Here is a 72,089-nt window from a genome sequence, read left to right on the forward strand (position 1 = left end):
AAATACTTTTTTAATTTTTGAGTAGATTCACGTCTTTGAAGATTTGTTTTTTTTCCGAGTTTTTGCACCATTCTTGCCAAATGAGGGCGCTGCTGACTTCAAATAGATATAGTTTTACCAATCAAAAGACTTTCTCTTACTTTTGTATACACTTTGTTATATATCTTGAAAATTTGATGAAGTTTGATGCGGTATCCACCGAGTAACGATGATTTAAACTCATTTAGTGAATTCGTGAGGTCTAAGAGAGGCATAATTCCCTTGATTGCGCAAGATTGCATATCATTCAAATACGACGACTTTGAAGACCCGTAGAAAAAAATAAGCACTTGAACCTATATTATTGTTTGCATTTTCATGATGCATAGATACCAAAGTAACTCTCTGCAAAATTTGGTGAAAATGACATAGACTTCATTTTAACTGTGGAACGTCCTTAAGAAGCAAAAATTGCCTTCGTGAAACGGAAAGCGCTGATTTGTTGCCAATCTTCCTCTCTCGAAAGAATGGTCCTTGGACGTTCCTACGTATCGCTTATCTCGTCATGAAACAGGCCCAGTCGTTCCTTGCGCTCTTCTAAGAAATGCCAGGCATTCACGGGGAAAAATCCAACAGAACAGATGATTAATTTTACACAGACAGCTGGTCACACCCAGTGGTCAAATCGGTACAGTTGGTAACAAGAAAGGTAAAACTGTAATTATTCAAACCAAGTCAATCCCTTCTTCAATAATTATGATCTATAATCATCAATGGCTTTGAAAAGAAATATCCGACTGTTATTATTTTCTGTTTTGATATACCAGTAAGACAATAAACCAGATGCGGGTGACCTGTGCTGTCTCCAGGAGAAGAAAAAATAATGCTACAAAGGGCCTATTGGCTTAAAAAACAAGTCCACCCAAACAAAAAGTTGATTTGAATAAAAAGAGAAAAACCAAACAAGCATAACGTTGAAAATTTCATCAAAATCGGATGTAAAATGTCGAAAGTTATGGCATTTTAAAGTTTCGCTTAATTTCACAAAACAGTTAATGCATATCCTGGCTGGTATGCAAACGAGGAGACTATGACATCATCCACTCACTATTTCTTTTGTATTTTATTATATGAAATATTAAAATTTTCTCCTCAATGTCAAGTGATACAAGGATTAATTCCACACTGAACATGTATAATTAGCATTGTTTAATACTATTTGGTTCAGTCAAGTTGTTTCTTCTTGTCAAATCTATATAAAAAAGAAATATTGTATATTCAAACTATAAAAAACAAAAGAAATAGTAGTGACTCACCTAGTTGTGCATATTGAGCGCCTTTGATTCCATTGAAACTTGAATCAACTCTTTTTTCAGGAGGGGCCACGCTCGTGTGTACTTTAATAGAGGTATGGGGCAAGATCGACCAAGACAACCCATAAGGCCTTCCATCTTTTTCTCTAAAATAAGCATAGTCCAAGGGATATTTCTTCTTCTTTCTTCCTTTCCACAAGTCCATTCTCTCCCCCCCCCCTCTCTCTCTCATTTTTATAAATATTTTTCCTCTACAAATGCTCACTGATGGTAAAACTAAAATAACTTGTTCGATACACACAAGCATCATAATTTCTTTTTACACAGAAATTGGTCAATAAGTCTAGTGTAGTCCACACTTCGACTAGATATTTTGACTTCGACAAAATCTTATGGACAGGTAAAGAAATTACGCATTTTTTGTTGTTAGATATCAAACTTTCTACCTTATTCTTCCTTTTACCTTCTTTATATCACTCTAAATCCTTTTCTACTTCTTTTCCCCATCCTTTTTTTCATTTTTCTATTTTCTTCTTCTTCACTAACCTTCTTCTTCCCCCTTCTTTCTTTTCTCTTGTCAAAGTGAAAATCTCATCAAAATATTTTTTGTTCATTTTTATCTTAATTTATTACAGCAGGCAATATTAATATGAACTACAAATCATGCAAATCTTTTCTTTACTTTTTTTATTCAACCTATTTCAAAATAAATTCCTATTATCTGTACTATTGTGGACATTAACGATCTGACGGTATGCAAAATATACACAGAATATGTATACAATATATACAAATAGACCAGGTATTTCCAAACAGTTATCTATAATGTCTCATCCCCTTCCCTCACTGTTACCGGCATTGCGGACGTATGCAAAATATACACGACTATACAATAATTATACACAAAACCGAATATCCTCATAACATCTATGAACATTCTTCACCCCTACTCACTCTCGACTGGTGATAATTGTGATAAAAACTTGATATATCACTTTTGGTATTTAAAGTACCAAGAACAGATTTTGAAGTACAATAAATATTACAGAATAACATCGACATGGAATTGCATAGGAAACGTCAATGTTCTCCTTTATATAATTTTTTTTGGGGGGGGGGGGGGGTAAAAAAATCCATTTCACTTCACATTTTCAACAATAAAATTACTAAGCAATTTCAGTAATGTCTCTGAATTTTCAATGCAAAGACACTTTTAAGACAAAGTTATTTCTGTGGCCTTGGATCTCGGTTACACTGGCGCACAGATGGGGGAGGGGTCGACACCAGTGCTATACGCCATGCCCCCCCCCAAAAAAAAAAAAAGTTTGGCTCATTATGCAGTGACACGACATTTGCTCCTGCGACTTTTGCTCCGGGCTTTATTTCGTCTAAGTTAACTATTGAAAGGGTTATGGTTAGGGCTGCAAAAGCGTGTTAGTTTAGGTTTAGGGTTATGTTTAGAGTAGGTTATAGCAGTAAATCCTGGACCGAAATTAGTTATTCGAATAGTATGAGGAACTTAAAGCGGAACTGGATAAAATGTCAACGAATCTGTAAGACCGCTCCTACCTTCTGAAAAACGCTGAAAATCCAATGATAAAGTGAGAATTACCCACTAAATAAGCCAGTATTTTCCACCTAGATAAATGATTTGATCGCTTTTGTTATTTTCTTATACATGCTCAAGAATTCAACTGCTCGCATACTTCAAAGATCGTCATCCATGAGTGTCTGATCATGTAGCCTTATTAGCCACAAGAATGCAACAAAAACAACATTTTCAACTACCACTTACAACGACAACAGCAACTGGCCTAAAAAACAACATATTTGTGTTTTACCTTTTATAAATATCAAATGATTATCATGTATCTTTAACCAAAACAAATATTTCTAAGGACCTCTAGGAAGATCACAGAGCCATTATATCAATGGCTCTGAATAGAGTGATCCATTCGTATATTTCATGTGCATGTTTATATGTTCATATTTGATACCATATCTTGTGCGACGTACTTTATTGTGATTTTTATACGGTAAATAAAAACCAAACCAAAGGTATGCATATACGTTAATGGTGGACGGAGTGTTAGAGTTCCATGGGTTAAGTTCCCATTTAAGAGTGTTTCTTCATAAGAAATCTTCAATCATGGTTTTTACTATGACATATTTTGCCATCATTTTCATATCTGAAGACTGAACACTCTAAAAACAGCTATGTAAAGAAAGCGGCAGGTTGCAATGGTTGCTTACGTGACTTCAGCAACTGCATTTGCGAAGGCCCCTGGGAACGATTTTTAACACGGGGTATAATACTGGTTTAATTTTGTTCATGATAAATTTAGCGAGCAAAAAAAGGTTTTTACAACAAAATCATTTTAACTTTGGTTACATTTCTCCTATTTATCACACCAGATTTCTAGGGAGTGCTGCCTATGGATAATAACACACGCATCACCCCTGGTAAATTTTGGAGGTGCTTCAGCACTCCCGCTTCCCGCTGCTAACTTCACCCCTTAAGCAACCTGACATTTTTACACAAACTTTTGTTCAAGAATGAAGTTTCAGGAAGGATGACGACGACGACCACATATTGTTTTACCCGTTGTCTTCCAGAAATGACAGCGCGCTTTCGAAGAATTTCCTCTGCTTATTGAGATCTTGTAATACTGGCAAAATACCATGGGGTTCTCAAACTACGGCCCGCGGAGCTTGTTTAAATCACAATATGAAACATTGCTCAACATAATTACAATGTGTTTCCATATAGCCCTAACCGTAATAAAAGTAATGACAGGCAAATTAAATTGACTTTTAGTGGAGTCTTTTCTGTCTGTTCGATCTACTTTCTTATTAGATGAACAGCGCTGTTCTCGTGCACCATGCTTGGATCTACATACAAGTGTATCTTCCACTTAGAACATTTTAAAGAACTAACTCATGCCGAAGTACCGTGACAGAGGCCGTGGAACGGTTTTCAAAGTGGGGGGAGGCTAGCCATGCAAAAAATCACAGTCATATGGTAATTTTTACATATTTGTACATGGTTTTGGAAAAAAAAATTGTGAGGGGGGGGGTGAATCAACCGCCCGCTTTCGCGACCCCTGCTTGACCAGTGAACATTTGCACCAGTGCATGCCTTCGTCTGGCAATTACACCTTTTGTGCCAAGGTTCAAGCAACTTTTTGCTGACACTGTCACTTTTCCCATATTGAATGCGACTAGGAGACTGACATCCTTGTTAGAGTCTACAACTGCTCTATTATTCATTCTACTTTGACTACAAAAAATATTGATACTTCAAGAAATTATTGTCTCCCCATACCAGGTATGTATATGTACAATCTAGATTCATTTTAACAAAGTACTACACTTTTGTTATAATTGATATTGACTCTCGCGGTGTTTTGAAATCTTTTCTGATTTTGCCTGCGTTCCATATGAAACTGTTATAAATTTGTTGGATTAAATGCTCCCAAAATAAGGGCCAGATTGCACAAGAGAGCATCTAGGACGACCCCGACTGCAAGGGTCATTTCGCTTCGCGCACATTTTTCTTTTACGTGTCCACTTTACCCTGGCCCTTTCAGGTTTACTCATCTGGCCCTTCAAAGACAAAGTTTGAGAACCCCTGCCCTAGCTAATCTACGTCAACACCACGTCGGTCGTTCTTATCTAGAGTCCGAACCTTCTTGAGGGCGGGCTTGAGGATTGACAAAGATGGCCTCAGATTAAATGTTTTACAGAGAAAGAACCCTTCGGAGTTGATTCTTCTTGAAAAGCTGGACCTCTTCTCTGATGATTGTCTCCGAGCGTCCACCGGGCTGTTGCTCCAGTGTCAACGAGGGCCTCTCCATCTCACCCGCGTCTCGGCTAAGACTTCTTAGAACAGCCTGCATGGTTTCAGGAGGAACAAACACAGTGGGTATGTTGGGTAATTGCCTGGACTGCACCCGGCGGATGGTGTCGAACCCACGGGGTGGGGGAGGCACGTCGTAGTAATACCCATCATCTGAATGTACCCTCTGAAATAAAGATTGTGTCAAGAAATCAGCGACGAGGATCTCCCCCTTCTAAGGTTTTTATTTTTTAAACAGATACAATTCAAAATGAGGAGAAAAAGATCGGAAGAGATGAGGAAAAACGCATGAAAGAATACAAGAGAATTTAAAAGAGAGAGTTCCGTGTCCTATATTGCATTACCCCTATTATTTAGTTGAGAAAAAAAGTTATATCTCTTTGGGCTCTCTTGCCCTCGAGCTAGCCGCGCCCCTGATAAACATATCACTGTTTAACCAAGTGAAATTCGAAAGTAGACCCTCATTGATTTTAAGAACTTGTAGAAGCACTTTATTATAGTGTCTAAAATCGAAGATACAGTTTATATTCGAAATAACCTGTGTTTTCAAATAGCCGCTATGAAATAGTTTTCAATGTTTTCTTATTTGAAAATATACATCTACAAAATAATAATGCACGATGTTTAAGAAAAAAATGCCGAATTTATGGACATGGCAATAGAAAGGTGATATCACAGTCATGATATTACGAAAGAGTAAATATACTCAATAGCTTTACAGTATTTGTTGTATCACCAAACCAGAAAGAAATTCCATATTTACTCACTAAAATAATTAACTTATTGGAGGGTTCAACCAATTTAAAAGGCGTAATTTATTACAATCCTTATGCTAAATGCAAAATAGCTAAACACACTCCTCCTCTTTGGGGTTAACTGTACATCTGGAGTAAACCGTGCATCTTTTTCTTTAACATTTTCACTCCAAATTAGGTAACATTTCACTTTCCAAAGAAGCAAATCTCACTCAAAAATGAGTGAGAATGTCTCACTCCGATCGACCGAGAAGTATGATCAGGGTACAGATCCACTCTTTTGCATTTACATGATTTAGGGAGTAAAGCTCCCTCACTCGATTACTGTGTAGAACGAGGCAAACTACCACAAGCTAAGGCAATGTATTGTCCTAAAAGAGAACTCAACCTCCTGATTGGCCGAAACTATTTTTATCTCATATGCAAACAACCACTGGAATTATGACACATTGCGACCCGACGTACATACTAACATTCTTACGATACCATGGCAACACGAGAGTGTTTCATGAAAGGATTTGTCGGAAATTTTATCCCACAAGCCTAATTTCACGAGGACCCCCTCGGAAGACCAGCAGCACCATGATTGATGCTGATGAGTAGGGCCATCCTCCCGTTTTCATTTGTCAATTCACATCAACTAGATTCACATGTATCATTTTATAGGTATTGTTACTTGCTTTTAACGGAAATAAATTCATTTCAATTCAATCCGACAGTTACCACAGTAGCAGCGCTTCTCAGCCAATCAAAATCAAGGAATTCTTTTCAGATATGACAACTCGTCGGACAAAAATGGTGAAGAAATCTTACCCTTCTTCTTGGTTGCAATGCGTTTGGTATAGCAGTTGGCATTGCACTGACTACCGGTATCGAGTCGTATGTGTTCTCTACGCCTGTGATAGATGAAATAAAATGTAAAATGCTTTAAATACTTTTGCTGATTTCACATTATTAGTAACTGAAGTTAAATGCTGGAGGTGACGGAAATGTTTACCCCCCCCCTCCTCTTAATTGGAAAACATTGATGTTTAGTTTCAGATGTAAAGTCTATGACGGATTCTAAGCTTCTTTGAAATATAATATCATTTCGTAAAGACGAACATTTTGGGGAAACATTATCATCATCAACGTGAAAAAGCACATTAAGGCTGCAATATCAGGATGATCATTTATAGAGGGTAGTGGGTATATAGAACAAGACAGAGAGAGGCAGAAAGACAATGTAATACTTTTGATAATCATTGAATTGAGTTGATTTTTTTTAATTCATTACTTTTTTCATGTTCTTCATTTCACACTAGTCACAGGTTACAAAATGACATTCACATGAATAAAAAAGCACTATATATCTTTCATTATGACATTTCAATGCTTTTGGATCAGATAGGCTTCATGATGCGTTGAACACAATGTCTTTGTAGATATAATATACACACTTAAAATCTTGGGCAACATACTGTCCACTGTGTTGGGTAATTTATGTTGGTAAAAAATATGCATATTCAAGATAATCAATATCATATTGAGCAAATTTATTACCCAATTATTAGTTTTTATTACCCAATTTGGACATATTTTTACCAATAGTTGTGTGGACAGTATGTTGCCCAGTGATGGTTAAAAATTTCAGGCCCTTTTTTGCCCAACCTTTTTAAGAGCGTATCGCATCCTGATAAGGTAATATCATATTCTGACTAAACTAATTTTTATATATCCCAGTCCTGCACCCTGTTAAGTTTTCTAGGTTATTACGAGCAGATCTAAAAATAGTCCCTGTATCAAACCCTTGGCAAATTTTAAAGAACTTATTTACCATCTTCAATATCCCCAATATCACACAAAAAATAAAATAAATAAAACGATTAGCGGTAAGCACTAAGATAATTCTTTACAAGCACCTCGTCAAATACTAAATCATTATTATTGCCAATCATTATACAATACATTATAGACAAAAGGGAAGAGGGGTGAGATATTCAATTAACGTCAAAGAAATAGTTGCATAACTTCAAGTCCATATTCTTCACAATAACCACCTAAAAAATTAGATTGATGATTTCATAAAGTCCACTTCACGCTCATTATGAATTGCATTCACGTGAATACAACGTGGAACATTGTCACATCTCTCCTTGAGGGTACTTGTTTAAAGGGCAAGTCCACCCCAACAAAAACTTGATTTGAATAAAAAGAGAAAAATCAACAAGCATAACACTGAAAATCTCACCAAAATATGATGTAAAATAAGAAAGTTATGGCATTTTAAAGTTTCGCTTCATTTCACAAAACAGTTATATGCAAATCTCGGTCCGTATGCAAATGAAGAACTGATGACGTTTCAGCGCAGAATGAAACTCTCATTATTTCCACCATAATATTTTAGCAAAATAGATACATAGATTTCACATTTCAAAATCATCATGCGAAGCGCAATTCAGATTACATATATAATAAACAAACCCATTCAATTCAGTGTATTTATTCACCCTTACAAAAAGTTTGTTGTAAAAATATCCCCCCCAAAAAAATAAATAAATAAATAACACCTAATAATAATATTTATTTATTTATTTATTTCATTTCCAGGCAAGAAAACATGACAGCAATAGAAACATTAAAGAAATTTAAAATTGAGCACCAGCCAATGCCTGCGGATCACCTAAAAGAATTGAAAATTCTGTCGAGAGGTTCTCCACATTGGCTGGTCTCTACATAGAATAACACAAAATAGCAATAAATAATAATAATAATAATAGTAATGATAATGAAATAAATAAATAAGTAAATAAACAATATTAGTGAAGGTTTGAGAAAATTCTATCAAAGATTAAGAAAGAACATAATCAGAATTTTAAGTTTTTGATTTCATTTGATTTTATGCGAGTCAGCTTACTCTAATTGTTTCGGCCCCAAACGTCCCTTCTTTTAACATATCATTATATGTTCTTGTTCCTTTTGGTGTGGGGGGGGGCAAGTATGCTTGTGCTCCTCTTTACCCTGTCGATCCCTTTCTTCGTCATTTTCTCCTTATATTTCCTATTTTTGTAACTACTTGAAAGACGACCTAGAAGTAATCAATTAAATTACAGGGATAATATATAGACTTTCATGGGTAATTAATCCATATTTATGCTTCTTTTTCTTCCCTTTTCCTCTCATTACTTTCTTCTTCTTTCATTTAATCTTTTGAATAAGTTGGGCACTACTTAAAACATACAGTCATGGGAGGGGGACCTTATCCTGAACTACAGTGTATAGGGGTAATATATATTTTTTTTTATTACAAATGAATATATGCTCTTCTTTCTCCTTTTTTCTTTTTAATAGTCTTTTTCTTCTCTTATCGTCTGTTTGATAATTTTATGTTCTGATCAATACCTCAAAATCAGTAGTCATGGGGCGGCGGTGGTCGCCCCCTTCCCCACCTAGTCTGCAATCACAGACTCATATTTGACACTTTAACCAATTATACCATGTCTAGAGTGAAGACTATACAGTGCGTATCAAAAAAAAAACGGGACAGATTTGAAAAGTCTATATAATTTTTGTTTCAAATAATGATGTCTATATTTTGGTGTTAATAGATGCTCTAAGGTCTTATCTTTGAAATGCAATTTTAAAAAATAAATTTTATTCATGCTTGAGCGAACATGGGTCGTTTTTGTTGGGGGGTCAAAAAGAGGCTTGCGCCAGAATTGCAGAATATGTGTAACACAATGATCAGACTTCTTGCTAATCAGGATACTTCCTCTTGACCTTTTCATTATCTGTGCCACAAGTTTCGAATTATGCTGTCAAATTTCATTTACAAAGTTATTCATTTAATTGAATTATTTTGTTTTTTCATTTAAACTTCTCTTACCTTTTAATTTTCCTTCATAAGTAACTGAGAAAAAGAAGATTTTTTTGTCAACCCAAGCAAGAAGATTTGAATTATTAATTGGGAAAACTTGTGATTATTCAAATCGTTTTATTATGTGAAACAAATAATGTTATGAACCTTTAAAAGACATGAATCTAATTTTCAAGGGGTCAGTAATTCAGGGTGACCAGACGTCCCGTATTTCCCGGGATTGTCCCGTATTTTGCTTCTTTGTCCCGGCGTCCCGACAAACCCTTCCCGGGACGCCTATTTGTCCCGTATTTCAGAATATTGAACAAAATGTATTTAAAAGTGACGAGTTTTCATCAAAATAACCAACAGATGACGAAGCAGAGACAACAATAAAATCGATTTGCAAGTTCTACGGTGATTTTCTTGCTAACCCAATACATCGTAAACTATAACTGGCCTCCTGCCATTGTGTGGCAGGCTACTAGCTAGGCATGTAGGATCTGAGCAGATTCTCTCCACCAAACATGCCAAAATAATCACAAAATCGGCGGGAAATTTGTATGACTATATTATGGGTTCTCAGATTACTGTTTTGGAGATGAAATCTCGGAGGAACAATTAAGTTATTGAGTTTTCATAACTAGATCTAGTTGTTTCAGCTTTCGTTTTGAGTCTTGTTGTGTATGATGCCGCGATGTTTCATCTAATTTTTAAGTAAACAAAATCACTTTGAAATTTTATTCATTTCTAAAACATTATTTTTAATTCTAAAATTATATTTGAAAAACACAAAATATCATTATGATTTTTGTTAGATGATTGGATTTTTTTGCTTGAAGTTTGAACTTTTTTCCTCTTTCTTTCTTTCTTTTCTATCCTTCTTTCTTCATCCTTCTATCCTTCCTGCTTGCCCGTTTTTTGTTCCATCTATCTTTATTTCCTATTTGTCTTTCCTGATCCTTTCTCTCTCTGTTCATTTTTCTTTCTTTCCCCCTTTTTTTACCCGTCTTCTTTATCAAATTTCCCTTTTTATATTCTTTCTTTCTTAAAACTTTTTTTCTCCCCCTCTCTACCTCTCCTTTTTCTTTAAATTCTTTCTCTTCTTCCATTATGTTTTCATTCCCTCCTCACATAAATTCTTTCTCCCTCTCTTTCCTCCTTTCTTTCATTCTTCATTTTACTTTTCCTTCTAATTCTTTCCCTTATTCTTTATCTCCCTCCCTCTCTTAATTCATTCCTTCCTTCCCTCCTCCCTTCTTTCTCTGTTTGCTTCTTTCTTTCAAAGAATGAAGGAAACATTTTTCTTTCCTTCATTCTTTCTTTCCTCCTCATTTTTCTTACTTTTTTTCTTTCTCTCCTTTATGTTGTCTTTCACACATTGTATCCTTCTTCCATTCTTTTCTTTTTCTTTCTTTCTGTATTCAATTCAAAGAATGACGGTAACATTTTTCGCTCTTTTATTCTTTCTTTTATTCTTTTTTCATTTTTCCTTCATTTTCCCCTTAATTTTTTCTTTCTTTCTTCTCAATTCATCTCTTTTCTTTCGTCTTTTCTTTCTCTCCTTCATTCTTTCGTTCACCCACCCTTCCAATGCTTTATAATTTTTCACAGGTGTAACCAGTGGCGTAACTACGGGGGCATGGGGGGCACGTGCCCCCCCCCCTCAATCGGCTGGCCCCCCCCAAAAAAAACGGGGGAAAAAGAGAAATAGAGGGAGAAAGTGAGAGAAACGTAGTGGGAAGGAAAAATTATTGTTAATTATGTTATATTATATTATAATTATGTTATATTACATGAAAATAAAAAAAGATATCATAACTTTATGAAACATAATTTGCTCAGGGCCTATGTCTTCATTGTTCCTGATGCTCGCATTGTCTGTTTAACGAGATATATAATCCTGTTGTACTAAAACCTCCCGTTTTCAAGTCAATATACACCAAATATATTTCCTCGCACTTCGAATTATTATTGTTTTATGCAGTGACATATCATTTTAAGGTCTTAATATTAAACATTTCACGTCCGCGCTTACGTTCGCATTAGTGGATTGGTGAGATATGTCCACTCTTCATGAATTCCTAAAACCAGTCCCTAAAATGTCCCTTTTTCTGATCTGAATATAAAAAATTTCAGCTTGCGCTCGCATCATTTGGTTAGTGAAATAGGCATGGACTACATGAATTCCTACAAACAAGCCTTAGAATGCCCCTCTTAAGGTGTGAATTTCCTAATTTTTAACTCGCGCTTCGCGCTCGCAATATTTGATTAGTGAGAAGTGCATGTTAATCATGATTACAATGACTACAGGTGCTTTATGTGTTTGGATGCATATAATTCTAAAAAAAAATCAGCAAGCGCTTGGTACTCGCATTAGATAACTATGGTGAGATATGTATACTCTTAATAGATTCCTACAATATAGTCCTTAAAGTGTCCGTTTGGGGTCAATATATACAAAAATTTCAGCTCGCGCTTCGCGCTCGCATTATGTGATCAGTAACATACACATTCGTTTAATGACACTGTCCTTAAAATGTCTCTATAGGTCAGTATACCTAGCAACTGAGCGCGCTTCGCGCGCTCACTAGGTGAATAAAAATTTTTGCTGGTGCCCCCCCCAATGCCGTGACTCACGGTACGCCACTGGGTGTAAAACTGTGTAGCCTTCTTTGTTGATCTTTTTTGTCGATTGTCCCGTATTTCATTTTGTGAAATCTGGTCACCCTGCAGTAATTCCTTGACCAAGTTTAATTGCTTGACAGGAAACACAGGAAGGGATTCATGTTTTCAATGACAGTGGTGTATTGAGTCAATTTTGAGGGAGCTAGATATGGCAGATCGGGTAAAATGTATTGAAAAGTTGTGAGTGAGCGAAGTGAGCACGCAAATATTCCCAACTTTTAAAATACAATATCAAATTTTGTGATAGATTTTGACATAATATTCAGAAAATGATATCATATTTTACTTTCTATCTTTCCTTATTTCCTGTCCACTTTTTTCTTGGTCATGATTTTTTTTTAATTGAGGGGGGGGGGAGAGCAACCCGAGCGCCCGCCCATCTGTGTGGCTTTGTTCAAAAGGCACCATAACCTTTGTAGCACATAATGAAAAGATTTGAAAAAAAATCCATGCCCTCCCATAATTCGGTTGAAAAAAAATAATTTTAGCTTGAAGAAGTAATATTCAAAGCTAACAGAGAGCATATTAAAAAGAAATAACAGAATAATTCAAGCAAATAAATAGATCTGAAAATGAATTTTGACCGCACGATTTGAAAATTATGGCAAAGATAATGAAAAGGTTAAGAGGAAGTCTGATAATTACTAAGAAGTCCGAACATCATATTACTCATATTCTGCAATTCTGGCGCAAGCCTCTTTTTGAACCCCCCAACAAAAACGTCCCGTGTTCGCTCAAGCATGAACGAAACTAATTTTTTTTATAGCATTTGAAAGACAAGACCTTAGAGCACCTATTAACACCAAACTATAGACAGAATAATTTGAAACAAAAATTTTATAGACTTTTCAAATCTGTCCCGTTTTTTTTTTATACGCACTGTAGATGCCAAAGTCAATATCAGTACATAGTGAAACTAGTCTCACTACTTCAGACTCTGCATTATGCAGTATGTAAAATGCGAAAACCAGGGGTCTCTGCCTGCAGAATACAATTTCCCACACTGCAGCGCCGCCCTGGTTGATAGTGCTAAATATAAACGATATAAAAACGTATGATAGCAAAAAAAGATCATTATAAAATAAAATGGTTCTGGCGCTGACGTACGCTTGACGTTAATGAGTCAATGGCCTAACAAATGGGAATCCGGAAAGCAAGGATTCCTTCATAAATGGGATTATTTTAGCTGTACCCCAAACGAGACTTTAGAATCAAGATACTCGGAAAGGTACGAAGTTGGATTGGTTCATTCGGACTTCAAATGCTACTTCATACCATCATCAAGATTATCACTCCGGGGAGCAAATTGGAAATGTCGAAATGTAACAAAGGCAAAGTCTTATCCTCAGGCTATTTTACAATGCTTTGTCACAAGGCTTAGAGATAAATGTGCGCACATTGAACAGAAAAAGAAAATGTAATTCGCATTATGGTATAATGGAATCGTCATTTAGTTATTTAGTTATTCATTTCGTATATGACTCAATGAACAAGGCATGGTTTTTCCTGATCTCCTCTCATTTCTCCCATGCATCCCCCTCCCCCAGTGGCGTACCTATTATTTTTGGGATTAATCTGCTCCCAGATTGCGTTAACAACCCTTTTCTCTTCAACAACATATCTTCAGCCAAATTTCTGCTAATTCTCTGTTTTATCTACAACTACATACTGCTTGATTTTGTAAGAAAGCATGCCTGTTTCTTCCTGTAAGTACTGTAGCTGCTCTAGTGTCATCCTTGTTGGAGTAAACTCATTAAAACCACTATTTATGAGGAATGATCTGTGCTGACTTTCACCATCAGTTTGCCTACGGTCCCACGCCTACACTTTTATGGTGGATGCATTCTGTATTCTACAGTAGCCTATATGTATGTGACATAGGCCTCTTAATCTTGATCTTGCTCGTGTTCAGCTATCAATGCCAATGGAGATCATGTTTAAGCTGTTTTTGTTGGCCCTCCTTTTCGTCGGGACAACAGACTGCATTATTAGTGCCTGTAACATGATGCACTTGAAAGGAATTTGTTTGACTCAAAATAAACTTCGACCAGCTGGTAAGCCTATGCCATATTATTCAAATAGTTATTCAACATTTCGCTGCTTGTTATACACTGCTGGTGACATCGAATGCAATCCTGGACCTGATCCGATGCTTACTGGAGTGTGTGATGACAACATAAACATTAATAGAGGAAGAAACAAACTGTTGTCTTGTACATTATTTAATGCAAGGAGTATAAGTAGCAAACTAGCTGAGCTGATAGTTTTTCTTCAGACCTCGAAACCAGATTTCCTATGCATAACCGAAACTTGGTTGGGGGCTGACACTGATGACTGTGCACTTGGTTTCCCAGATGATTATTTGATACTGCGTCGTGATCGAGGTGGTAGACGTCGGGGTGGCGGTGTTCTCCTTGCTGCAAAACTTTCCCTCAAGCCGCAAGTCATTACTTCTGTTATTCAAGGTGACAGAGCAGAACTTTTATGGGTATCGTTATCCTTTACCCCAGGATCCTCTTGGCTAGTTGGATTGTTGTACAGGCCTCCGAACAGTTCAAGTTCCTACTGGAATATCTTGAGAGCTGAGATTGAAGCTGTAGGTGTTGACAATTATGATGGTTGCCTGCTGTTGGGTGATTTTAATGTCAACATGTCCGCCGGTAACTTCTCTTCTAATCGGAACCAACTGTCAGAGCTTATGGAGGAGTTCAACTTTGATCAGATGGTGAAGCAGTCTACTAGAATCATGGTCAATGGAGATGTCGCTTCAGGTTCCATTATCGATCTTGTTTATACGAATCGGCCTTATTCCTTGATCCACGTTGATACTGCAAGTAACCCAGTGACATCTGATCATCATGCTGTTAACATCCGTATCCGTTCTCCGAGACCTTCGCCCCAACGAGCCACTTTGAGGTCCTTTCTACAGGTTCGTCGTGGAGATTTTGCGAGACTTCGATACCTCATTCATCTGATCCCATGGCGAGCTATTTTATCTGGAACTGATGTGGATGAGTGCAACGAAATCTTCACAGACTTTCTTGATGCTGCCATTAAGGAAACTATCCCACAGGTGCACAAACGGAAGAATCGCCTCTCTCCTTGGATCACACCCGAAATCAGGTCTCTGATTAATGAAAAACATTCTCTGTTTAGACTTGCTAGGAGAACTCATAATCATGTAGACTGGTCAAATTATAAAGCTGTCAGAAATAATGTGAAGAAGGACTGTAGAAAAGCGTATTGGGCATATGTTAATACATTGTTTGCCTGTGATGACAATAGACGTAGGTTTTGGGCTTTTATAAGAACTCGCAAAAACTCGCCTCCTCCTCCTAAGTTTAGGTTTAATGATGTAGATATTTCAAATCCTGGAGACATTGCAGATGCTTTCAGTTCTTATTTTAGTTCTGTATTCAGTCATCAATGTACTCTACCTGATGATCCCCCTATTTGTAGTTTGCACATTCCTGTTCTTTCACATTTCTCTGTATCTTCTTCACAGGTTCACTTGGCTCTTCTTCGTCTGCAGAGAAATAAGTCTCCTGGACCTGACGGCATTCTTCCCAGTATACTTCTTGAAGTTGCAGAAGAAATTTCACTTCCTATTTCTATTCTTTTCAATACATCCTTAGGTTGTGGCAAAGTTCCATTGTCCTGGAAACGGGCACATATTACACCCGTTTTCAAGGGTGGGGACAAATCACTTGTCACGAACTATCGTCCTGTTGCTCTAACCTCGGTTCTTTGTAAACTCCTTGAGGGTTTCATCGTTAAGAACATCCAGGAACATATTTATGCAAATGGACTTCTCAACCCTGGGCAGCATGGTTTTGTCTCTGGTAAGAGCTGTGTAACACAATTGACAAATGTTTATCACCAGTGGAGTTGTACCTTGGACAAAACCCGTGCACCCAGGATTGATGCAGTCTTCTTGGATATGTCGAAGGCATTCGACAGAATGCCACACACACAGTTTTTGTATAAACTTGCCAAATCATTTAACATTCAAGGTAGTTTATGGAACTGGATTCACTCTTTTCTCTCCAACAGATCTCAGCGAGTTTTGTTTTTAGGCTCTTCATCGGACTGGATTGATGTCCCAAGCGGCGTTCCCCAAGGGAGTGTCCTGGGCCCCACACTTTTTAACTTGTTTGTCAATGATATCTCCTATAATGCTCTATCTCCTTGTGTTCTGTTTGCAGATGATGTTCTTATTTTTAGGAACATCTATTCATCTGCAGATGAACATCAACTTCAATCAGATCTTGTTGCTTTGAATTCTTGGTGTGCAATAAATGGAATGACTTTTAACACCTCGAAGACAAAGGTGATGCATATCACAAGAAGTAGACAAGTTAACCCACCTACCTATTACTTAAACAATACTGCTCTAAGTTCTGATTCTTCCATCAGATACCTGGGACTGATCCTCTCTTCCGATCTCTCCTGGAAAACCCACATTGACTCTGTTGTATCACGTGCTAATCGTCTGTTGGGATTCATAAGACTGGTGGCACGTGGTGCTTCTGCATCCTCTATATTCTGCTTATACAAGTCAATAGTATTACCAATCTTAGAGTATGGTGTGCCTGCATGGCATCCCACAACCTCAAAACAGGTGGATAAGCTTGAGCGTGTACAGAGGACAGCCACTAGACTTGCCTTAAAACAGCGACGTGGTGAGATGTCCTACGAAGATAGGCTCAAGCTTCTCGACTGGTCTTCACTTGCCTCCCGACGAGATTATCTCTTATGTTCCTTTGCAATCAAGTGTCTTCGTGGAATTTGTAACTGTGAACAGCTCAGTGCAAATATCTATATCAACCCCCGCCATCCTGAAACGCTTTCTTTCCGTCATCTGCCTTCCAGAACTCAGTCTTTTTTCTACTCACCCTCTAGGCGCCTTCCAAGACTTTGGGACACTCTTCCTCTAAGTGTAAGAGATGATGCTGTTTCAACTTCCCTCTCTTCATTTCTTTCTTCTTTAAAGGGAGCACTCTTGTCCAACTCATAAATACCTCCATTTTCTTTCCATTTTTTTATTTGCTTTCTTTTCACCACCTCATTATTTGTGCTATGATTCCAACAACGACATTTCTTTAAGAATTATTTTTGTCTGCTGCAATATCAGTGCATATAGCTCTTCCCCCTCTTTTCTCCTCTATTTAGTTGGACCTTTATTAACTCTAGAACAGTTATACTAAATTAATTTTTGCCATTACACTTTTCCTGTGATTTGATTTGCTGCCATATTACCTGAATAATTACATGTACTTTGCATATTTAATTCTATGATGTGCATCCAACAATTGTGTTTTCCTTATTTTGATTTGATTCAATTATCTGTCAGTAAGGATTTAATGTATAATTAAATCTTCTTTTTTTTTTTTATATTTCAGAATAATGCTCAAGTAGTACAGGCTGTATGACCTGTTATATCCATTTAGTACATTAGATTTTTTTTTTATTCCTCTTTAGCAAAACTGTTGGGGGCACATAAAAATCTAAGAATATCAATATCATTACTATATTTTTAAATTATTATTACTTTGCAGTTCTTTATAATTTCTCTTCTTTTTCTTTATCAAAGGAGGCGAGTTTCCTGTAATTTTACTATTTGTTGTCTTTATGAGTGTTATGTATTAGGTGCTGGAGCCTGGCGAGTACACATGCCATTAATAGGAATGTGGAGGCATGCTCTTGCTGTTGTCTAGGGCATTCCTCCTTATTTCATTTCATTTCATTGTTGCTTTTCGGGCTCTAGTACCTCACACAATTCTAAGTTATTTTTGTGCTATATTATGTTAAGCATTACAAACATTCCTTAATCAGTCCGGCATGGGTATTCAAATTCTTTCTAATACCCATCTTTATTTCTTTTACTGTATCTTGCCTGGCGTTACATACTTTTTAGAATGTTTGTCAATGTGTTTTATTTGAATTTTAATAATGTGCAATTTTTTATATCGAATGTGCAATATTCTCTCAACGGTTTTTCCATGAGGGCTCGCATGCCTCTGGGCAATAGTACTGAATTTTACTTTTGCGAGCCCTGGCCCACGGAAAAACCGTTTTCTTACTCTTTTCTTTTTCATTTCTACTTTATCTATATTTAATTATTCAATTTCAAATTGTATTTATGTAATTGCATTGTACAATTTTTGTATGTTTTTATGGCCAAATAAATAATAATAATAATAAAAAAAACCGTCCGCCCAAAAATTTGACAAGCAAAAAAAAAGGTCTTGAAGCTAGTCAGGGGGGGGGGGCAATAGAGGTCAACACGCTCATTAGGGGGGGCAAAAAAGGTCTTTCAAGCTCATCAGGGGGGGGGGGGGGCAGGGATACGTCCTTTGCATGGGTGGTGGCTCGTCAGGAGGGGGCAGACTGCACCCTCTGCCCCCCCCCGTAGGTACGCTAGTGCCCCCCCCCATTTAGTGTGTAATATCAAGTTGTTATGAAATATATCAATGTACAAGTAAATTGTCATGATATTGGGTGGGGCTTTGTTTTTATTATTACACTGAAACTTGAAAAAACGTTTATTCTAAAGTTGTATTGAATAAGCAAAAATTAATGAGATTATATCAAACTCAGATGCCTCTGAAATCATTTCAACTAAACTTAATTTAATCAAATCAAACTTGAACTGAACCAAACCAAAGTCAAAACCGAAGCCAACACCAGACCGGAATAGATAAGACTATAGACTAGACAACTAGACTTGTTAATAATACACAAGTCTAAGCTAGACTCAATTGATCTAACCTGAATTAAACTACAATACAATAACTACAACTAAGCCTGAGTCGAATCGATTTTAAAATCGGTGTTCGATCGATGTCATCGAACACCGGTGCAGATTTTGCAAAATCGGTGCATCGAAAAAAAAAAAAAAAAATACGTCGGCCGGCCGATTCGTTTGGTTTACACAATCAATCATCAAAATATCAGTAATGTCCAACTTTACTACTACTTACTTGATTTCTATTCCCCCAAAATGAAACCGAATGAGTAATTATGATGCTATTCACCATTAATTTGAAGTTTATTTCGATCATAGTTCGAGTCTTACTCGTCTGCTCGTGCCGAGATAATTTATGCACGATGAATTCATGAATGGAAGTCATGGCCATCGATCGTGCATGCGCAGTACTGTTCTTTAATCAAACCAGAAAATGGCCGGAAATTGACGCGATCAACGTAAAATAAATCTTGCTTTCATGAACAATATTAAAATCATGACCATAGAACATTATTTAATCGTAATATTTAACAATAATTTGCATATGATAATCATTAATATGAATTTAGAGCTTGATGTGAAACGTTTGTATTTCGTTTCAATTTTCAATGGCGGACATCTCATGACGATCGACTTGACTTGAGTCGAGCTAGTGCACTTGTCTAAAAAAAATAATCATCACGTCAGGATTGATTCTCGAACATTGTCTACATGCAAAAACTCTGTTCAAGTTCGTAATATCACCATATAATAACATTTAACATGACAAAACAGAGAAAATTGCGTTTGATATTTTTTCCCATCAATTTGAAGCTAGTTTGTGCCCATTTTTGGGCTCTGATTTCATGAATGGGAAAATATGTCATACGTCATCAAACACGCATGCGCATTGTGCTTATTTTCTCCAGTATTATTTCTTCCATATGAACATAACATACTTTGCTGACATCGTCAATATTCTTAGTATGACCATAAAATCTTGTTAAATCGTAATAATTTAGATGAATTTAGGGCTCGATTCGAAACATTCGTATTTATTTTGATCGCATGCTCATAATTGCGTCTAAAAAACTGGATTGTCATTATCAGGATTAATTCTCGAACATCGTCATAACTCATATTCCACAATCTTTCCTCACAATCGTTATATCAGCATTGAATAGCAATTCAAATGACCATCCAGAGAAAATTACGTATTTATTCCCATAAATTTATTTGGAGCTCATTTTGGATCCAACTACACAATCTCAGGCAAGTTACAGCGCTCTCCGTTGATTGCACTTGTTTGCTGGCGCTGACGCCAAGCACGCCTGTCGTTTCGGGAGAGTGAGTGTACGGAGCTGCGGACGGGGCTGGTGAATGGACTGCGAATGCTAGTCGACCGAAAATCACGATCGACTCTGCGTGATTCATGTCTTTATTATTGTTTCATTTTGAACTTATATGTTGTCATCTGCAAATATCATTGTTGAAGATATTTTGGGAAGAATTCTGCTTTGGTCCCCGGCCTTTTTTGTGTGTTTTGTGATCATGGAAAATACAAACGAACTTTGCTCTGTCATCTGCTTGTGCAACGCTCACCCGGCCAACGCCAGCGCATACCGTCAGTGCGTAGTGCATATGCAAAGCGCATCGCATCGACGCAAAAACAAAAGACTAAATTTTCCCCGCCTTCAATATTCGATGCATCGATGTTCGATCGAATTAGAGCTGTCGAACACCGGTTTTCAAAATAATCGATATGACTCAGGCTTAACTACAACCCTAGCTCTACACCCCATGTACCCTCGACACTACACTACACTACTTGACTCCACTCATAATAAACCAGTCCGTAGTTCGTTTCTGCGCATGATCAAAAGATTCTGCGCATGATCAGAGGAAGGTCATTCGTACTAAAATGACATGGTGGTTTAAAATCTAATGAGATAAGCACCAACTTTGATGTCTTGATTATTCATATATTCTTTTGAATTGTGCTTTCATTTAAATCCAAAAACAATAACAATGCGTCCACGAATGACTGATATTTCACAGTTTGCCAAGTACATTGTGCAACATGCTATGATATGCATTCAAAGTAGGAACGCAACAAAGACCTTCATAAAGTGTTCATTGGTGTGCTATTCTAGTCACCTGGTCCATTCAATTTCTTCATCCTGCTATGTAAGGCATGCTTACGAAATATCTTGCTTTGAAATTTGCCTATCATAATGAAAGAAATGAAAGGACCAAAATTGTTCATGAAGTAACTACGAACTGGTCTATTACTTGTGTTAACCAAAACTTACTTTGCTGTGAGACGAACTCAAATCGAATAGATGCACCCGATGAAGGGGTAAGTCGTGGACTAGTCGTGGTACTCACTATTTCTTCATTCACAGTTGATATTCCTGCAAAACAACGTAAAACAATGAATGCTTCGATGCTACCAGTGTCGTATAGCAGGGCATGGAGGGGGCATGGACCCCTCGAAATTATCACGACCAGTACAGAAGGTAAAATGTAAAAATATTTCCCGAATATTGTGTCAAATCTGTCACAAACTTAGTCTCTCTATCAATATTCTTGCTCGCTCGTATGGCAAGCCGTTTTATCATTTATTCCTATTTCTTGATATCAAGAAATCGAATTCTTGATACCAAGAAATGGTTTTGTGTGGTTAAGCAATGGTAATTCTTGATATCAAGAAATCGAATTCTTGATATCAAGGATTCATTTCTTGTTATCAAGAAATGAATTCTTGATATCAACAAATAGGAATAAATGATAAAACAGCTTGCCATACGCTCTTTCATTTTTTAAAGACATTTAGCCTCATGTACGCCATGTTTGGTCCCTTCAATAGTTTTGGGGCTCATTTTATTCTGGTGTCTTAATAGTTATTCAAGTCTGATATAACAACGATAACAAAATACTCTTAAATAAAAGAAATAGTCATGAGGAATTATACGGCATCTTTCTTTTGTCTGCAAAAAGACAATTTTTCATTTTTCTTCGCTTCCTTTGTTGAAAACCTTTGTATCAATATCGTTTAAGCCATGCAGAAAGAATCGTAACATCCACGTTCTACCGTCATACTCTTGGTACGGCACTGGCGTACAGTTGGGGGCGGGGCTTAGGTGGCTTTTGCACAAAAAAAAAACGATCAAGAAAAGGAAAGGGATATGGATAAAATATGATAATATTTTCTGAATATTATGTCACAATCTATCACAAACTTGGATTTTTTTGCTCGCTCGCTCGCAACAACTGTGATTCGGTATTGTTTTTCATTCCATGAAATAAAAATTATTTTTGCGCTAAAATTTATGAGTATTTGGCAAAACTGTTGACAAATATATTTTTATGATAGCATTTCCATAGAGAGTAAGACTTCGGATACTCCATATTTGACATTCAAAAATGTATAAATTTCTTCACATTTGGATTAATAATCCATCTCTTCGTATTAATGTGTAATGGATATTGTGATACCTATATGCTTGAAACTTATTTTAAGTCAGTTCAGGTTTCCTTATTAACAGTTCCTGTAAAGCAATGTAAAAGTAATAATAATACTTATATAATACTTATATTGCCTACCAGTTTACATTTCACTATATAACTGTCTCCACTACAACAAAATTCATTTCAGAGAAATGTGTGAGAAACCCCATTTCCTTCAACCTATCTAAAAATATCAATTTTACAATAAGATATCAACATAATGTTGAACATCCAGGTACGCTTATGAAATCAATGTCATGCGACTGTTATACAAACTTGACGCACTAACCTAGGATGAAATAACGATAGGATTTGAATTATTCTTTTACCAAATCGATTGCGAAGTGAAACTACATTATGACCAATGTGTAAAGATATGAAGTATCCAGTAAACCGTCAGGAATGATATTAAAGTTTGTAAACAAAACAAAAACCAAATACCGGGCAAAGTTTAGGGATTGCAAACCCGAACTTCTCATATAATATGATTCCTTCCCCCACCCTGTGGCCCACCTTCTCTTCCATGACTTCTCCTCTGTTTTTAATATAAATCTTTTCAATTTCCAGCTTAAAAATAACTGTTATTATTACATTAATAGATCCCTTGTGTAATTTTCGAACAATCTCTTCTCCCTGAATCAGAAATTGACAAATGTGATTGCACATTAACATGATCAATGAACAACATTCGGAAGTGAATAGTAATAATACACATTTGATTGATATGCCTCCGTCTTTTCTAATCCCTCCATTCTTTCACAAATGATCCAGGCTTTCTAATGGGGCATCGGGAAATAGAAAAGTGGCTAATATCAAGTAAACGGACATCAATCATAACGATATATTTGCCAAGATATAAAAGTTAACGATAATGGTGTTTCTTAATGACCTTGTGACTATTCCCCCCTGGTCACGTACATCACACTATGACCCAGTTACTGGTCATTAGGTCAATAGATGAGTGCTGCCCCCTGAGGTAAAAGATGGAATGATAAATTGCTCACATCTAGGACTCTTAACTTGTACCCCCGCGATGACGGTCCTTGTCCAAGGTTCATAAATAATCATTAGGGTGTCGTCATAACGTTGGACTTTTAATTTTACCCATGAGGCATCGGGTTTTCGTAGGATATTCTGCCGATTTGCTTCTATCAAATGGATTAAAATTTTGTGTAGAACGATCTGCATAAAATTGGCATGTGGTACGCCAAATATCGGTTTATCTATATACTCTCCAACTTTCCCAGTCAATCATTTTCATGTCAAATCATGTAACACTTTATAGGTTACTTCAAAATAGTATAATGAAAATAAAATCTACTAGTTCCCCCCCCCCATATTTCCTCCTCTGCATTTCCGCTTGTCTTTGGCTCCCTGCCCGATCCATTGATCAATTATATAAATTGTTATATTGCAGACATTGGATCATGCTTTCAGTGTTTCCGCGAAGTAGACGTCATTATTATGTTTTACTTGCTAGATATAGGCCTAGCTTCTACGTGGAGCTCCCTTTGGGGTGACGTTTTCTTGATCTAAGCATCTATACAGTATATGGAAACAGTCCCCGACTGATTAAAGGACAAGTCCACCTCAACAAAAACTTGATTTGAATAAAGAGAGAAAAATTCAACAAGCATAACACGAAAATTTCATCAAAATCGGGTGTAAAATAAGAAAGTTATGAAATTTTAAAGTTTCGCTTCATTTCACAAAACAGTTATATGCACATCTCAGTCGGTGGGAACTGATGACATCGCTCACTCACTATTTCTTTTGTATTTTATTATATGAAATATTTTTATTTTCTCGTAATTGTCATGTAAAATGAAGTTTCGTTCCTCCCTGAACACGTGGAATTCTATTCTTTGAACATTTTGTGCTTCAGGCAAGGAGGTCCTAATAATCAAATTTGTAAAAATTGAAATATTGTATAATTCAAACAATAAAAACAAAAGAAATAGTGAGTGAGTGACATCATCGACTCTCTCATTTGGATGTAACTTGCTCGTTCATTTAACTATTTTGTTAAAAATAAGCGAAACTTTGAAATGTCGTAACTTTCTTATTTTACATCCGATTTTGATGAAATTTTCAGCATTGTGCTTGTCTGATTTTTCTCTATTGATTCAAATCAACATTTTTCTGAGGTGGACTTGACCTTTAAATGCTCCTTAATTCGACGCACAAAAGGCTGATGGGGGGGGTATATTCAAGGTGTCATTCTGATAGGAAAGTTTCAGTGGCAGTTGATGTGAACATATGTTTATTTGATATGATTATCTTGGTTGTAATGTACATTGATTTTTTTGTTTTAATGCCTATATCAATATATATCAAGATTTATGGAAGAAAACACATTGTAAATGTTGGAAATGGAAATAAACGAAATGAAATAAAATATGGAAATGTTTCATAATGACCACGATGACGAACTAAAGCTCAGCAAACAATATAAATGAGAATCTTAAGACAAGCGCTCTTCTAGTGCAAAAACTGGGCCAGTCGCACCAGTTGGTGTCCCTAGAGGATATAATACCACAAGTGTTAAAATTATACCCCACAGAGGCACAGTGTGAACGTAACACCGGAGAGTGTTAAAATGACAACCGAAGGCATTGTACAGTGCGTATAAAAAAAAACGGGACAGTGTTGAAAAGTCTATAAATTTTTTTTTCAAAATGTTATATCTATATTTTGATGTTAATAGATGCTCTGAGATCTTATGTTTGAAATGCCATTTTAAAAAATAAATTTTGTTCATGCTTGAGCGAACACGGGACGTTTTTGTCGGGGGTTCAAAAGAGGCTTGCGCTAAAATGGCAGAAATAAAAAATTGATGATTAGACTTTTGGCTAATCAGCAGACTTTCTCTTTCTCTTTTCATTTTCTTTGCCATAATTTTCGAATAATGCTGTCAAATTTCATTTATAAATTTATGTATTTACCTGAATTATCTTGTTTTTCATTCAAACTTCTTTTACCTTTGTATTTTCCTTCATAAGTAAGAAAAGAAGACTTTTTGTCAACCGAAATGGGAAGATTAATTGGGAGATTTGTAATTATTCAAATCTTTTTATTATATGAAACAAATTATGTTATGATACCTATAAAATACATGAAATCTATTTTCAAGGGGTTATTGAATCTTTCACCAAGTTTAATTATGTGCTTGACAGGACAAACAGGAAAGGATTCATGTATTTCAATGGCAATGGTGTATTGAGTCAATTTTGAAGGAGCAAGATTTGGCAGATCGGGTCAAAAGTTGTGAAGAGAGCAAGCAAAAATTTCCACTTTTTCATTAAAATATCAAATTTTGTGATCTTGACATAATATTCAGAAAATGATATCATATTTCACTTTCTATGTTTTCTGTTATTTTTCTTTCCACCTTTTTTTTTCTTCGTCATGATTTTTTTTAATTGTATGCCACTGTTCAAAGGCACCATAACCTTTGTAGCACAAAATGAAAGGATTTGAAGAAAAAAAACACGCTCTCCCTATTAAATTTTGGTTTTAAAAAAAATTGTTCTTGCCTAAAGAAGGAATATTCAAACCTAAAAGAGAACATATTAAAAAGGAACAACAACAGAAATATTCAAGCAAATAAGTAAATTTGGAAATGAATTTTGACCACATAATTCGAAAATTATGGCAAAGATAATGAAAAGGTTAAGAGGAAGTCTGCTGATTAGCAAGAAGTCCGACCATCATATTTATAATTTGATGCCATTTGGGCGCAAGCCTCCTTTTTTAACCCTAGACAAAAACATTCCGTGTTCGCTCAAGCATGAACGAAACTAATTTTTTTTAATAACATTTGAAGGATAAGACCAAAGAGCACCTATTGACACCAAAATATAGAGATCATAATTTGAAACAAAAATTTTATAGACTTTTCATATCTGTCCCGTTTTTTTTATACGCACTGTAGTAACACTATCGGGAATTTAACTAACACCACAAATTAAAAAAAAACATGGTGCATGGTCTCTTATGCACACCGGTTAAACCACTGTTTTACAAGTCTATACTACACAAAGAACGAAAAAATGAGGGGAGGAGGCATGAAAGATGTCACTTTGGAATATTTGAAGCTGTTAAAGTAATGCGATGATTGTACTTAAGTTAAAAAACTTTATGACAAGCATATCATTATAAAGAAAAAAAATTCGGAAGACTCATTTTACTAACTTGTGGGGATTTACAATTTTTCATATTTAATTGCATTTATTAAAAAAATTATACAGGTAGAACCAATTCTAGTCGGAAAATATTACACAAATATACCGGGCTTGAGGAAATAAATAGCGGGAATTATTAGTCCGAAGTTGGGCTGGCAAAATAGAGATGGTCAGATGGACCGAGGATGAACCATCCCCTCTTTACGTTCGAAATAAACATAAGGGGCCCTTTGTATAAAACTTTTGCCGTAAAAAAATCTGGCAAACCAAATCATGCCACCAGCAATAACACATTAAAAAACTGTAGCAAAAAATAGAACAAAACAAAAATGGCCAGAGTTTTTTTTTAAAGCAGCAGGCTTATGGTATAGATTTGTTTTATATCCCACTCTCAAATAACGATAAATCTCGATTATCGAATTCTATTTGTTCGTTTGTTCTTTGTTATCCTTCTAATTCAATTGTGAAAAAATATGACGCAACATACAGCGGTCGTCTTGTCATGCTTGCCGCCCCTATCATGATATGCTCACGCCGCCCCTGGTCTTCATATAATTTATTGTGGAGTTAAGATGTTCCCTACCTGGTACCCCAGCACGTCTTCTTGTCATATCAACGTAGAAACCGTCTCTTCGAACAACTGCATGGGTCAGAAAAAAGAAGAAAAAAAATACCATAATAGCTGAATAAATTAAGTTGTTGCACACTCAAATATAGTTGAGGGTAGTATCTCGGTTTGATATTCGAAATTCTTTTCGAAGCTTTTTTTCTCTTCCTGATTCTCCACGCGCCGAAAGTACTATAGTACTATAGTATAATATTAAGTTAATTAATTATGCTCGATTGAGTAGGGTAAGAAAAATGTATCACCCTTCCATTTCCTTTAAAGAATAGTAATACTTTCAGACAATTCACACGTTTGTGTAAACGAAACCTGATTACTTTAGTGATTTATGCAGATTTGATTAACGTACCGTATGTTACCCTTTTCCTTCTTTCTTTTTGCTCTTGCAATTCTTTATTTTGCATTATACATTGTAATCATTTGGGGTTTTCCTATATACTGTAAAGGGTCATTTTAATAAGCCATTATTTGTGCTTTATAATGATCCCCCACAGTTGAATCAAAATGGATTAGGATGATGAAGAAGAAAGGAAGAAGAAAAGCTTATAACCGAAAAGGCGATAGAAGATGGATTAGGAATGAATGAAAGAAAAGGAGGAACCCTTAAAAAGGAATGGAGGTACAAAGACAACATCTATCTTATTCATGATTTCACACTGCCCAGACTCTCAAAATATCATGTTGCGATTCGCCTGAGAAAATACATTGTACCCTATCGTAAATTTATCAAGAAAGGGGAGTCATTGAGGTTCGAATCTAGGCTAGATATTTGTCTGCTCCATTTCCCTTTCACTCACGCCAAAATTCGTCCATTTTTAATCGCCTTCTTGTATACCACAAGACAGCAACTAGCAGGAAAAGAAAGCAGGCTGATATCGTGGCAATCAGTAGAGGGCGCTCTATGGGTACTTTTGTGCTATCATCTGGATAACCTAGTTCAGAAAAAAGAATTATAATAAAAAAACTCGTTTGCAAAACAATTAAGATACATGTACGTACTGTAGGTAATTTAAAAAAATATTTTGGAACGACAAGACTCAAACGATGAAGCGAGTGAATTACTTGCATCGTGGGAACTTTTATATCTTTAAACCTCCGTGTAATATTGGTAAAATACTATCAAAGAGAATGGCTTCTATTTGATTTAGTATTCTAACTTTGAAATATGATATCGGTGTACTCAAATCTACGGTTGTACAGCAAAAGAATGAGTGTGCCCGACTTATGTGTGTGTGTGTAAAGGTTTGTCTGTGTGTGCACTGTGCATGCATGGGTGTGTGTTTGTGTTGGGGAGAGAAGGGGTCGATTGTCAGGAGCTAATATGCCCCTTAATTCAATTTCAAACATTTTATTTTCACACTAACCCATAATGATTTTAGGTGGCATATTTCGTGTCAAATAATATTATAACCATTCATTTTATCTGACAATGAAGTCAGACAACGAGTTTGTTACTTTTAAGATTAACCAAAAGTTTACTAATTTTCCTGCGGGAAGTATAAAAAGAACATTACCTCCACAAAGTGTAGGTAGGTCCTCTGTCGACTCGGTTGGCACATTGAAGTTTTCTCTATCGTCATCTGAAACTTGCTCTAGATTTAATCAAGGAAAGAATAATTTCACATATCTATATAGGCCTACATCAAAATGGCGTTTAAACATTACATGAGTTCAAACGTCGACGGCTTTCCCCTTACACCCAAACACGTTCACATGACCATGATGACCAACAAGAAATTTTATGTTACAAAAACTGACACAATGTCAGTTAAAGAAATTATCAATGAGGAAAAAATATCATAATTTCACTAAAAATCCACTCACTATCAAAAGAACGGACTCGATGATTTTCGCGTGAACCTATATGTGCAGATGTAGATCTAGTATTCTAAAATAAATGAATGGGAGGATGTGGGACAGAAGTGAATACGAATTCTTCATAATAAAAGGAAATCCAAAAGTTACAGTGGGAGACACAAGGTACAATTATAATTTTGGGAAGAATGATAATGGTGGGACATACATTTGGACTCGAATTTTATCACGGTTCAGGATTTCTCTGTTAACATACTTTTTTTGAGGACTCATCCATTATTGGAGTTAGTTCAATCTTGACCATAAGTACATGTTTATTCCTCCTTTTGCAATCTGTTTTCCCCCTCCCTACCACTATCTCGCTATTACGCTCCCCTTTCTGCCTATTTGCTCTCTCCTTTCGAATTCTACTGTTTATCCGCAATCTGATTTTTTTTTTACAACTTCGTATGTTCCTTTCATGCTAAGCGATGAAACAAATAACAATTTTGTAATAATACTGATGTTCACGATGACGATGATGATAATAATAGTGGTAATATTAATGATAATAATAGTAATAATAACAATTATAATATGTTTATTCATAAGGCGCTAAAGACATACATTGTAGCATTTAAGCGCTAGCAGGTATATTATTTCCCCGTCATCGGATTCAACAACTTGTTCCCGCTCACAATATCATCAATAGTTTTTCCCCATCGATATCAACATAATGAGTTCTTGATTCGGAATTCGTTTGAATTTACCATATCTTATTTCTATTGTCCATGACGTTCTTCCAACAATATTACTTGCTGAACACATGACGTGGTTTGTGAGAGGCAGATCGCCTCGATTTCCAGGTATCTCCAGGATACCTACTATCACAGTCCCAGAAATCAGTTCAATTGGTCGAGAGAGATTGGTAACGTAATATTGACTAGTCCATTCGATCACAGGGGGTGGTATTGCTTCTGCAACACACGTTATGTTGACAGATCTCCTCTGTTGCGGAATAATCACGGTTCGCAGTTTAGTTAAAATCACTGGTTCATCTGAAATAGCAAAAAAAATCGGTTAAATTGTCAGTAGATTTTTTGGGGTTATGTGATATTGTTATCCGAAATCATCATAATTATCAATTACATTGAGATAATATCAGTTTTCCTTGTCGTTGGAAAATGTATTCTGCTTAACAGTCTCACATGAGATGAAAGAATATATTTTTGGATCATCAGATGAGAAAAGAACAATATGTCTAATCTAATCTAGATCTGAAATTCTTACAACTTAAAATTCTTGTAAGAAATGAAGGGAAAGAGAAACAAAACAATCAATATGATTGAGCAGTCAAGGGGCTGTTCTACCCAGCAATACCAAAACTTCGATTTCGTGCAAAGCCCCCCGCGTCAAAGCTGAGTCTGCAAGTGGCACTTACATTATAACCCCTATTCTTAAAAAAATATACTTATGAAGGAGTCCATGAAAATTGCCTGTCTGTTGGTTAACTCTCATTTTTTCATCAATTCTACAAAATATTTCAAGATTTCTGGGAAAAACTGAAGTGGGATTCAACTACTTCAACAGTCCTGTGTATCGTCCTTCACATTATACATGTACGTATAGGCAAGTATTCATAATGGTGGGATTTGCTATTCTACGCTAATCCAGTAAATTCTAAAGGGTTAACAAGAGTATTGATGTAGGCCTCATTTTCTAAGGAATACAGTATTTTGAATTTGAGATAATTCTGTCCTTACAGAATATGAGAAGTGTAAAACTGGTAATGAAAGGAGCAGAGGAGATCTGGTTTTCAGCAAGGCAACGGTAGCGGCCCGCGTCTCTTCTGGTCGCGTGAGATAGGTGGAGCAAACTTTCATTTTGCCGTAAGGTGTCCTTGATTCTGTGTGTTTGCTTTTCCCAGTAGACATGTGGCGCTGGATTGGCGCCGTGTGCAGTACAGAGAACCGTCAATGATTCGCCTTCTGTCACAGGGCTCTCCGTCCAGTTGACCGTCAGGCTCAGGGGAGGGGCTGCAATTAGTTGTGATAATTATATTAATGATAACAATTCTAATAACGTTTTATTTACCAAGGACGGCCACTTCAGTTACAAGACATAACTACCTGCGCGCTGCAGCGGGTCCTGCATGTCATAACATATTGTAATTTCCCCCTCTGGGCCCTTCCCAATCCAAATGCTGAGCGCCATACTAGTAGACAGAAGGTTCCAACTTATAAGTCTTTGATACGACTCGGCCGGGGATCAAACACATGACCTCCCGTTCTGACTCTCAAAAAGCATTATTTTTTCATTACAATGTTCCAGATAAAAGAATAAATCGTACTAGAAACGATATACTCTCGATTGAACGAACGCGACAATCTTTATTCATTATAATTGGTAATAGACCGTGTCATCATTCTAGTCGCATAATAAATCTCTCATGACATACCTTGGTGAATATTTGAAAAAAAGTTCAAAACATATATCTTGATAATAGAACCGAACACGTAACTTCGGACACACTCTACCAAAACATGCTAATGAGAAAAAAAATGCCATTAACTACTTTAAATGGTCTTTTTGCATATTATGGTAGGCCTGCATAAGATAAAGATAATGATTAACTTACCAAAAACAGTCAGTTTAACTGCCTTCTCGACAGTCTTCAATGGCGACGATACTTTGCAGACAACCTCTAGGCCATCGTCCTCACCATCAACTACCAACTCAAGGTAACTCGTCACATCGAAACGCCCATGTCTCTCCCGATGATGACTGGTACCAGGATGCTCCATCCCTCCAACATACCATCGGATGACGGCCACAGGGTAGGAGTTTATGGTGGAGCAGGTTAAGATGACGGATCGACGGATGGTAGCGAGGGTAATGTTTGTACCTCCAGTGATCGTTGGAGGGGTAAGGGGAGCTATTCGATCAGAGTTGATGAAAATACAAATATATGTATGATTTAAGGCATCAATCCGTAAAATAGAGTGCTTATTCTATGAACACATAGGAGGGATGTTTGTTCTCTTGCTGGTACAATGTTTAATAATTTCGGTTCCATCACATTATTTTGCACCGGCTACAGTCGCTCCAATGCAAATTTCACACATGAATTGAATGATCAACTTCAACCCTGGAATTAACACTACACCTTATCCTTAACCTAACATAAAACCCTATTGCAACCCTAATTAACCATATATTTTAGACGGAATAAAACCCGGAGAGATTGTCACCGAGCAAATGTCGTGTCACCATTATTTCAGTTAATTATTTCGAATGGTTTATTTGTAGAAAGTGGAAGGTTTTGATAAACTATCAGATGAAATCTCTATGCGTAATACAAATACTTGTAAGTCGCACATTGATTGAACTGAAATGATAATTAATCGATAAACGAACATGGTATACAGCATGCACGACATATAATCGCCAGGTTCATCTGTAATTATTTTGACAAAAAATCTTTAAGACTTGTAGCAATAAAAATAGATAATATTCTGTCATCCTCACTAAAAATAAATATATACGGTATATATCACACAACACATGACAAAACTATATTTTGTCGAGTTTGTCCAAGAATTTAGTTACAAACTTTCAGATAATGATATTTAAAACTATATCAAAGAGATTGAATTGATTTTGTGTCTTGTATGTGCAAGTTCAAAATAAACAAACATCACTGGATTCACCTACAGTACGAAGGATGACCGAAGAATTGGCCATTGAGGAACCAGACCCACGACCACAACATGTCAAGCGTAGATACCCAAGCACAGAAGTCCGCCTTATTTTCAGTGTACTGATAGAATCAAAAAGACCTCTGTATGTGTAGCTGCTGAACGAAACACGTGAAACCTCGAACGTGATTGGTCGACGAGAGAATGACCACGTGATGTTTGCAGCTGGTTTGGCGCCAAACGAGTAACACTTGAAAAAAGCGAGGTTGTGTTCCTCAATTGTCAAGACGTCACCATTTTTAAGGAATTGCCCTCTGTTAAAAGTTATCATGACCTTTGAAACGGGGACTGGGGGAAATAAAACATAGACACAAATAGTAAGATTTAAAGATTTGATATGGATATATTTCTTAAACCTTTAAGCTTAGTCTTATGGGGAGAAAAGACTCTTTTGGGGTAAACTTATTGGAATTAGCTTCCGTCGGAATTAATAAAAGGGCTCGCGTATTGATGAACCATTACGTGGCCACTTAATTGGCATACGCCCTTTCAATGGTGGTCAAAAACTACGCAAATTATCCTAAAACGAACTATCGACATAATCCCTAATTATCATCAATATGATCGAGGCTCAAGATCCACGAAGCAAACACGATCAATATCGGAAAGAGTATAGTCACTCATGATATCTATTAATACGAAACTGGCTAGATGATCTCTTTTGATGTCGCACTATTAATCATTTTTAAATACCCCGCATTAGTTTCGAACTAAGATAAACTTGTCATGAAATGTCATTAGTATACCCGAAAGCCCACGGAGAGACATTTTCTTTTTATTGTTCAACTTCTTCAGCCTATTCATCAAAAGGAAATCCCTATTAGTTTTTAACTGGTAGCAAGGATTTCATATAGCGACCAATCCGACAGGGAGTCATCTTCAAAACTTTGAGCCTTTAGTATTTAACAAGCGGACGTAAGATGATAAAAGGTTGATACCTACAAAAGTTTCAAATTGTTTTGTTTTGCGGGTTACGAAGCAAGGTCGGGAAAATCGTCTCGTCGCAACTGCATGCTCTCAAATTTTTTTTTCAAAAAATTGTAGATGGTAGCAGTATCTTTTGTTTTGCAAAGTGAAGATCTTTGTAGACTTTTAAAATGTAAATGATATTTTGGGTTCAGAACTCGCTATTGGATTTTTCTCCAAGGAGCCGCGGAACCTGGTGGGGGGGGGTCTAGGAGCCTTCAGCCCCACCCCCCCCCCAATTTTTTTTCCAAAACCGTGAACAAAAACGTAAAGATTACCCCCTGTTTGTGACTTTTTCATGGCCAGCCCCCCCCCCCGTCCCCCCACACTTTTAAAACCATTCAATGGCCCCTGTCTCCACCTGAAGACCTTAGTTGTTCTGAGATTGTTTTCTGTTTGAGCCCTGACACATATTTTTAGTTAACAAGTTAAGGATCTATTCATACATAAATTGTGCCTTAGCGACCGTATGATATAACTTCTCTCTAAATTCCTGAGATTGAGAATAGTGCCTTCAGAGGAGTTTGATTGCTTCTGTCTAATTTCCTCAGATTAAAAATCTGTGGACCAATCGAGATTGAGATTGAGATTAAATCTGTTAAAAATGAAATTTTTTATCTAATTTTAGACGGTTACCTCCATTCCTCTTTTGATTCCCTAATAGCTCTCTAAAGAATTCTGAGAGATCTTTGAAATTTCAAAAAAGATATTTCAATTAATAGAAAAAGGGAAATATGTGCGCGTGTTCTTTGTTCAGATCTGCGTTTCATCACATCAACATTTTCCTCCGACAACCAGATCTGACAATTTTCCTTGATTTTGATCGGCTGAGAAACACTGTTACTATGGCACTATGATAAAACATCCGACAAGTCGTTAAATGAAACGCTCCCTATGTAAAATGTCCATGTCACACCGGCGAAAGAACTCCGGACCGACCAAAGCTATTACATTATTTCGAATGGTATACCATCGATCTGTTTGGAGTCGGTTTCGTTCGTGTGACTGCAGCAGCATCACCGTTATTGCGAGATGCCATGTTTCTTCATTTCTATCCCTTCTCGGTCAGCTATTATAAAACATTTTTAACCATATGGAAAATCAAATCGGATAAAGTAGGAAAGTAGTTACTCTAAAATGTTTCATTAATATTATCATATCCCCTCGCACCATCCACACACAGGCACACAACACACTCGCGCACCCTCTCACACAAAACAGACAATACCTACGCGCACATACACACATTATTTTGTGTGTTTGTGTTGTTTTGTTATTGCTTCACGACTGTGGATGCCTCATGCCTGTGAAAAATACGTCATATGTTTGAAAGACCATTAAGACAACCATGATTCTTTTTTTTTCGAATACTATTTCGCTTTCCTTTAAAAATGTTTTTTCTTTTTTTTCTCAGTATAGTAGCCTGATAGTAGCCTACATTAAGAATGAACACGTGAAAATGAAGAAGCCAGCAAACGTTATGTTCATTAAAACAAAGTTGTTAGATGACATTGAATACACTTTTATTTTTGTGAAATGCAAATTTATCAATTTACTTTGAATACCTACGCGCACATACACACATTATTTTTGTGTGTTTGTGTTGTTTTGGAATGGAGTTACCTTACCATTTATATCAAGTGAAACCGTACACTGTTCCACGATCTCACATGTATAGTTCCCTTGATCTGCAAGCGAGGCGTAGTAGACTATAAGATCACCTTGGTACCAATTAGATGTCACCATGTGATATTTCGTGGCCGATGCATATGATACGTCATTCTTGTCTATCCCATTCCAATGGGCGACGCGGATTGGTCCGCCAGATCGTGACGTAAATGTCCATGTAATCGGTGATTTGACGGAAGTTTGGGAGGACCTGGATTTGGCACATGCGCACGAGAGTCTTACACTGGAACCAATCAATGTTGTGACCGTCATTTGTTGCTGAACTGCAAAGTGTACGAAAGAGTACTTTATTGCACTTGAAAAGAAAATATACATAATATCGGTATGGTTTTGATAACTAGAGTAAAACAAAACAACCATAACAGATAAAATTATATATTTTTTTAAATGTTAGAGGTCCTTGAGTTTTACATCCTTGCAAACCTCCTGAGATTATTACAGAAATATTAAGCTATCCCATCAGCCAGGGGCAGTATTATTGAGACATGATGGTCATCACAATTGTCCCAAAGAGCAATGAAGAACACATTTCAAGTGTTAATGGAAATGAAAGTGGAATCATGCAATGGAGATTAAACAAATAATTAACTTCCTTTTTGACTGACAATGCCCCTTGATCATGTTGATATTTTGTGTGGAATTCCATGTGCCCCTGGCCACAAGTGTCTTTTCATTTAAAGTGCCAGTAGTCTTTAGTATTTCTCAAGCTTTGAACCGCAATGCCTTGAAGCCTATACTTCAGTTCTGTGAAACTGTAATTAAAAACTGAAGGACGATTGTCAAATACTGGCTATGGTTGCTATAATGATGATAAATGTAATAGCGATAGTAGTAGTAGTAGTAGTAGTAGTAGTAGTTGTAGTAGTAGTGATAATAATAATAATAATACTAATACTGATACTACTACTAATAATAATGATAATAATGATAATAATAATAATAATAATAATGATAATAATGATAATAATAATAATAATAATATGTTGATAATAATAAAAAAATAATATAAATTATATGGAAAATTAATATAGCGTTTCATACAAATATTTCTAAGCAATGCACATTATGCAGATAATTATTTGAGGCATTGGAACTACCTCTGAACATATTTAGCATATTTGATTTTTTCCCCTCCAAAGTTTTACACTTTGACTACTTTCATAGCATTTATAAGTAAACCGAGCAGTTGCCTTCACTGTCATAACATTTAGTTGCTATGGAAAATATGTTGCTGAGCAACTGTTGCTGTGGAAGGTCGGTTGGAAACGTTGATTTGGGTGGTGTGATTGGATAATCATTGTTTGAGAAGTCAAAACAACTATGGTATATAAAGATTAGACAAGGCCATAGCCTATACAACCCGGTTGCTATATATCAGTGAATTGTCTTCAGAATATTCTATAACCAGGGAATTGAAAGTGAGATAACACTCTAAATTCAAAATCTTTGCAAAGGAATTCATAAAGAGGTTGATTGATTAACACATGTTTTGTTTGTTCATTTTTTTCTCTTAGCCTCTTCATAAGTGGCAAATCGGGAAGGCATATCCGGTCGGTGCCCGGCTTTTGAGAGCAAAAAAGGGAAAATAGTGAAAAATGTCGTGCATATTCAAGTGAAGATTTTTTTTTTGTTCTTATCAATTTTTTTTTAAAGAATGCCCCCTTGAAAAATCCTGGATCTGCCCCAGATCTTCATAACGAAAACTTTATATTGACACATTTCTCAATTTATCTATTTAAGTATTTATACAAAAGGTCTACCCTCTCCGGGTTTGATAAACCACAATTTTGTTGTAATAAATTATAAGGTAATTCATTTCAATTGTACATTATGTGTGCATTATGATAATATTCGAAAATCAAGTATTATGACAATATTGTTGGAAGTAATTTATTGTTAATGATAGTTGAAAGCGATTGTTCATGCGTTGCAGCCGTGCCCCATTTTCGTTACCTTGTTTAGTTTTAAGAAATGTGTTATGACAGAGCATTTTGATACATTCATTTAGTATAATTATACAAGTAAATTCATACAAGCATTTCTGTTAGCGTTATCACATTGCTCTTTTAGCCTTAATTAATTATGCAGTAAATAAGCATGTGCTATCAGAGGGACAATCCCTCTGATATTCATTCGGTCATGTTGTTGAAAAAACAGGAACATCATATGCCTATCATAAGAGGTATACTTACTAGAGAAGTAGACCATATTAAGGAGAAGCAATGCATATAATCCCATATATCCCATACTTCTGTAGATTTATTCCAATGTAAATACAACTTATGGACACGCTAAATCCAAGCCTAAATCCTTGAGTGATCATTGTTGCATATACGTGGCAAGCGATACATGATCTATGAAATTGTCATTTCCCTTGTAACCAATCCTATATGCGAAACAAACGCACAATGTTTACATTAACTTCCACTTGAAAATGTATTTTATTTTACTTTTACTTCCTTGTATACATGAGCTTTCATATCCAGCAGAGGCGTATACAAGCCAAACAAATTAAAAGGAGGGGTGAAGTTGTGAGTATGTTGGACAATTTCTGAAGTTTCCTATTGAGAGAGGCTAGGGAACAACAACAAATATCGATATTTAATACAGAATTGGGAAAGAATACACATGTTATAAAGATGCCTAATGTAGGGAAGGTGAAGTTGGTTAATCATACTGTTAATCAAATACATGATCTTTGTTTATAGTTGGAATAGAAATAACCCCCCTCACCTCAAGAAATAAAACAACAAAAAATAGAAAATGAACATGAGGAGAATAAACTAGCAAAAGAGAGGGGGATTTTAGTGCACCATCTCTGAAAAAGGGAAATTTTCAACAAGAGGTGACGAGGCAGGCACGGATATCATGGATCGATGATAGTACAGGGGGCTGTGTACTTCCGAGGGTGTGTGTGGGGGAGTTGTGCGGGTGTGGGTGGTGTGCGGTTTGTGTGGAGGTGCCGTGGCCGAGTGGTCTAAGGCGCCTGGCTATACATAAAAAGTCCGGGGTTCGATCCCCGGCCGCAGCATCTATGCCTGTGAGCAAGGCGTTTAAACGTACAAGGCTCTTTTATCCTGCTTTCAAATAAATAGAAATGCTAAAGGCATTATTGGTAACATGATGTGCACTTGTTAAAAAAGTGTTTTGTTTGTGATGGTGCTTTAGATGACGGTGGTGTTTTGAAGACAGATTAAACTTCTCTCAGACCTTTAGTTGCATTATGTCTCATGTTCTTTATGTTTAAACACTGATCAATGATGTATTTCTTTTTATATGAAAGATTAAAATGTTTTGTTGATTGCATTATAATATATGTTTTTTTTTATTTTGGAGAGAAATAAAACATTACTTAAAAAAAGAATGTTCTTCTTTGTACTAAACTTAATCGATATTGCCTCTTTTCTTAAAAAAGGAGGGATATCAGATAAATAACTAGGAAGCTCAGTTCTCCAGATATCAAACAAATTGATACAAATATATAATTAAAAAAAACATTATTAAAGTAGGGGTACCCATTTCTCAAAATTTGGGAAATTTTAAGCACCGGATGGTTAGATGGCTGTATGGATGGATGGATGGATGGATTGATTGATTGATTGATTGATTGATTGATTGATGGACTAATGAATTAATAAATGTATGAATTGATAAATACATACAAGAATGAACGAATAATTCATTTATCAGTGTTATGGGCCGCAAAATCGTCCTCGACCTCGAGGACTGAGGTTAATCATTGACCTTGTCCTCGGCCTCGGATGAAACCATCGGGTTAAGGCCGGTCGAGACCGAGAGAATCTTAGATTGCAAATGCCGAATGTTCCTAAAACCATGGCCAAATATACTCGTAAAACTGCTCATTATCGCAAGACAAAAGAGGTCAACAGCATCAAATTTTAACGTAACATTTCTCTCGCTGTATAACAATATATTCAAAAGCAAATTGCAGTAATTGAAAGAGAAAATGTCATATTTTATAGCTACATGTAACAATATTTCAAAGTGAACCCGTCGACTTTTCATCAAACTAGAGTGAAAACTTTGACTTTGCCTCAGGCTTCCGGGTTGTTTTGAAATCAAATTGTCTGGGAGTTTATCTAGACAATTTGATTTCAAAACAACTCGAAAACCTTAGGCAAAGTAAAAAAAACCAGTCGTCCTCAAAGGGTTAATAATATTGTTAAGTGGGTAGGTGGTTATGTATGAGTGTGTGTGAGGATGTGTGTGTGTGTGTGTGTGTGTGAGGGGGACTGAATAAGTGTACTGTATATGTACATGTATGTGCAATGTATAACTGTATGTATATGTACTTCAGTGTATGTTTTATGGAGGTCTGGAAAAATAATACATAACCAAAGCAAAGAGCATCAATGGGCAAAGAAACGACAGGTGTTTAGGGTTATGAAATCTGTGGCCGCTGCCACCAAATGATATCGCAATACTTGACTCTCCGGCCTCGACCGGCCTTGTATTCGAATATTCGGCCTCGGTCTGGCCTCGACCCTTCCGGCCTTGGTCTTGTCCTCTGGTGGTCGGCCTTGGCCTCTGGCAATCCGGCCATGGCCTTGTCCTTGGGTGATCCAAGACTGTCATTTATAGACCAATAGATTTGGAGGGTGACTGATGTAATACCTAATTAAACAGATGCCAAAGTTCATTGGCTTATTAAAATCATACTTGATTAAACGATTTTTTTTTCATGGGTGAATGAATATAGCCTACATTAAACGAAACAAGGCAAATCGAATGAAGTAACTTAATGGACTTTATCTCGGCTTATTTTCTTTTCGAAATTTGATACACACGACTATTGAAAGTCGGAGAATATATCCTTTCAGTCAGTCATGTTTTTTATAAATTATTTAGCCTCGGATGAAGGTTTTTTTGTAAATTAGAACTTTGTACTTGAAACCTAGTTCTAGTTTCCATTCTAATGTACTCAAAATGGAGACAATTAATGATGCTAATGAGGACAGTGATCATCTTTTATTTCTCGTTCGAAGTCATAGGCCTACTATCACAAAAAGCTGTAATATGAAGAATTATTAATTAGTGCTTACTTTGTACAGGGTCAGGGTTCCCACAGAAATTTGAAAACAGAATTCCATGACTTTTCCATGACTAAATTCCTGCTTTCCATGACTTCCCTTGACGTCCAGAGAGTTATTTAAAATTTTGGATGTCAAACAACTGGGGAAAATGAAAATCATGAACACCGATTATAATAGCAGAGTATATGAGAGTTGCGAGACACGACAAACTGGAAAGCTGCCATAGCCAAGAGGTAAATGCAATTCCATGACTTTTCACAAATTAACTAAGTTCCCTGATTTTCCCTGACTTTTCATGACCAGAAATTTTTCCAGGATTTTCCATGACTGTGGGAACAATGAAGTTTGATTCATTTAACACCAGCCTGGAATCTCTATATGTCCACACCAGAGAAGTGTTAAACAACACCAGTTTCGTTTTGGTCTAACACCAGAAAGGTGTTTACAACACCAATTCGTATTAAAACAGCATCGGTTTGATTCCAAACTGGTGTTGTTTCATTACTTCTCTGGTGTGGACATATATAGATTCCGGGCTGGTGTTAAGTCAACCCCGGAGTTTTTGCGGCGTATGTTAAAAACGGGTTTCGGGTTTGAATTGATTTGGGGGGCATTTTTTCAATGTAAATCCCCATTAATGCATTCGACAACAAGACCAATTCTTGCGTTTTGAACCACTCAATACAGTGCGTATCAATAAAAAGGTTACACTTAGAAAAAATCCTGTAAAATTATACATTTGTAATATCCTAAAGATTTGTCCACATTTTAACATTGGTGCAGGTCCATTTAAGCAAATGACGATATAACTGTCGAAAGATATTTCCGCTTGAGTGAGCACCACTTACTTTTGAAAAGTTAGTGAAAAATGATTTGCGCAGAGCTTTGAAATAGTTATGCGAATAAAAGTAGACCTTAATCATGAATAACACTTGGAATTTAGCTAGTAAAAATGATTTGAAGATACATTTTACCCTTCTAGCTTGTTTCCTTGCCCAAACCTTTTCGAAGAGTGCATTGCGCCCCACCCCACTCCCCCAAACACCGAGGCCATTGTGACGATATTTGCTTTACACTGAGCTGTGATTTACATAAAATGGCTTAGGCTTGATTTTCACTTTGTTAATCATTGTCAAGCTTGGTAAAAGTGTGGAGAAACAAGTATTAAATGAAAAACAAGATGAAATGCTAACCCACTTTAAATGATAAAAACTGAGTGAAAAATGCTGGAGATGTCCGATATAAACTTTTGTTCAGATTCAATTATGTCCTCAGATCCAGCTGGCACAAAAACGGTAAAGGTTGTGTTTACTAGGTGTTGAAATTTCAATTTTGATGGCAAAATTGTTAGAAAATGTTTGAATGTATTCGTTTTATTTTAATTGACTAAAAGTACAAGGAAAATGTATGACAAAAGTTTCGCAATGTAAGTTTAATTTAACCTTTACCCTTGACACACTGAGCGTAAAAACTAGCATTTCTGCGCAGATTTCTGCGAGCTTTACAAAAATGGACAGTGCTCACTCAAGTGTAACATTCTGTCAGAACGTTTACTTTCATTGAATAGATGAGACCCAAACCCAAGATTATATGTGAAAAAAATTACCCACATGTTGTATATTTTTTAATTACCAGGGCTTTTTCAAAGTGTAAACTTTTTTTTGATACGCACTGTATAGCACTTTGATAGTATCTTTATTACTTTTGGCCTTATATCAATATTTTGTGATATATCATATTGATATTTATCATCGTCATCATCACCACCACGTTCACCGTTATTATGAGCAGCAGCAGCAGCGCCAGCATCATCATCATCATTGTAAGCATCATCATCAGCAGCAGCTTCGACAACAAATCATTATCATAATCAACTACATATCATTTCTCAAATACCTAATGATTAATATAATCATTATTATCCCTGTCATCATCGTCATCATCATCATCACCATCGTCGTCGTCACCAGCACCACTATCATCAACGATCAACATCCTCAACAACAGCAACAACTTCATAACCATAATCAACAACATATCCTTTTTCTTATATTTAATGATTGATTTTATCACTATCATCATTATATCCTTCCTATCACCATATCACCTTCATAATAAAAACCGATACCGAAACATCTTTGATGGATATTGTTGACCACCACTTAATCACTGAGCTGTCTTATCTCTCTTGGGTCACGTGCTCCATCCTAATGGAAATATGTTTTTGGTTTATTGTCTTTTCCACACCATGCAGATATATAATACCATATCATTTTAAGCGAAGTATTAGGCTTCATAATCGTGCGACACTTTTCATTTACGGCGAAGGCCAAAGTTCTCTCATCAAAATATATTTTCCATCCTTGTAATAAGCTTGGGTAAAAGGGTTGCCATGATATTACTACAAGTTCACAATTGCCTCCCCCCTCTCCAAAAGTCTGAAGAGGCAAAAAAAAAAATGGATTGAATACTCAATGATAATAAATTCTTAACGGTCACACACAACCTAGGGAAAAAGGGAGCATGTGGTCACTGTACCCCGCACCCCTTATTCCAGAGTCCGATTTGAATCAGACCCGGTCTAACCTTGTTCTAAATTAATTGGAAGCCCCAAACCCCAATATCTGTTAATACCATGTTATATTATATATACTATTTTGTTTCCTCTTCATTTCATGGTGAATTTAAATACCAGTTAAGTTACCAATAAAGAAAATGATAAATTATTTGATTGTCAAATGAGTTAACAAATTTGACATTTTCTAACAGAGATTTTTGCCACAATTGGCTCGCCATAGTTAAGCCACAACTTTAGACCAAAGTTTAAATTAAATCCGAGTTCAGAAAACGGCCCCTTGGGTAGACATCTTCTGCTCATTACCCCCTATCCCGTCATCAAATTTTTGTAGATGAGTTCCTTTAAGGAAACATGTATCGCGATCATCTAAATGAAATGTGTTTCGTACAGGAAATTGATTTATAGCATGGTCAGTAGTCAGGAATAAATTCTCACCTCCTTATCCTTAATAGTTGCAGAGTACCATCTGATATTGGATATTTGATATATTTTCCCGTTTTCATGTCAGAGAGTCATACATCAAAATGGTAACTTTGAATACTTAGAAAGCATAAACGATGTAGCGCGGTATTCTATACCGGTAGATAACAAAGATAAATAAAACAGACCTAAAAAGAGAAATTCAGAGGTAAACCGTAAAGCTACTATCCAGGTCCAGGCTGGCCTCGAGGCTATAAGAATCTGTACTTGACCTGGCCTTTGACCTCGGACATCTAGTTCCTGGCCTTAATTCCAGAGGTTTAAGTCCTTGGTTCCGGAGGTCTAGGTTCTTGGTCTCGCACACTTGATCTTGCTGCCGTGGCACAATGGAGTCAGTATTGTGCCTTGTCCCCGACCTCTGACAGTCAGACTTCATGCTTACTCATGACCTCGGACATCAAATCCTTGGCCTACGGTCTGAAATCCTTTGCCTTTGACCTTGCACTCAGGAAGCAGTAGCGTAATGAACACAAAAAATTATTTTCTGTTTTCACACAAGCTATCTTGTTCCAAAGGTTTTATTCTCCTTTAATAGGCCATGTTTATATTAGGAATGATTGCCAACATCTATGCAATGGAATGTAGAAAGGATTTTTTTTATTCACGGTACAGGGTGGTTTTATTATTTCCTCTAGATCAAGAGTGGTACGTTAGGGGTGTACTTTGTCACCATGTATGTTCAATCTATGCAAACAATAATAGCAATCAGGATATTTTGAGATATGAAATGAGTTGAAATTTTGACTATGATTGATAATTAATAACATTCCTCTAAAAGTTTTTTTATGCATCGAATCAATATCAAAAGATCAAAATCTTTTCTCGCTCACAGCTCCTTATGAATTTTCCTTGATACGACATATCTAGCCCCCTCAATTTTTTTGGCTCATTACACCACTGTAGATAAGTATTTTTTTACTTTGTCTTAAGATAGTGCCCTTTTCGAAAGAAAAAGTGCACTTTTTCCCCAGTGCCCCCACCCCCACATTCAACTTCGCTCCATCGCCCCTGTTGAACATGTTCCATGCTTGAGAATGAACCATGAACTAATGGAGTCTTGGATTAGTAGGGGAAAGCGGGGTAAGTTGAGCATAGGGGCAAGTTGAGCCACCAGCCCCATGCCAATAATGAATGTGTCAGATATTAAACTGTTAAAAAAAAACCCTGATTTTACAGAAAAAAGAAAGAAGATTTTGCATGAAGCAATAACAGAATCATTCTGTAAATTCATAAAACAGGAATTATTCTGCAACTTAACAGAACAGTTCTGTTTAAAAAAAGGAAAAAGGGTGTTTTATTAAAGGAAATTTGTAAGGTTCCATACACCAAATACCAATTTCCTGTAAGATTACGCAATCTGGTAAGATTACAGGTGTTCTCGAGACTCTGCTGCAGGAACTTCTTTTATTTTAAGGATAAATTTTCTAACAGTGTATGGTGGTGTTATGTATTGATGACCCATTACATAACACCTAACCCCACCACATTGTTTTCATCTTTGAAACAAAAAGTGCTTATTTAGAGGGGAAAATACAAATTTCAGCGAAAAAAGTAAAAAAAGGGTGTGAAATAGATCAGTGCTTTTTACCCACACACGTCTTTAACTATAATAAAGAAATAAGAACAATATTGTTAGTCCAGGTATAGATCCTCATATTTGTCATAGTCTTTTACATGATGGATGCATAAGAAATGTGTGCATGTAAAAATATTGCATGAAATTAAGACTGGGGTAAGTGGAGCCAGCCAACATGGGGCAAGTTGAGCCGTGGTAATTCATATGGTAATGTATGATAAAAAACGAACAATCTTTAAAAAGCCATTGATATGCAGGCAGAAAGGAGCAAAACCACGTGACAGTTCTTTTGCTTTAAGAGGATGTTAGTATTTAAAGAGAATTAGCAAGTGAAAAGACTTTAAAAAAAAATTGTCAGACTGGTTCTTCCTGCATACATTTTGTACATAGTTTTGTGGCTCAAATTACCCCCAGGAGGCACAACTTACCCCACATATGGGGTATAGTTGAGCCATTTGACATCGTTTTTTCAAAGGTCACAATAAATATTTGTGTGGGGGTAGAAAGTAATATATAGGTGAAAAATATTTCCCAAGAATCAAATTTAAAGGCAAGGTACTTATTTCTGCATTATTATTATTCATATCAATTCTAACATGCAAAATGAAAAAAGTGTCACAACTTACCCCGCCTTCCCCTACTGTTCAGACTTGCAGCACCATACTGGTTTTGTTAGACGGCAATGATCCATGAACTACTTGAATGGAGTCTTGGATTAGTAGGGGAAGGCGGGGTAAGTTGAGCATAGGGGCAAGTTGAGCCACCCGCCCCAGGCCAATAATGAATGAGTCAGACATTGTGGTGGTGTCATGTATTAATAACCCATAGCATAACCCCTAACCCCACCACATTGTTTTCCACTTTGAAACAAAAAAAAGTTTTTTAGAGGGAAAAGTATGAATTTCAGCCAAAAAAGTAAAAAAGAGTGTGAAATAGATAAGTGTTTTATACACACACACGTCTTTAAATATAATAAAGACATGATAACAACATTGTTAGTCCAGGTATGAATCTTCATTCTTGTTATAGTCTTTTCTATGAGGGATGCATAATAAATGTGTGGATACAAAATTATCGCACTAAGTTCGGACTGGGGTAAGTTGAGCCAAACAGCTTGGGGCAAGTTGAGCCATGGTAATTCTTATGGTAATGTATCTTAAAAAACAAACAAACCATAAAAATCGATTGAAATGCAGGCTAAAAGGAGCAAATTTACTTGACTGCTCTTTTCCTTTTAAAGGACGTTAATATTTATAGAGAATTAGCAAGTGAAAAGACTTTAAACAAAAAATGGACATGCTGGTTCTCCCCCCATACATTTTGTACATAGTTTTTGTGGCTCAACTTACCCCAGACGGTGGCACAACTTACCCCATATATGGGGCAAGTTGAGCCATTTGACATCGGTTTTTTCAAAGGTCACACTGACTTTCAGTGTGGGGGTAGAAAGTTATATGTACGTGAAAAACATTTCCCAAGAATCAAATTTAAAGGCAAGGTACTTATTTCTACAATAGTACTATTGATATCAATTCTAACATGCAAAATGCAAAAAGTGTCACAACTTACCCCCGCCTTCCCCTACTGTTCAGACTTGCAGCACCATATTGGTTTTGTGAGACGGCAAAGTCTCGTAAAAAATATCTTGAAGGAAAGAAATGAATGAACTAGACCAACTTGAAACGAGAATAAAATTTTGTTGGAAAAAATATCACGATCTGGAGAGAACCAACACACACACAAAATGACCGAATGGCAGAAGATAGAGTGATATAGAAAATGCGAAAATGTACGGAATTTCTTATTACTTTAAATCCCTGATGATAATAAAATTCATTGATCAGTCGAGTTTTATACGTCATTATTGGAACAAAAATTTAAAAAAGTAAATTTCCCCATTGCTCTGAAAGAGAAAAGAGGTCATTTATCACTGGAATGAATTATTACAATTATCAAAGGCAAATAAACATAGATAGCGTTCAATCACTTTCTGACTCAGGCAAACTAAATCTCTGGAAATATGAATCAAGTGGAATTAGATTAAATCGCTGGGGATAGATAGATAATAATCCTCATAGGATGCAATTATTGCTGTAAATCTTTTTAATGACTGTGTTGTGGGAGTATTGACGACAATGCCGCTCTATTATTTGGATTTTTTTCTTTGTGAGATCGCCCTTCATTTTCTTTGTCTGAGCCTAATTTGAAACTAATGAATTACGTAAGGATCACAATAATGTGATAGACCATAAATGAACAGTGAACAGTAAATCCTCTCGATATACAGCGCGTCCCAAAAAAAACTATACACTTTTGAAATGGCCGCCAAATAAAAAATCTAGCACTTTGGGGAAAAAGACTCTCATATATGGAAAGCCAATGAAGTCAACTTTCAAATGACACCAAAAAGTTGGAAAAATATTAATGCTTGAGCGAGCACTGCCTACTGAAACAAAGGGTATGAAAATTAGGATGGGCTGGAATAAGCCTTCCAATTTATTTCAGTTGTTGAGAGGCAAATCATTTCGAACTTGCAAAGTTAAGGGCGTTGTGATAAATTAATGATCAACCTTGATCAGTTTTGATAGCTTAAGCAAATTTTTAAAGTTATTAAATTGAACTTTTATGCATGAGTGAACACAAATTACACTTTTGGAGCAGCATTTCAGCTTTATCATTTGGATCTCTTTTGGGGCAGCATTTCAACTTTATCATGGCGATCTCAGCAATGTGTTCATGGGAGTCGGCCAGTCGGGAGAATAGGGGGTGAGATAGGGCTTACCATAAGTGGGAGAAGTAGGTTGATGGAATAAGGGTCAACAGAACATTCAGCCCCGCCCCTCCCTCTTTCCCACCCTCCCCTCCTGTTGAGAGACTGATGGCTATTCTTATGTACGTGTGAAGTCCAGAGCAGAATGTTGGTTTAATGATTAATTCTGAATTAGGGCATCAACTTTTTCCTATCAATCATTCAATCAACAATTTTTTTTCAGTAAATTAACTCATTCAATGTGCAATGTGATCAATAAAACATTCATTTTTTTCCAATAAATTATTTCATTAATCATCATAATCATTAAATTTTTTTGGTAATCATTCAAACTGACCATCAGCCACCGGTCACTTGGCAGTTAAGTTTTGAAAAGGCTACAATCCAGGAGATGAGACAGAGAGAGAGAGGGGGGGGGCTGGAAAATGGAGGTGAAGAGGGGAGGGTACCTATGACTTTTAATTTGTAAAAGGACAAAAAGAAGAGGAATGCCCTTTTAACCAAGTCTTAGCATACCTCGCCCTCTTGCTTGTAACAGTTACATGTACCATCATATTACTCTGACTGTCATGAACACACTTCTGATGTCCACAAGATGAATATGCTACACTAAAATTGCAATTCCTGTTCACTCATGCAGTACATTTCAATTGAGTAATTCATGAAATTTGCCTATTAAAACCAAAACTTATCTCACTCATGAATAGCAGGACACCCTTAGCTTTGTAAGTTCCAAAGGAGTAACCTCTCAAAAAACTGTATGGCTAATTCCTGCCCAGCCTAGCCAAGCTTAGTCTCCCAGGAGGAGAGAAGTGGGGGAGGGGGTAGAGATGGAGAGGGGTTGCTAAATGTTCTGTTGACCTTAAGCCCATCAACTTACTTCACCTACCTAAGTCATATTACCCCCTCTTCTCCTGACTGTCATGAACACATTGTTAAGATCCACATGATCCACATGATAAAGCTGCACTAAAAATTGCAATTCATGATCACTCATGCATTAAATTTCAATTTAATAACGTACGAAATTTTCACAAACAACAAACTGATAACATCTGATCTTTAACTCACCAAATAACCTTCAAGTTTGCAAGTACCAAACAAAAAATCTGAAAGAAATTGGAAGGCTAATTCCAGCCCACCCTAATTTGCATACCCTCTGTTTCAGTGGGCAGTGCTCACTCAAGCATGAATAATTTTCCAACTTTTTGGTGTCATTTGAAAGTTGACTTTATTGGCTTTCCATATCTATAAGTCTTTTCCCCCAAAGTGCTACATTTTTTATTTGGCAGCCATTTCAAAAGTGTATAGTTTTTTTGGGACGCACTGTAGTATCAAAGAAAATAATGAAATCGGAAATCCCTACATCCTTTTTTAGGTACTGTCTACAAGCTCTAAGCTTCATCTTCTCCCTGAGCTCTTTTATTTTCACTGGAGATTCCCAACTCCCAACCCCCCCTCTCCCCCTCCCCCACCTCTCTCTTTCTCTACCATTGCTCTTTCTTTAATATAGCGCATTAATGAAGTTGTTTTAAAACAATGACTATTTTACAATTGCACCTACATGCCCAATTATTTTATTTCAATATTCATAAATCTAGGCCTATTGCTGATGTAGATGTTTTGCATAAAATTTCTGTCCTATCTACATGGCATTTTTGCTTTCACAAAATATAATCTCTTTATTATCTATATATGAATTCTAAAGTCATGTAACTATCATTTACCAAACATTAAACAATGTTTAGAATTTATATAGATATATATGAATAGTGCAAAACACCATGTTAAGAGTGCCTCGACTATAGAAGAGTTTAGTTGCAAAAGGGGTTAGGTCCACTTTGGACCATTCCGAGAAAACCATGTTTTTTATTCTCACTTACTGCAATATTCTTATGAGAAACTAAATTGTCATGATGTACTACTCTACAGTGCGTATCAAAAAAAAGTTTACACTTAGAAAAAGTCCTGTAAAATTATATATTTGTAATATCCTGAAGATTTTTCCACATTTTAACATTGGCACAGATCCATTTAAGCAAATGACGATATAACTGTCGAAAAATATTTCCGCTTAAGTGAGCACCACTTACTTTTGAAAAGTTAGTGAAAAATGATTTGCGCAGAACTTTAAAATAGTTATGCGAATAAAAGTAGGCCTTAATCATGAAGAACACATGGAATTTAGCTAGTAAATTTGATTAGAAGATATCTTTTACCTTTTTAACTTGTTTCCTTGCCCAGAACACTTCGAAGAGTGCATTGCGCCCCACCCCACTCCCCCACACACCAAGGCCATTGTGACGATATTTGCTTTACACTGAGCTGTGATTTACATGGAATGGCTTAGGCTTGATTTTCATTTTGTTAATCATTGTCAAGCTTGGGAAAAGTGTGGAGAAACAAGTATTGAATGAAAAATGACATGTAAACCCACTTTAAATGATAAAACCTAAGTAAAAAAAAAAATGCTGGAGATGTCTGATATAAACTTTTGTTCAGATTCAGTTATGTCCTCAGATCCAGCTGGCATAAAAATGGTAAAGGTTGTGCTTACTCAGTGTTGAAATTTCATTTTGGGTGGAAAAATTGTTACAAAATGTTTGAATGTATCCGTTTTTATTCAGTTGACTAAAAGTGCAAGGGGAAATGTATGAGAAACGTTTCGCAGGGTAAGTTTGATTTCGCCCTTTCCCTTTGACACAGCGTGAAAACGAGCATTTCTGCGCAAACAGGTTTCTGCGAGCTTTACAAAAATGGACATTGCTCACTCAAGTGTAACATTCTGTCAAAACTTTTACTGTCGTTGGATAGATGAGACCCAAATCCAAGATTATATGCGAAAAAATTACCCTCATGTTGTATATTTTTTAATTCACAGTGCTTTTTCAAAGTGTAAACTTTTTTTTGATACGCACTGTATAATGTGAACATAAAATTGGGTATAAAAGAAATGTACCTGCCTTCAATGTTTTCTATATATTCTTTTAAAAATCATCATTGTGGACCTAACTCCTTTTGCAAAAGTGATTTTTCTTTGCCACTTTTATTCACGTTTTCATGAAAATTTTAAATTTTCTTTGTTTTCATCTGAGCGACTAAAAATTTAGAGGTTTTTAGACAGAAAACAATAAAATTTATGAACAATGGACCTAACCCCTTTTGACAAATTAACTCATCAGAAGAGTTCGTTTGCAAAAGGGGATAAGTACACTCAAAGAAAATCTTTTCTTTTATTCTCCCATATTGCAATACAGTATACTTTTTCGAAACTGAATTTTCATGATACCTTACCATGATAACATAAAATTGGGTATTTAAGAAATCTACCTGTCTTCATATTTCTTATGACATTCTTTTCCAAAAAAAATTGTGTGGACCTAACCCCTTTTGCAAGTTAACTGAAATGGATCTAACCCCTTTTGAAAAAAAGTGATTTTTCTTTGCCATTTTAGTTTACTTTTTAATAGGAATTTCAACTTTTCTTTGGTATCATCTTATAGACCTACTAAAAATCTATACATTGAGACGTAAAAATCAAATTTGATGAAAAATGGACCTAACCCCTTTTGCAAGTGAGCTCTTATTTGGTGCTTGAAAAATATATGTACGTTGATATAAATTGTAATATAATTCTAAGAAAAGTGTCGTATCCTGAAAAAAGCAAACACACTAATCATCATGCTTAGGCCTAGCTTTGCTTATTTCTTAAAGGAAATGTTTAAGATTTTTTTTTTTCAAATATTAAAAAAATAGATTATAGGCTATCCAATAACACAAAAATTATTTCGAAACTCCAAGTAAAACTCAAATAACAAAGAGCATAATTAAAAAAACATTCGTATTAGTATCAATTTAATAAGTCCTTTCTTATGTCTTGATGTAGCCTCTTGTCGAGGACCTGGGGGCTGCTTTCCGAGCGAAGCGAGGGATTTCCTAATTCGCGAGGCGATTTAGGCCTGGCAAGCGCAGCGAGCTGCGCTCTGCCTCGCTTTATCCCCCTCGCTTCATCAGAAAGCAGCTCACAGGGCCTCGACAAGAGTCTAGTCTTGATGTTTATCACGTCATAAATTCCATCCAAAAATTTTAGGTGGACCCCCTAGGTTTTTTTAGCTTCCGCCGCCAATGCATAAAGTTATGTCATTCAAATGGATTTACGGCATGATTTCACGCCGTGATTTATGACATAAAGCTTTATGCAACGGGATTTATGTCAATATTTCTGTTTATGTTTTTTTTTTGCTTGTCAATTTTTTTCCTACGCCCCCCCCCCCCTTAATTCACGTGGACCCCCCTAAAATGTTTGTGGTCCCCCTAAAATTTAGGGTGATAATCTTTTCTTTTTGCTTGTCAAGTTTTTTACCTGTGTCCATCCCAAAATTTCAGGTGGACCCATCTATTTTTTATTTTGCTTGTCAAACTTTTTACCTGTGGCCATCCAAAAAATTCAGGTGGGTTTTTTTTGCTTCCGCCACCAATGCATAAATTCATGTTATTCAAATGGGTTTACGGCATGAATTTATGTCGTGATCTATGACATAAAGCTTTATGCAACGGGATTTATGTCAATACTTCTGTTTATGTCATTATTTATGCTATATAACATAAATCGTGACGTAAATCATGACATAAATCAAAACATATTTTTTTATGCAACAGGAGCCAGGACCACGACAATCATTCGCCTTGGAACCAAACATCTTTCCCGGTATGTACTTAAAAAGCAGGGGCCGCGGAAACGGAGGGCTGCGGGGGCTTCAGCACCAACGCTTTTTTTCCAAACCGTGTACGAAAACGTGAAAATGACCGTCTGGTCATTATTTTTTTTTGATGGTCAGCCGCCCCCTTTCAAAACCGTTTCGCGGCCCCTAAAGGGAAAGGAAACTGAAGAAGGAAGCTAGTTTTGATTAAGAGGGAAGGGATCAGGGTTTCGAGGGGATGGTGGACCCATCCCAACTGTTATTTTTTTTATCGTTTTGTGTGTTCTTTATCATTTCAGGTTTTTTTTTTCAATTTGTTTTAAAAAGGTTCGTAATTATCATGATCACTTTGTTTTTAAATTTTCAATGATCCTTGTACACTTGTGTTATTATGTGATGATACTTCTTTCAGTGATTGTATAATTAGCTTATGAGACTTACATTGTTAGTTTATATTCTATTTGAGAAAAGCCGATAAAAACATGCAATAAAGAAAACAATAATAATGCTACCGGAAGATCACCAAACAATGTGTCGGCAGAACCTCAAAGACTACTTATATTAAGAAGGGATGGTTATTAAGAACAAGACACTAAGAAGAAAAGCTTTCTTCAGACCATATTGTTGTAATCATAAATATTATCGTATCCACTTCAATGTTTCAATGAATTCCTGGCGACCTTGCTCCAACGGTGTACTTGTAGAACTGAAAGTCATTTTCAGAAACACCACGCTTATAAAATCATCACAAACATAGCAAATACCCCCCCCCCCCCCCCACGTAATCATACCAACCGTCGTCGCCGAGACACAGAACACGTGTCTACGCGCGCATACACACAAGGTCTCGGTTAGTATGGTTCGCTCTCACGAAATACTTTTTGAAAAATTATTCTTATATCACCAGATGTTTTGATGTCATCCGATAAAACCCTGAGCTGAATAAGAGAGAGGGGTTTCACACGCTCGCATTTCGCGTCATTTGAATACTTAGTTGCAGTGCCGAATTGTAATGACGCTAGAACCATCTTCCGTTCACACGGCTCAGGAGGATTCGGGAATTCTGCGGTTTTCCGTTTCGAATCGATAAGAACAGTTGTGACTTCTTTATGGTACCCCATCAATCCAATCGTGCTTCGCTAAAATTTGACAACAGATCGAGCAGAAAATAGCGTTTTTTCTGCGGATGTGGTTTAAAGGTCACCGTAAGCTCCGCCACCAGAATTGTGTTCTTAAGGTCAAAGCATTCACACGGCTGTTTCGCTCCGTAATTCCGGAACATCGTCACTGGAAAACACCTCGAAATAATTTGAAATTGCGCATTTCAGATAACGGTTTTTTGTAATCACACACTGAAACTGCGTCATTCAAATTACGCTATTTTGCATTCACACGCTCAAACTGCGTCATTCGAATGACGCAATTTGAACTTGTGAATAAAAAATAGCATCAACTGAATGACTTAGTTTGATTGTGTGATAACAAAAAAAATCGTTATTGAAATGCGCAATTCAAATGACGGTATCAAGATGTTTTCAAGTGACGGAAGACCTCCAAAACGTAGTTCTGGGGCGGAGCTTATGGTGACCTTTCAAGCACTTCCGCAGAAAAAACGCGCTATTTTCTGCTCTGCCTGCCAATTTTGGCTATGCATGAGTGATTGGTGGGGTGCCAATAAGAAGCCTCACCTCTTCTTTTCGGTGCCAAACAAGAAACGCCAGCCTGAATTCGCGAAGCCTGCCTCCACAGCCGTGTGAACGGAAGACAATTCTAGCGTCATTACAATTCAGCATTCAAATGACGCAAATTGCGAGTGTGTGAAACCCCTCTGAGTCACATCTTCATGTAATTTCAGGAGTGATTAAAGATATTTTTATTTATCATGTATGCACTAACGCCAGTAATTTGGTACTGCCAATTTAACCCCCAAAAATGTATATCTGTATCACATTTATATTTATTTCACATGGGCAGAAATCCCAGGGGGCAGGGGGACGCATCTGGCTCCTACCAAAAATATTAGGGGGCACAATATCAAATGTCCCCTACTATTTTTGGTCTTTTATGATGGAAAGAAATACATCATTCGCAGTCGAAATATAACATAAGATGTATTTTGGACGAGATAACCTAACTTTTTGGTGATTACCTTTTTTTGTCAAATTTTCCAGCCACTGGGCCCTCCTACTTTGGGGGATAGATTTTCGCCATTGTTATTTCATAGTCTCTTATTGTTAATGATTCACAGCATGAACCTACTAGAGATGGACATTCATCCCCCACCTTCCTTGTAACATGTATCGTAGGGTGAACATGATTGGCTAGAGAGCCATTGTCAGCAATCGAAAACCTAGCTCAACTTTTCAACCTGATCTCTGTACACATATCCAATATATCACAGTTTACCACCACGTCACATTGTATATTTTTACGCGAAAGTCTGCTTGTATCAACGATAAAAGGCTTTCAATCACCAAGTAGAGAACGAGGTGAAAGTAGTCAAAGACATCGCCTCACCGAAAGTCCATTACTGTTCTTGTGCTCGCTTATCCCCATGCTAATTACATCTATCCATTCATTTAATCCGGCATATAGTTTTCTTTTAATTAAGAACGACTCTAAAACGTCCTATAAAAAAATATTTTACACGCCTTTTGATGAAAATTTTCAGGGTCTTGTTATTTTTTTTAATCTATTCATCGAAATGATCCTTCTGCCGGAATTGATATGGCTTTTAACGTTTCCCTTCAAGTATGATTTTATATCAGAGGTTAGGCTGATGTCATTAATTTATCTTCAAGCGCAAGGAAAATGAAATACTTTTTAACTTTTAAAGTTTCCTAAAGCTCAACTTCAATTTTCAAGATTAAAACAATATCTGAAAAAAAATACTTTAGAACAAAATGTGATGATAGATGATTGAAAAATAAATCCGTGTGCGTATGCTTCACGAAGAGTAAACTTAAACGAATTATGTTCAAACTCTCTTGAGAATATATAGATGCGAGAATTAATCCACAAATTCATCTGATCATCGCATGCAGCTCAGCTTACACATGTGTAACCCATACTCATTTCAGCTCATGATCAGACCCGGCATTGTTTATAAACAACAAGTCTGAATCGCGATCGCAGGAAGTTGGCCAAAATGGCTTGTTTCGGTGGATATGGCGGAGAATTGGTATAAAAGATGCATAGAGAAAGTGGATAGAAAGTATGATGGAAAACACATTGTTCGCGTGTACATCCACACGTAGAGAAAGAGAATGATGGTGGAGGGGGTTGTAAAAGATGAAGAAACCGGAAGTGGGTTTGTTTGTGTGTGTAATATTTGGGTAAGATTGTGACTGTGCAAGAAGGAGAGAGCAAGATAGAGAGACTATATACAGCGCGTATCAAAAAAAAATTTACACTCAGAAAAAATCCTGTAAAATTATACATTTGTAATATCCTGAAGATTTTTCAACATTTTAACATTGATACAGGTCCATTTAAGCAAATGACGATAAAACTGTCGATATATTTTTCCGCTTGAGTGAGCACCACTTACTTTTGAAAAGTCAGTGAAAAATGATTTGCGCAGGACTTTAAAATAGTTATGCGAATAAAAGTAGACCTTAATCATGAATAACACGTGGAATTTAGCTAGTAAAATTGATTTGAAGATATCTTCTACCTATTTAACTTGTTTCTTTGCCCAAACCACTTCGAGAAGTGCATTGCTTCCCACCCCACTCCCCCACACACCGAGGCCATCGGGACGATATTTGCTCTACACAGAGCTGTGATTAACATAAAATGGCTTAGGCTTGATTTTAATTTTGTTAATCATTGTCAAGCTTGGGAAAAGTGTGGAGAAACAAGTATTAAATAAAAAGGTGAAATGTAAACCCACTTTAAATGATAAAAACTTAGTGAAAAAATGCTAGAGATGTCTGATATAAACTTTGGTTCAGATTCAGTTATGTCCTCAGATCCAGCAGGCACAAAAAGGGTAAGAGTTGTGTATACTAAGTGTTAAAATTTCAATTTGAGTGGCAAAATTGTTATAAAATGCTTGAATGTGTCCTTTTCATTTCAATTGACTAAAAGTTCAAGGGAAATTTATGAGAAATGTTTCGCAGGGTACTGATTTCACCCTTTCACCTTGACACAACGCACTAACGAGTTTTTCTGCGCAAACAGATTTCTGCGAGCTTTACAAAAATGGACAGTGCTCACTCAAGTGTAACATTCTGTCAAAACTTTTACTTTCATTGGATAGATGAGACCCAAACTCAGGATTGTATGTGAAAAAATTACCCACATGTTGTATATTTTTAAATTCCCAGGGCTTTTTCAAAGTGTAAACTTTTTTTTTGATACGCACTGTATAGAGAGAGAGAGAGGGGATGGAGAGAGAGATTTAGAAACAGACAGAAAGATACCATGCGTAAGCTTGTGTGGGTGTTTGTGTGTATGGGTGTGTACATATGTGTTTGTGGGGTGCGGGTGTATAAAAGATAAAAACAGAGAGAAGAGAGATGAGTGAGTAAGCTCGATACTGTTTGTGTGACTGTAGGGTATGGGTAGCTGGGTGTGTAAGAAAGGGATGTTGATAAGATTCTAAATTTAAACAATGTTTAAAAAGAGAGGTAAAGAGAACGAGATTGATCCTATATTGTTGTTTAAACCAGCATTACGGTAGAAGAATGTCACTGTTATCTAATCCCGCATGAATAGCAAATACTATTCTAAAAGGAAATACGATTTAGAACTTCATTTAAAATATAAATTTAAATAAAAAAAGGGATATTACCAGTTGATCAGAACCTTAGCCAAATAGGTTACTCTGTCACCGACTTACAAATTGTTGAATCCACGGTGGGCCAGTAGTCATTTCGACGAAATTTCGACCAATCTGTGTATCACGGATTTCTCCGAAACAAAATACAACTTCTCTTAATAGCTCAACGCACTTGTCATCGCTTGCCATGTAAAAATGGGTTAGGGTTCAAGCAACGCTTGGAATCACAATCTTTAGGCAAATAAAAATATCACTACCGCGTTTCATTCACTAAACATTGCACGGTGATGATGGTGATTGTTCAACTTCGTTTACAATTTGTCAAGATTGACATTTCTTGCTAAAACCAAAAGACTAAGAATATCACCCCCTTCGATCTATCTCCAATGCCACAAATTAAATGAAAATACGAATGAAAGAATAACCATGAAAGATCTTCCTGTAGCCGCTTTTCACCCGAAAGAAAATTATCCCTTCCCCCATATTAAGGAGTGTTTTTTAAATAACGAAATGCATTCACTCTTGTCACATCTTAGCAATAAAACAACAAATCCTGAATTGAAATTTTACGTAAAAGAAAGATAGAATCAAAATACAAATGGCAAACAATGAACACTTATTATTTTACGGATCTCTATTTACCGTTTGTATTTAGAAATATTGTTGAAAATACTACTAATGATATGGGTTTATGCGTACGATCAAAATAATGTAAACTTTACAATAATTCTATCTCATTTTCTGTTGGAAATTTAAAAGTACAAATTCGAATTTCAGGCAACTTTCCATACCCGGAACTGATTTCCATAAGGTCAGCATGATATTAACTTTTGTAAAGATTCACATTGCTGTAGCATGGTACGTGACATTAATTTCAAATCACGTTACTTTATTCCGTCATTTTAAGCGGAAAAGGGTGTTTCAAATCAAATGCATGCCTATAAATTCTATTTGTTAATCAGGATACGTGAATTGATATTTGTTTTTATTACAAAATTTGTGATCAAATCCACTGCGAAAGAAGAAAAGTAAAAACACAGAGGGTGCATTTCCAATAACAAAAAATGCATTGTCCAATACAGTATACATACATCACCATTTCCAGCTTCCACGTGAAGTTCATTTTGTCAGAATGAAAAAACAAAAGAAATGTAATAAGGTAATATCAGACTAAATGCTACCGGAAAAAAAAAGATCTTTTAACCTGCTTCAACGAATGCTAAAGGATGCTCGGTGATGGGATTTTCATTGTTCGTTCCATCGACCAATGAGCGTGCGCGCATTTTTTTTTTCTTCCTACAACGCAGCTATAAAGTGGCTGATCATTGGAGTTTGCATCCCATTTTCATCTCTGTGAGAATTGAGAACAGAAAACCATCGAAGGACTGAAAAAGACTATTCCATCTGATAGGAAGAAGGAAAGTGGAAAGGAGATTTAGGCAGACAGATCGACGGTACCCCCTTCAACGTCGCGGATTCGTACCAACGGATTCAGGTCGACGACGTAGCATTACTCACTGGGAGAGTGGAGGCGAGATTTTTAACTGTAAGTTTTACCAAATTAATAAATATTTTTGCTGATTACGATTCTGTAGTTGAGTAAAAGTTGCTGAATAATTGTGGTGCTTTGTTTTGGTGCTCGAGTATCTGTTTATTATGCAGAATAGTTCTATTTATCATGGACTATTTTAGAATTTTAGATTATGAGGTTTCTGACATGCTAAACGTTAGCTCCTGCCTCCTCGATGGCCATTTGTACCAAAATCATCATAGCTCATCTGGTCTTTTTATCCACTTAAAGGTTTGGATTTTTTTTTTGGTATACGAGAGTATAATCATGTTTTAGTATGTCGATATTATGCTCAGTCACGTACATATTAAATGAAATATTCCCCAGACATGGTTGACGGCGCCAAATTATCCTCTAAAAAATGTTCCCTCTCATATGCCAAATTGATTATGAAATAATTTCGTGATTCATGTTACGCAGATGTAATGCGATAATGTGAGGAATTTAAAGGATAAAAAACACAGATAGTACCTTTGGATCAGTCTGTTTTAAAGAATGTGTTCATTTATTCATATGATGAAGAATCCTTTTCAGTGTCAATGTATAGTATTTCAGTAGACTTGGATGATTTTTAACTATTAGAAAAGGGAGAAGAGGAAAAAATAAATGCTGGATAAGTTTCAAATAAAGAGAGGTCTACGTCGTAATATCTTTATTATACCCTGATATTCAAAATGTAGAACGACAGTCACGTTAATTTAAAAATTTTCGTCTTTCTGTATATCAGAATACAGTGCTAAAGCCCATTATCACCACCTTGAATTTTTTACTTTTCCTTCTACTTTTAAACATTTTATATAAAGATTCTGTAAAACAACTTTCCAATTATTATTTCATCGATTCCTATATATTTTCGTTAATGGATTGTCTCACCTATATCGTATTCCAACTTACGTACATGTAGGCTATTGCAAGCATGACACTCAATTTCCTTTTTCAAATTGAATTCTTGAAAGTTTACGTTGTCAACAAAAGTCTATTCTTGATATGTAAAGAATGAAATACATGTGTCACAGCCCTTATATCATTTTTCATTCTCTTTGATTTGTCTTTTTTCTTTTTTGCATTGACACATTATGTGCAACTCCTCGATTTCCTCGATTTATTCATGATGGTGTAGGATGTATGAAATTATCAGAATATTTTAAATGAAATATAGCTTCTTTAAATACCCACATCAAGGGACAGTTATAATCGGGCCATAGCATTCCACCTTATGTTAATTATGATGATAAAGAAGAAGCAGCAGCATAATTATTAATGATAATAATATTATTATTACTACCATTATTACCATTTATATAGCCCAGTTATAATAATACTCTCGAATATCGCAAATACAAACTACGATGAGTGCATCACAATTGTGTTATTCACGTAAATGCTTAATAGGTCACGTACGCTCCGCCTCTCAAAAGATTTTTTGGAGGTCAACCCTTTCACACGCAAAATTCGTACCGTAATTTGAATGATACTTAACTGGAATTCTCCTCCGAAGTATAATTTGAATTCGCGATTGTGATTAGCGTTCGTGATTCTAATTATGTTTTAGTTTGATTTCACACGTGCTAAAAAATGAGGGGAAATGAGGAGGGATGAAAGTCACTGGAAAGAGAAAATGAGGAGAGTAAAACTTCTGAAAGTAGATGCATGGGCGCTAAGAAGGGAGATACACCATGAAGCTATTAGCTCCATGGATACACTGTTAGCAATTTCTGAAAGACGAATTCAATAAAAAAAAATGAGGTGAATACAGAGTGGAAAGACCAGAAGAGTTTGACCTTGGGCAAGTTATATTACAGTATAAGAAGAGAGGGCTTGGCTGTATGTAGGTTACTGTGCACGTTGAAAGTGACATTCACAATTGATCTTAGCAAGATATTCTTTACATAAATGATCTGAATACAATTCAATATAATAAACACCAATTAAAGCATAAGAATGGAAATATGTACCTGGTAAGAGAATATCGAACATCTTAACTGAAATGCGTGACACTATAATAATTACCCCCGGCTGTAGCTGAGCCGCCATCGTTACCATATCAATACTATTTACGGTTTTAAGTAAAATACAACGCCGTTTACTTTATGGGATTTACATAAATTGTACAACACCTTTAACAAATATGCATAATTTATTGAAGATTAAATATAAAAATCATCTTTGTTGATTAAGATTTTAGACATTTCTTTAAAAGGCTAAAAAAATAATGTAAAATTCATATATCAAATAGCGTTGTGTAGGAATTTTAAACAGCATTTCTACTCTGCATTATAGTATCATACCTTTATTCATTTATTTTCATTTTCTTTTTGTTGTCAAAATAAGAGAACGGCAAAATATTCTCCGCGAAAACGAAAAAATGCTTCCTAGCTTCTATTGTTTTAAATGCCACTCCACCTGAGAAATCACGAATTCACACTTGGTCTCGATTCTCGATTAATATTACTCATTCAATTTTGTGGTTGTTTTGACTATTTTTTTGTCTTGATTATTAGGTGGGGTTACGCCCCCCCCCCCTGCTACATTAAATCTGTAACCATCAACATAAATAGGTTGGGATTTTTTTTTAATAAATAACCCCTTCCTTTCGTTTCCCCAATTAAATCTCCCCCCCCCCCCCTCTCTCTCTCTCTCCGTTGTCTCTCCTATATCTCCCTCCCCCTCTCTCTCTCTATCTCTATGCACATGCATTTTTAACTGGATGACCACTGGTAAGAGCCATTATCCACAAGGTAATTGACACTATGACACTTATTCGTAGCGATATAGCAAATGTATCGCGAAACATGCTCACGGAATGGCTGTTGCATTTCAGAAAATGCAAAATATTAAGCCCATATTGACACTGTTTATATACTTATGTAACAAGGGGATATTGTCTTGATTTCGGCGGGCTGAATGCTGCGGTGCGGAGGATAAATTAAAACAAGGCTCCACCAATGAGTGTACTTTAATACGGGTATGTCATTATTTGCATTTCTTCGGAAACGTATGGTTTCAGTGAATCCTTTCGACAAATATCCAAAACAACAACACCTTATATCACCCACAGCCATGGGTTGTCCCATACTTAATACTCAACCTAGTCCTTCTGTCATTTATCAGCCCCCCCCCCTCCCCTTTGCCTTTCACCTTATTCTGTGTGAGGGTGTGTGTGTTTATGTGTGAGAGGGTGGGGAGTGAGGGTGTATGTGTGTAATTGTGTGAGTGTTTGTGTCTGTCTCTTTCTCTCCCTCTCTCTCTCTCATTCTCTCTATCTTCCTTCCTTTCCGTATTTTCTTTTTATTTGGGGCATGGAAGTTGGATGAAAAATAACGTAATACCTTTGATTCAAATGTCGTACCATGCTTAGATTATTTCTTATCAGTTGTTCCGATGTAAATAATGGCAAATCAATGAGTAAATTCAACCCGTTGTGTTTCTGAAACATCCAACAGTTTCTTTCTGGATATACTTGTTCTTTTTAAATCTTCTATAATGAAGTAGAGTAGAGGCTGTACATGTTGACTAAAATTTGGTCATCCGCGTTAGAAATGAAATACGGTTCAGGATGTTGAAAACATTAACTTTATTATAATGATTGCATTCTCCGATAACGATTTTATTCAATTTATTTCGAGCTCGCTAAGCCCATTTTAATTGAACGATAACACGAAATAAATCTAATTACGAGTATTTTCTTCTGCTCCATCATAAATTATTACCAAGGCGTGAGATATTTTATGTACCATGCTCTTAACATGTCGTTGTTCAAAATATGCTAAATCCACCCACATATTTTTCTGCTCATGAATTTTCTCCACGATTAAGTAATATCCATAGGCACTGTAAGTAGACCCATAAAAATCAACCGACATTCATTAATGGGGGCGCTAAGATAAATACCTCGAAAATGTATTGACTTTTTGTTTGAAGAACGACTCGAGGGTCTAATGACGCTAGAATGGTGTGTGCATTAGGTAAAGTCTGTTCCGATCGACTCCGCCTATATATTCCTTCAACGCAAATAAATATGTCAAATGGTTTCCGTTGATGCGGAAATATATGTATATATATTATATATGGCGTTCGTTTTTAATAATTCAAACCGACTTTTAAAATTATCGAACTAAATAGACTTATATAAATAATGCAGTGATTACTATATATTTGTTTAAGAAAGTAATATACCTAAAGTGTATGAATGACATGTTATATTCACGTAGAATTTACCTCTCTCTCACGTCAATAAAATGTACTACAAAAACAGTTTAGATTCTGGGTCTTAACTGGATATACGCTATATTTCATCATATTCCTTTTGCAAGATTTCGGAATTACTCTAGATTATTTCATTTATCAAAGGTGAACGAATGTTTGATAAAACTATTGCTCTCCTGTATTCATTAAGTATATCCAAGTCAGAGCCTTTTAGAGGTAAATTCTGCTTTTTAGCTGAAACGTGAACAAAAACAAATTTCTCTATCAATTGCATTTACAATGTCATTTTCCATTGAATTTTCAATTTATAGCGAATTTTGTTCCAAATCCCCTCCTCGGCCCAACTGTGATTTTTTTCTCTCTTTTTATCATCATGTTTGAAAATGATTTACTCATTGTTGCTGAGTTTTATAAAGACGATATACTTGAAATATCACTTTCAATGATTACGTATTTCTATTCTTCATTTTTTCAACAAGGACAATAATAAGAATAGGAATATCCTCAAACATTAATGTTTGCAATAGAAACATGAGAAAAGAACAACTATATTTGACAAAGTCTTTACAGAGCCGAATGGGTAAAACAATTTCCTGGAGTGAGGAAATTTGATTAATTCAAAATAATTTCCAGCGATATGAAATAAAACTTGTTAAAAGTAAATGTCAGTTTAGTTTTTCAACCTTACGTTCCCGAGTAAAAAAAATCCCCAATTTGGAATGTAGAAAATATACATTAATAGCAACAAAATAAGCAAATCACCTTTGCTTAATGAAACTCCTTTGAAACACCATTCAAGATAAAACAATAAATATATATTATATAGAATCATTTTTTTTATTAGTTCATTGAAGCCAAACCTGATTAAGAGTGCAAGTGAACTCACCCCGCACTTCCAGATTTTACACTCAATAATTAAGATTAAAATGTATTTTCAGATGTAAATATACTTGGCTTTACAAAATTCTAAGAGATATATTACTTTTGCCACGCACTGAATATTTACACCCAAATATCTATTTTCCCTATTAACAAGGGTGGTTCTATTTTTTGTGAGTCTTGATGATTGTCTATATAATAAATGTGTATAATATGTCGCGATAAATTTAACAATAAAACATAACAAAGATTATATTACACAATCAGGGAAACCTGAAATTCATATTTATATATTTATTTCATAATACATATATTCATATATTTTCATAATCCAAAATACTGAAATACAATATTAAATTGCCATAATATAAGATATAAACTTTAATAGTCATATACGGCGCTCATTGTTTTCACCAAATGAGCTGCATGGAACGTAATATAATAAGTCGGTGATTTGTTTGTACTCGGTGATATTAATCTCATCATTATATTATTGCCGTTGACATGGTTGTCGTTTGACATTTATTAGACCTTCGAATATTTTTTATGAGCGTTATATTTTTATTAAATCTCAAATGGGAATTATTTGATGTCGATTTGTTTGAGTTTTTTGAGGTGGTATAGTATTTTACTGCATTAATCATGGTTATGAAATCCTTGACGTCAGACTACTAATGTGTAAAAATACTCTGTACAATGGGAAGGTCAAAGAATATATTGTTACAGGTTAATGAAATACCATTTAATCTTGATGCTCAACAAAACTAATGAAAACTGCACATCAAAATATCAAAAGATTTCTAACATATGTGACGTATTCTGATAATGATTTTATTGACAGAGCGACAAAAGTGTTACACCTACAGTATATGCATTAACAACCTGTTGGGGGCAATTGATTATTTCTAATTTTTAATTTCGAACATCTTCGCGGAACAGAAGTGTTCTGTTGTATGGGGGTTATTTCAAGAGCCACTTAAGATCCAGTTCAAGAGCGAAGTTAGCATTGTTGGCTTAATTCGAATTGTAAACGCGATAAATATAGTAACTGTAGGATCGTAATGTCGTCAGTGACGTCAAACTGTTCTAATTTAACGGAATTATTATCTGCTAAGTAATTATCACATGTGAATCAAAACGTCATTGACACCACCGTCATCTTTGATATCTTCGTCTTTTAAAATAATGCGAGTGTTTGAGTGAATGGACAAAAATATTTACTTGGTTACATCATGTGAACGTTCATTCATTTAATATAAATATTTAATGAAGTAATCTTCAAGGCAACACTTGTTGACTCCTACCATATAATGAGTTTCTTGATAATAACAAAGGTTTTTTTTCTAGGGAGATCAAAACAATCGCTATGCTCTTCAAGGCAATACTTGTTGACTCCTACCATAATGAGTTTCTTGATAATAGCAAAGGTGTTTTTTTTTTAGAGAGAAATCAATACAGTCGCTTTGCTATTTTCTTGTTGCCAAGTCAGCATAAAGCGAAAATTCGACGGTTAAAAAGAGAGAGGCAAACTTGAAAAAGTTGGGGCAAAATGTTCTGTCCCTTTAATCCCCTTTTCCATCTTTTCTAATCTAATATTGTTTATTTGGAAATGTTAACATCTTTAACTCATCGAGCATGTCCGCGGTGCGTACAATGTTCTCCGAACCGCAGAGAGTACACGAAGCCATAGGATGTCACAAGGGGAGGCGAATCGCAATAACTCACTTCATCCTACGTCGAATTTACAGCGTGATGTCGCATTATTTGACTCGATTATCTTGATTATTAAAATCTATCGGTATTCTTCATCGCAATTAGAATCATGTCTACTCATCAATCTATTAGATTACTCCCCTTCCTCAACAATTCAAACGACACGCGGCAACATTTGTCGAAAGTGTTATTACAGAATAGAAATATTGACCAAACAATCACGAGAACGATGTCTTTTTTTGCCATGATAGTCGATCAATTACAACGGTTTTTTTTTTTCATTGTCCATCTATTGGTTTTAAGTTCAATCCATTGACAATAGTTCATTTCGCACCTACGTATGCATGAAATGTAAGTTGATATAAAACGATTTGGCATTTAACAGTAAAAGACCACTGTAGACAATTAATGGGGTGTTATATCCGACACGAGTTAGTGTCCCTTGAAGACCACAGTCTAAAGTGTTAAAGTTGAAAAATTACACCTTAAACTCTAAACATACAACCAGTTTAAACCAACGGTTTTGTCCACCGGGGTTACCTGATATCCACCCATGGGAGTTGGACCAACAGAGTTGTTAATTTAACACTGCAGTAAAAATGAGTGGTTGTGGACCTGTATGCATGTACACCGATTCACGTCACCGTTCTTGCTGTGTGCAGATTATCATATCGTTAACCAATTGGCGTGTTTTCGCAGCTACATCGCAGACGCTTTTTGCAACGTTGAGAATCTATTGAAAACGCCCGTAAAATCACAATGGACCGATTAGAGGTCATTGTCGAAAATTGGTGGACCGGGACAGCACATCGTATTTAGATTCAGACCGGACCAAAAATGGCAATTCTGTGGTTTGTCCAAGAGTCCAGGATGACACGGCTGTTTTGATTCACCAATTATCGACAAAGATTGCACAGCAAAAACTGTGGTGTTAACAGGTGTACATAGAGGACCACACCAGTTATTTTACACCGGTGTTAAATTGGTGGTGTTTGTTTTACACCTATAGGTGTTATTACAACACCTTTGGTTGTTACATTTACACTCTTTGGTGTTATGTTCAATCTCTAGGGTGTAATTTTAACACCTCAGAGTGTGGTCCTCTATTAAGATCAGTTGGTGTCAGTTTGAACACCACAGTTTTTACAGTGTGCTTTGTAATGGGCGTTTGACAATAGATTCACTACTTTATAGTAGGCGCCTGCGACGTGATAGCGAAAATACTTTAATAGCAATCAAGGCCCTACAGGAATGAATGAAATGTCGCCACACAGTGTGAGTCCAAAGTGTGAACACAGTTTGGAACACAATGTAAAATCATCTACTTTTTGAGAAGGCTAATTTTTATTTTTGTGAAACTCTCATATTCCACACTGTGAACACCCACCCACCATTGGGGGCGCCCAATGTGGGAAATTATCTTCACAAATTTGAGCAGCTGAACACTTTGAAACATACATAATCTCTTAGAACACACTGTGTAACAATGTGAACTTTCAAGCAGGAAAAATCTGCTATGGTATTTCTCACAAAAAGACTTAGATCTATCATTAATATTCGATAGTAATGATGTTAAGTTTATGTCAACGTTGAACATTGCTTATAAACTGTTCATCACATCCAGTATGATTTCAGAGATGAATATGGTCTACTTGATATGCTAACTGAATGCATGATTCACGACAAGTGTGTGATTTTGCTGAAGATTACGCATGAGTTGTAATAGACCATCTTCGTAACATTGACGTAAGCAAGCGAAATCATAATTGTTAAAACTCTTCATGATTTTAGCTCAGCAGATTAAAAGAAGATCAATACCACTTCAAAGATCTGATGATTCGGATTTCCCAAGGCACAGAGCATCAAACTGTTTGAGGAACAAAGTATGAACACCTGGGCCGTCATAATGGCACATTTTAAAGATTGGTATAAAACAAAGTCACCGCGTTCATTTTAAATTAATGAACGAATCAATAAATCGAATCAATTAATCAAATATTAGTTAATGTGATACTTGATTAGATGAAGTTAATTGGTATTATAACCACTCATAATTATGTAATACGAGTAAGAATCTCTAGCAAGAAACGGTTTGCAAGATCGCGATATTTACAGAGCTATCGATCGCCCATTCTCCCCCACTTTTCATGGGATCGGATAAGTGGGCAATCTTTCCTCACTAGAGATTAGCAGAGCTGCTCTGTAGCGTAGGCTTAGGTGTCTCTCAAATAATATAACACCGAATCGTTTAATGGATTGTAGAGTGGCCTTTGCTGGCAACATTTTCCAACTGTCCTCTTGTTCAGATGCCGGAGTCCCATCTGACCAGGATTGACGCACGTATCTACTTACTATGGACAAGATAGTTAGTGAATTATCCAACACTCTCTTGGGATCTAATCCTACGTGTCTACTTTAGGTCCAATATCACCTCTTTTATGACTAAAATTCTAAATCCTAGATCACAAACAAACATATTTTCAACATATAGTTTATATAAAGAATCGTTTTAGTGTATTGTTTTCACGGTGTGGTTATGTCATTTGGGAATTATTGGTTGTATATTCAAATTTTCAACAGTGTTAAAGGTTAGATATTAAAAACATGTTATTCTGGTCAGGTGTGCAAACGATGAATAATAATGTTCATATAATTACTAGTAGAAGTAGGAATAGTAGTAGTAGTAGCAGCAGCAGCAGCAGTAGTAGTAGTAGAAGTAATAGTTGTAGTAATAGTAGTAGTAGTAGTTGTAGTAGTAGTAGTAGTAGTAGTAGTAGTAGTAGTAGTTGTTGTTGTTGTTGTTGTTGTAGTAGTGGTAGCAGCTGTAGGGGCAGTGGTAGTAGTAGTAGTAGTATAAGTAGTAGTAGTAGTAGTAGCAGCAGTAGTAGTAGTAGTAGTAGTAGTAGCAGCAGCAGTAGCAGTAGTAATGGCAGCAGAAGCAGCAGCAGTAATAGTAGTTGTAGTAGTAGTAACAGCAGCAGCAGTAATGGTAGCAGCAGTAGTGCTAGTAGTAGTAGTAGTAGTAGTAGTAGTAGTAGTAGTAGTAGTAGTAGTAGTAGTAGTAGCAGTAGTAGTAGTAGTAGTAGCAGCAGCAGCAATAGAAGTAATACTACTAGTAATATCATAAGTGGTAAAAATAGAAGAAGATGTAATGGCAGAAGTTGTGTGTGTAGTTGTTAGTCGCAGTCTATCTGATCGGCACAGAATTTTCTTTAGTTCGACAGTCATGATAGTCTGTTTCCCAATATAGGGAAATAGGGTTATATAGAACGAGAAAAATTGAAGATTAATAAAAAGCGTGATGGAAGAAAGTGACATGAAGGAAGAAGGAGTGAAAAAAAGAAAGAAAAGCAAGAGAAAATGAGAAGGAATCATCATTTTTAGCAATAAAACTGTGTCGTGGTGACAATTTGCTTCTTAAATGCGTCTAGGTTATTCTTCATATGACGTAAAAAAGATATCAAGTCTCTGTCGCCGCTCCACATTCGGCTTTGTTGTTGAAAATCGAACTCTTTTTCGTCACCCCCTTATGGCGAACTTTTCTAGCTTAGTTCTCCTCCATGTTCTATATGATTGAAAGTCGATAATAAGAGTGATATTCACGGGGGGGGGTACTATAATTGACATATAAATTTACATTTTGTGGAAACTTTATTTTTTTAGTTATAATTTGCATTTCTTCATTTCTATTTGATCGATGTTGTAATTTGTTCATTTGTTCAAATCTTGTTCATTTGTTATGTGATTGATGTTGCATGCACAGCTGGTGTTTTTCCTAACGCATCTCACTTGTTCACAAACCTGATTTATGAATATGAATAATTAATATTCAAATACAACATAAAGCGTGCTTTTTCTCAATGCTTATACGTTTTTTTCATGTTGTATACATACACACACATTAAGGTAACAGACAATGTATTTTGAATTATGCATCCAACACAATTTCTATCATATGAAGACGTGTTCTTACATGAGCTGAAATCAAGTTACATACTAAAAGGACATAAATAATAAAATTTAGATATAATTTGGTATAAAGTTATTACACAGGGTAAGTTAATAAATCATTTCCACCACATTCATGTTTATGAATATACATGTATCGCCCTCCTTGGAGGAATATAAAGGCACTTCTCGACATGCGGCTACATAGCAAACACAGTCTGGAAAATTTGATTTTTTTTATCCTAGTCCGTAGTCCCAACGAGCATCGGTAATAACTAGTTAAAAGACAGCGTTTTCTCTAAATACCGTCGGAGGCTCGATATGACTATTATTCCCTGTAGTATCGCCAACATGAAATAGCAAAACGTGACATTTATGAAATAATGATGGGTATGTTTCATTCTCGTTAAAAGGTCTGCTCGCTTGTTTCCCCTTTCTCTTTCACCCTTCTAAAGCATTCACTTTCTCCGCTTTCGTCCCGATCTTACCAACGCTCGCTCATACGCACCCCACCTACACACACACACACACACACACACACCCTCACACACCCACACCTATCCTACCAATCCACAAAATAATAGATCCAAACAAAACCTCTCACCCCCTCCCCCCTCCCTCTATAGTTTCAAATTATGTATTGTTTTAGTCACCAATTATAGAAACCTATTTGTTTCCCTTTCCCACTTTGCCTTAGTCTGTCGGTCTTTCCCTTTCTCTCTCTCTCTCTTTCTCTCTCTCTCTCTCTCCCTCTCTCTCTGCTTTTCGTTTACACTCGCTCTCTCCCACACTCTCTAGCTCCTCTTACTCTCCCTCTCTTTGTTATTCTAAATTTTGGCAGTGTTTTTGCTTGTGAATGCATTTCAGTCATATTCCTGTTACTATCAGTTATCATCTGAGGACCCATGGTGGTGTTAATGATGAAAGTGCGTTCAGATTAATTACACGCGGTCGATAGTCCTCAGAAGGTGATACACCGCAACTGTGGCATTTTTTTCAAAGAGCCGTCTAGAGCTGTGTAACATACCCAATTTGACATGGAATACCTCCGAACACCCTTAGGTTGTTTCTTATAACGACAATGTTGTTATTTATGAAATACGAAATTCACCCAACGGAAGCAAAGTAGTCCTTTTACCGTAATACTGTGTCAAGCACCTGCTTCTCAAGTATTTCAAAGTAAACCCAAAAGAATTCAGTTGAATACTTTTAATCATGTTGGAAAGTGACATTGATTTACTTTTGTAGAGCTATTGATAGCACTCTCTTTCTAGTGATTGAGCTCATTGTACGAGATTACTGAGAAGGATTGCCGGTATAGACCTTTCGGGACCTTTGCATCTTTGTTAGCAACTTGTCGAGTTGAAATGCATTCACTAACCCAGATTCGTTTAATCTAGTAACGATTAACATCATTGTGACTCTTCGACCAACTTCTAGCACATTCGATCCATATCTCCCTCCCCCTATATTTATTCTCTTTCTCCCCCCCCCCCCCTCTCTCTCTCTTTGGCACCATTGTTCATCTTTCTTTTTTGAAAGCCATTATAATTTACCAGATTTCCTACAGTGTCCTATGCAAAATTTCAATCCTAACCCCACGATATTCCAGTTACCTTCTATTTCCTCCAAGACACCAGGGCATCTTTAATTTCTGACTTCCAATACGATGATTTCGCAAATGAAATTTTTCACAATTTTTTTTACCACCTTGTATTACTGGTAATGGCAATGCCTGTAGGCAATCAAAATAATGCAATTTGTCTCGTTTAGTGGTGGTTATCCGAAAGTGATCACTTTCTTCCGAATGAAACTGTATGGGGTAATAAAAAATATCGAACTGAATGTTGTTGTTTTTCCGTTAGCGTTATACAAAAATCGTTTCCGGTCTTTCTCTCCACAATTGAAGGGTGTCATTAGTATACTAAATGCTCTTAAAATATTTTGCCCTTCCAAATTTTGGTTCTTTCATATTACAATGTCATGAATCTTAATTTGCTGTATGAGTTAAAGTTTTCGGGACACATGATGTAGCCTTGTCTCCCACCCTCACATTCATTTATCTGCATCTTATGATCCGATTTTGAAGAGAAAAAAATGTCTACTTTCAAAATATAATTCATGACAGGTCTATATAGACTATTGTC

General features: G+C 36.1%; 1 protein-coding gene across 1 annotated transcript; it reads right to left on the reverse strand.

Annotated features, from left to right (window-relative positions):
• Positions 1-4,334: 4,334 nt before the first annotated feature.
• On the reverse strand, positions 4,335-38,039 carry LOC121421365 (hemicentin-1-like). The gene is made up of 12 exons (XM_041616066.1): positions 37,875-38,039; positions 35,622-35,945; positions 32,980-33,315; positions 31,908-32,204; positions 31,033-31,305; positions 30,040-30,327; positions 28,990-29,067; positions 28,273-28,407; positions 27,434-27,490; positions 21,469-21,570; positions 6,720-6,802; positions 4,335-5,317 (listed from the first exon to the last, which is right to left on the reverse strand). Exons 1-12 carry the CDS (start codon positions 37,927-37,929, stop codon positions 5,033-5,035), a joined length of 2,313 nt encoding a protein of 770 aa, XP_041472000.1. The 5' UTR covers positions 37,930-38,039; the 3' UTR covers positions 4,335-5,032.
• Between the last annotated feature and the right edge of the window lie 34,050 nt (positions 38,040-72,089).

Source organism: Lytechinus variegatus, chromosome 1 (assembly GCF_018143015.1).
Source record: "Lytechinus variegatus isolate NC3 chromosome 1, Lvar_3.0, whole genome shotgun sequence".
Classification (NCBI taxonomy): domain Eukaryota; kingdom Metazoa; phylum Echinodermata; class Echinoidea; order Temnopleuroida; family Toxopneustidae; genus Lytechinus; species Lytechinus variegatus.

What these genes read in the sequence shown, in the direction of transcription:
- LOC121421365 (XM_041616066.1), bottom strand. Translation starts at nt 37,929, where the DNA reads ATGGGATATATGGGATTATATGCATTGCTTCTCCTTAATATGGTCTAC. An exon ending in GACAATAGAAATAAGATATG is followed by an intron (nt 29,068 to 30,039) that starts GTAAATTCAAAC and finishes GATTAAATCTAG; the next exon opens with AGCAAGTTTCAGATGACGAT. An exon ending in AAAAATGGACGAATTTTGGC is followed by an intron (nt 27,491 to 28,272) that starts GTGAGTGAAAGG and finishes TGACCCATGCAG; the next exon opens with TTGTTCGAAGAGACGGTTTC.